Source organism: Nicotiana sylvestris, chromosome 9 (assembly GCF_000393655.2).
Source record: "Nicotiana sylvestris chromosome 9, ASM39365v2, whole genome shotgun sequence".
NCBI lineage: Eukaryota > Viridiplantae > Streptophyta > Magnoliopsida > Solanales > Solanaceae > Nicotiana > Nicotiana sylvestris.
In genome coordinates, this window is record NC_091065.1 from 189476589 (window position 1) to 189548677 (window position 72089).

General features: G+C 37.6%; 3 protein-coding genes and 1 long non-coding RNA gene across 10 annotated transcripts; 1 reads left to right on the forward strand and 3 right to left on the reverse strand.

Annotated features, from left to right (window-relative positions):
- Positions 1 to 6983: 6983 nt before the first annotated feature.
- Positions 6984 to 9841, reverse strand: LOC104232913 (probable LRR receptor-like serine/threonine-protein kinase At3g47570). 4 transcript variants are annotated; one of them, XR_011402342.1, is made up of 4 exons: positions 9565 to 9841; positions 9316 to 9464; positions 7494 to 8101; positions 6984 to 7352 (listed from the first exon to the last, which is right to left on the reverse strand). XR_011402342.1 is itself a non-coding variant. In XM_009786195.2 (4 exons), exons 3-4 carry the CDS (start codon positions 8371 to 8373, stop codon positions 7061 to 7063), a joined length of 1224 nt encoding a protein of 407 aa, XP_009784497.1. In that variant the 5' UTR covers positions 8374 to 8972; positions 9316 to 9464; positions 9565 to 9841; the 3' UTR covers positions 6984 to 7060. The 4 variants fall into 4 exon arrangements, 3 of the variants coding, with proteins under 3 accessions (XP_009784497.1, XP_070012525.1, XP_070012524.1); XM_009786195.2 differs by having other exon boundaries at positions 6984 to 7404; positions 7494 to 8972; XM_070156424.1 differs by having other exon boundaries at positions 7494 to 9464.
- A 13080-nt stretch (positions 9842 to 22921) lies between these two features.
- LOC104232914 (receptor kinase-like protein Xa21) lies at positions 22922 to 26553 on the reverse strand. The gene is made up of 7 exons (XM_070158435.1): positions 26393 to 26553; positions 25778 to 26003; positions 25444 to 25594; positions 25096 to 25344; positions 24874 to 25009; positions 23355 to 23962; positions 22922 to 23265 (listed from the first exon to the last, which is right to left on the reverse strand). Exons 1-7 carry the CDS (start codon positions 26551 to 26553, stop codon positions 22922 to 22924), a joined length of 1875 nt encoding a protein of 624 aa, XP_070014536.1.
- A 3342-nt stretch (positions 26554 to 29895) lies between these two features.
- Positions 29896 to 34331, reverse strand: LOC104232912 (uncharacterized). 3 transcript variants are annotated; one of them, XR_011402293.1, is made up of 4 exons: positions 34049 to 34135; positions 33508 to 33623; positions 31895 to 32002; positions 29896 to 30268 (listed from the first exon to the last, which is right to left on the reverse strand). It is a non-coding gene; the product is annotated as an uncharacterized lncRNA (long non-coding RNA). The 3 variants fall into 3 exon arrangements; XR_712484.2 differs by lacking the exon at positions 33508 to 33623 and having other exon boundaries at positions 34049 to 34331; XR_712485.2 differs by lacking the exon at positions 34049 to 34135 and having other exon boundaries at positions 33508 to 34021.
- A 32103-nt stretch (positions 34332 to 66434) lies between these two features.
- On the forward strand, positions 66435 to 71502 carry LOC104222678 (probable disease resistance RPP8-like protein 4). Of its 2 annotated transcripts, none has more exons than XM_009773938.2 (3): positions 66435 to 66516; positions 68101 to 69265; positions 69676 to 71502. In XM_009773938.2, exons 2-3 carry the CDS (start codon positions 68236 to 68238, stop codon positions 71289 to 71291), a joined length of 2646 nt encoding a protein of 881 aa, XP_009772240.1. In that variant the 5' UTR covers positions 66435 to 66516; positions 68101 to 68235; the 3' UTR covers positions 71292 to 71502. The 2 variants fall into 2 exon arrangements, with proteins under 2 accessions (XP_009772240.1, XP_009772241.1); XM_009773939.2 differs by lacking the exon at positions 66435 to 66516 and adding an exon at positions 66638 to 66815.
- Positions 71503 to 72089: the final 587 nt, after the last annotated feature.

Sequence of the window (72089 nt, forward strand, 5' to 3'; positions counted from 1 at the left end):
GAGCAGTTCGGAGGTTGCTACGCATGTGATGGAATTCTTGGAGCATCGCTTGGGTTGCTCGGCATTTGGAATTGGCTTGTTTAAGATAAGTAACTCTTCTAAACTTAGTGTTGAGGATATAAACCCCAAATTATGTGTTATGTGATTGATGTTGAGGTGACATGCTAGGTGACGGGCGTGTGGGCATGCACCTGTGAATTATGACTCTGTTGTTTCCAGGGAATTGAATAGTGACCCTATTTTGTTGATATCTGTGCTTTCACCATGTGATTAAGTAACCAAGCTATCAATCATGCTAAATATCATGTTTAGGCTTTACGCTGATATTGTTAGGACACATAGTGGTCGTTTCTTGCTGTCATCTCACTAATTTCATTGATATTTCATACTTAGTCAGATTCATGCATTCATATCATATCTCAGTCTTAGCTGTATTTTATTGATACATCATATCATTGTTCTTGGGCTAGTTTCATGACATTGTGAGCCCGTGAGTGAGACTGGAGAGATTGATAACTGAGTAAGGCCGAGGGACTGGGTGAGAGTGATATTATGGGATCGATCTGCATGCCTCAGCATGTTATATTGACTACACTTTTAGGATCGGGCTGCGCGCTATAGCAATATAGTGCTTGGGCTGAAGTAGCCCCTCTGAAGTCTGCACACCTCCAGTGAGCGCAGTCGACTATGTATATGTATATGGATCGGGTTGCACGCCGAAACGAGCCTTATGGCTATATGTATATGGATTGGGGTGCACACCGCAACAAGCCTTATGGCTATATGTATATGGATCGGGTTGCACGCCGCAACGAGCCTTATGGCTATATAAACGTGGATCGGGTTGCACGCCGCAACAAGTATTGGAGAGTGCTGAGTGATTGAGTGTGTTGAGTATTAAGCACAGCAAGAGAGAAATGCGAGAAAGTGAGATTGAGTACTCTGAGAGTATGAGTACATGAGTTCATTATTGAGAGGCATTGCATTTGACATGCGTACTTGAGATACATCCATAGAGATGCATTTCTTTTTGCTGCCCAGTTGGTGATATTCATGATTTTACCTGTATCTTGACATGTAGGCATAGATATGTACTTTTCTCATGCTATCTGAAAATGAAACATTTACTTGATGAAAAGTTTTTGGGAAATAGTTATAGTTTTCAAACTTACTCATATTTTTGATGATTTCGGTAAAGGATTTGTATTTTCACTTATATACTTGGAAAGCATAACTGTTTCGAAAAAACTATGAAAACGCTGAGCATTTTATCTCTGAGTTACTTCTTTATTTACTTGTTTTACACTGTTATGAACTGTTATTGGTTATTGGTGTTGGACCAGACCTATGTTTCAGCTCGTCATTACTTTCAACCTAATTTTAGGTTTGTTACTTATTGAGTACATGGGGTTGGTTGTACTCATTCTATACTTCCTGCACATTGCGTGCAGACTTCGAACATTGATGTTGTTGTGTTTGTTGGGAGCTGAATTGGAAGATATACCTGCGTCCCTGTTGTAGCTGCCTCTTGTTCATAGTTGCCTTAGAACTTTAAAACTCTATTTATGTATTTGTTAAACAGATGATGTATTTACTTTATATCAGCTTTGTAAACTCTATTCTTAGAAGCTCGTGATTTGTACTACCAGTCCTTGGAGAAATGTATAAGATTCAGATAACTTCTTTGTTTAATCGTGGTTGGATGAGGTCACAGATTATAGCGGAGTTTTATTGGGGTATGATCCTTTGTGATAAATTCATGTGTTTTGGCCTTGCGGTGTATGATGGGTTCTTAGCACTGCGTTGTGGTGGTAATTGGTAAGCTTGCGGGAAAGTTCTCTCGTTTGAGTCATTTTCCATGATTTGAGTACATTTGGATTGTTGCTTATTGGTCACGAATTGCACGGGTTGTGGCTTTAGATTGTATTGATGTGTCATGTCACTAGAGTGGTCGTATTGGATGAGATGAGGTCATTGAACCTAGAATGGATACTATCAGAATTGATTACAACAAGTTTGTAAGGATAATATCGAAAGTCGGCTTAGAAATTTGTTATAGTTTCTATCGAAGGAGAGGGAGTTCCACGACTGGCTGATCTAACGAATGGTTATGAGTTCGGCATGTTTCTTTCATCATCAGTATTTTACTAAGGACTTGGAGCGAGGTTTTGTTGGTACGAGGTTTTGGTACGAGGTTTATTACCGGCATTGGATTGTTTTGAGTAGCTACTATGATTGGAAATTATTGCTGTGAGTATTTGCGTTTTGAGGTATATCATGTGATTACATCTTAGGTTACGGATATGGCTTGATACAGCTTGTTCGAACTTATACAGTGTATAGATGCGGGATTATGATCTTGTAGAAAATTTTGGATGTTGGAAATTGGGTTCTAAGACTTATGGTCAAGGTTGGATTAAGAAATTTCAGTCAAGTTGTGTTATCAGACCTATATGGGATAGGGTGACGTGGGATCACCCCTAGATATGTGCACGGTAAGGTTACACGGCGGTTTGATGGCTTTGGAACACCTCTGGGCACGTTCGAGGATGAATGTATGTTTAAGTGGGGGAAGATGTAACGACTCGATCAGCCGTTTTGAGCAATTGAACTTCCCTTAGTTGTTTGAGGGCATGAGTAGCTCCGTATAATGTATTATGACTTATCTGAATCATCAGTTTTGGTTTTCAGGTTATTCAGAATTTGATTTAGAAGAATGATTCTCAGCTAGAAGCTCTAAATTGGAAAGGTTAGTTTGACTTATTAGTATTTGACCTCGGATTGGATTTCTGATGGTTCCATTAGCTCTGTTAGGTGATTTTGGACTTAGGAGCGCGTCCGGATTGTGGTTTGGAAGCCCGTGGTAGAATTTGGCTTGAAATGACAAAAGTTGGAATTTTTGGAATGTTTGACCGGTAGTGGACTTTTTGATATCGGGGTTGGATTCTGATTCCCAAAGTTGGAGCAGGTCCGTAATGTCAAATGTGACTTGTGTGCAAAATTTGAGGTCAATTAGATATGATTTGTTAGGTTTCGATATCGGTTGTGGAAGTTGAAGTTTCAAAGTTCAATGATTTCAAATTGAGGTATGATTCATCGTTTCGATGTTGTTATGTGTGTTTTGAGGCCCCGAGTAGGTCCGGGTTATGTTATGTGACTTGTTGGTATATTTTGACGGGGTCCCGAGGGGCTCGGACGTGTTTCGGATTGATTTTGGATCATTTTCTTCAATGTTGTTATTGCTAGTTCTGGTGTGACCGCACCTACGGTTGGTATACGCAGGTGCGGTGGTCACAGAAGCGATGAAGTGGTCGCAGAAGCGATAATATTGCTGGGTGAGGAAGACTGCAGAAGCAGAGATTTGGGCACATATGCGCATGTGTAGGTACGAAGTGACGGAGCGCAGAAGTGAGGTTTTTCGCAGGTGCAGATGGTGGCTCTCACCTGCGATGTCGTAGAAGTGGGTATGTTGTCCGCATGTGCGAGGGTCGAGTCCTCAGCTAATTCCGCAGAAGTGCAATTTATGTCACAGAAGCGGCTAATGTGCCCGCAGATGGGGAAGTGCTGGACAGAATGTGTAATATATTTTGGCTTCATTTTTACATTTCCAAGTGCGGATTGGGGCGATTTTGGAGCAATTTTTTATCACAAGGATTGGGGTAAGTGTTCTACACACGATCTTGGTTATATTTCATAAATCTATCTTCGATTTTAGTTTTTTGGTTAATGAATTGACAGAGAAAATTGGGGGTTTTGGCCTAAAGTTTCATAATATGAATTTTTGAGTTTTTAACACCGATTTGGAGTCGGATATGAGTGACACTAGCATGGTTGGACTCATAATTGAATGGGTTGTCGGATTTTGTGAGCTTTGTCGAGTTTCGAGGCGTGGGCCCGAGTGTACTTTTTGTCGGATATGGAATTTGATGTAGGATTCGATTTTTATCATTTGTAATTATTTCCTTGGGCTTCATCTGATGTATTTGAGTTGCTTTGGCTAGTTTTGAGCAGTTCGGAGATCATTACCTATGTGATGGAATTCTTGGAGTATTGTTTGGGTTGCTCGGCATCTGGAATTGGCTTGTCTAAGATAAGTAACTCTTCTAAACTTAGTGTTGAGGGTATAAACCCTGAATTATGTATTATGTGATTGATATCGAGGTGATGCACATGCTAGGTGACGGGCGTGTGGGAGTGCACCATGTGAATTATGACTCTGTTGTTTCTAGGGCACTAAATAGTGACCCTATTTTATTGATATCTGTGGTTTCACCCTGTGATTAAGTAACGAGCTGTCAATCATGTTAGATATCATGTTTAGGCTTTACGCCGATATTGTTAGGACACATAATGGTCGTTTCTTGTTGTCATCTTACTGATTTCATTGATATTTCGTACTTAGTCATATTCATGCATTCATATGATATCTCAGTTGTTGTTTATTGATATATCATATCATTGTTCTCGGGCTAGTTTCATGACATTGTGAGCCCGTGAGTGAGACTAGAGAGATGATGTCTGAGTAAGGCCGAGGGCCTGAGTGAGAGTGATATTATGGGATTGGGCTGCAAGCCGCAACATGTTATATTGATTATACTTTTTGGATCAGGCTGTGCACTACAGCGATATAGTGTTTGGGCTGAAGGAACCCCTCCGGAGTCTGCACACCCCTAGTGAGCGCAGTAGACTATGTATATGTATATGGATCAGATTGTATGCCACAACGAGCCTTACGGCTATATGTATATGGATCGGGTTGCACACCGCAACAAGCCTTATGGCTATATATATGTAGATCAGATTGTACGCCGCAGCAAGTATTGTATGGTGCTGAGTGATTGAGTGTGCTGAGTATTGAGCACGGTAAGAGAGAAATGCGAGACAGTGAGATTGCGTACTCTGAGAGAGTGAATACACGAGTTCATCACTGAGAGGCATTGCATTTTACATGCCTACTTGAGATACATGCATAGAGATGCATTTTTTTTTGCTGCCCGGTTGGTGACATTCATGATTTTACATGTATCTTGACATATAGTCATAGAGATGTACTTTCCTCATGCTATCTGAAAATGAAACATTTACCTGATGAAAAGTTTTTGGGAAAAAGTTACAGTTTTCAAACATACTCATGTTTTTGACGATTTCGGTAAAAGATTTCTATTTTCACTGATACACTTGAAAACAGAGGTGGCCCTTCCGTAAAGCAAGTAAAGCAATCAATTTAGGCCCCATATTTGTGGGGGGCCCACTTTGTTACACCTAATACATTATTTATAAGTTTAAAAAAGAGTTATGTAAAGTAAAAAAGTTTGATTTTTTTCTTTACCAAATATAGAGAAGAAGGATTTGCAACTACTATGATTTTTGCCAAGAAAATTGTATGTGAAATGAATATTGGGCCTGAATTTCGTAAGAAACATGTGATATATAGGAAGTAACAATTTGATACGAATGTTGATAATGAAATCTCAAAATCTTTCGAAGAGTCCGTTAGAGTTGATTACATTTATACATAATAGACAAGGCTATCTTTTCACTTCAAAATAGATTTGAAAATTTCGAAACATATTAATATATTTTTGGTTTTGTATTTGATAGTAAAAATCACTAGATGTGGAAAATTTGAAAAAATATTGCCTTAATCTTGAATGTTCCTTAAAGCATAATAATCAGTTAGATATTGATGGTTTAGATTTATTTTTGAATTAAAAGTATTAAGAAAAATAGTACAATTAGAACATAACAGTTTAATTGATACACTTAATCAAATAAAAAGATTTAATTCTTTTCCAAATACCTAAATTGCTTATGGAATAATGTTCATAACTCATGTTGCCGTTGCTTCAGCGGAAATAAGTTTTCAAAATTAAAATTAATAAAATTTTACCTAAGAACAACAATATCACAAGAAAGGTTAATAGATTAACTATATTATCAATTGAGAAATATTTATTAGGAGTTATTGATTATAAGATTATTAAGTACTTTGTATCTAAGAAAAGTTAAAAAATAGACTTCAAATAAATAATAAAAAAATTAAAAAGTTAAGGCCCCTCATAAAATTTGGCTTTAGGCCACAAAATTCGTCGGGCCGCCCCTGCTTGAAAAGAGGAACTATTTCGGAAAAACTATGAAAAGGCTGAGCATTTTATCTCTGAGCTACTTCTTTATTTACTTGCTTTAAACTGTTATGAACTGCTATTGGTTATTGGTGTTGGACCCGACCTATATTCCAGCTCATCACAGCTTTCAACCTAAGTTTAGGTTTGTTACTTATTGAGTACATAGGGTCGGTTGTACTCAAACTATACTTCCTGCACTTTGCATGCAGACTTCGGATGTCGATGTTGTTGTGTTCGCTGGGAGCTGAATTGGAAGATGTACCTGCATTCCTGTTGTAGCTGCCTCTTGTTCATGGTAGCCTTAGAATTTTAAAACTCTGTACGGATGATGTTTTTACTTCATATCAGCTTTGTAAACTCTATTCTTAGAAGCTCATGATTGTGCTACCAATCCTTGGGGAAATGTATAAGATTCAGATAACTTCTTTGTTTAATTGTCTTATTAATATTATTAAACAAGAATAGTTATTAATTGACTTACCTAGCTGGTTGGATTAGGTGCCATCACGATTAATTGGCTTAAACATGAATTTGTTCTTTTGGAACTTTTGAGGGAGCTAACATTTTTCTAGTCTTATTGGTTGAAGTTTGGTGGCTAATTTTCTGCTTCATTAGAGTATTAATTTGATTAAACAAGTATATATTATGGCCACTAAATTGATCAAATATATTTTTCTATATCTAAATTATTTATTCTTGTATGTAATGGTAATCATAGTAATATTCAAAAGGTTAATTCATTTCATACTAGTTTATATCATTACCCTCGCCAGTTTCCAATTATTTAGTTTAGATTGGTATTATTATATAATTATTTTCCTCTGTGGATTGTGTTCCACCATTTTACAACATTAGTAGTAAGAAGAAATAGTAAAATTTATTGCAAAGCTAAAACAAAATCAAACAATTTTGATCAAGAGTTTCCAAGAACATGCTTAACATGCCAGAAGTGGAATCTTGATCTTGTGTAGCATCCCTACGACATCTTTCATGTCAATCCTTCTTGCAGGATATTCAACATAGCAATCTAGTGCCACTTTCATGATCGATGCCACACAATCTAGCTTCTTGTTTAAGTGATTATCATGTGATGTTACTAAGTTGGCATCTACGACATCCACTATTGCCTCTGGGAGTGAATAACTCACCCATTGCTTCAAGCTAAGATCCCCATCGAACATTTCATCATTAGGCTTTCTCCTTGTAAACATTTCCAACAACATGATCCTGTAACAATAGACATCACATTTTGTTGACACCAATCCATCCGGTCCATACTCTATACAATCAAACAATTTTTAAAATGTAATATTTATTGGTAAAAAAAGAAAGGAAAATCAATGTTCAAAGCAAAATAAAGCGACGTACCTGGTGCAATATAACCCAATGTTGCTAAGATTTTAGTGTATAAATCACTCTCCTCCTCACCAAGCAGTTTTGAAATACCAAAGTCGCTAAGGTGGGCCACCATATTCTCATCCAATAAGACGTTACTAGGCTTCAGATCACAATGAATCACGGGCGATGAGCACTCATAGTGGAGATATTCCAATGCACATACCACGTCTATCATAATGTTCAGTCTCTGCATGATGTCTAAGAAGTAGTTGTGTGAATACAACCACTTATCAAGGCTTCCATAGGGCATGTACTCTAGTACTAAAGCCTTAAAATCAAGATTGGAACAACTAATGATAAATTTTACGAGATTCCTATGGCGGAGGTTGCGCAAAACTTCACATTCTGTATCAAAACTCTTGAATGCTGCTTCCAATTGCAGATTGGACACCTTAACTGCAATAGGAGTCCTACTTCTGAGAATGCCTTTATAGACAGAGCCAAAACTCCCAAAACCAATCAGATTACTCTTGTTAAGTGCATCAGTTGCTTGAAGCAATTCATAATCTGAAATTCTTTCTCTTGTTGCAATATACAATGAAGGAGCTTGTTGAGGAGATCTTTTACCTTTTCTATACCTTATCCATACAAGCACAAAGGTGATAGGAATAAATACCAGTGCAATTCCCAGTGGAAGAAATAGAAGTAGCATTCTGTTACTATTTGATTTATGCTTTAAAGAAGTGGGGCATGGCGGGACACTAAATCTTTTCGAACCACATAATGCTTCGTTGAAGAGAAAAAAATGAGTTGAGAGGTTCTTGAAAGGACCACCAGAGGGGATTTCACCATACAACTTGTTATAAGAGACATTGAAATACTTCAGGTATTGAAGTTTCTCAAAAGACATAGGAATGGTTCCTCAATATTATTATGATAAAGGTCTAGGAGTTCTAAACCTACCATGTTGCTCATTGAGTCAGGTTTAGATCTGTGCAACTTGTTGTGTCTCAAAGAAAGGTTCACCAGATTTTGCAAGCCTCTGATTTCTCTAGGAATGCTATTTGAAAATTGATTCATTGACATATCCATCTGTGTCAAAGCCTTTAGATTTTCAATTTCTGGAGGTAACCGCCCAAGTTATTTGACGATAAGTTAAGAACTATTAGATCTTTAAGGTTCCACAAGCTTGCTGGTATATAGGGACTCAATTTATTGGAACCCATATGTATCTCCCTAATGGAAGTAACGTTCCCTAAACAATTAGGAAGTGATCCTAAAAGGTGATTTTGGCTCAAGTATATGCTACCCAATCGCGGCAATTTATAGAGGTTATCACCAATAAATCCTGTAAGTTTGTTGTCAATCAAGAACAAGCATTGAAGGTTTCTCAAGTTGCCAATTGATGTGGGAATTGATCCAACCAAGTCATTTCCAAAAATATCAAAGTCAAATAAGCTGCTTAAGTTCCCAACTTCATTTGGAATTCTCCCTTTAATTTTGCAACCACTGGCCAAAAATATTGTAAGAGATGTAGAAAGGTTATCTATGAAAAGTGGAAGCATGCCATTTAGAGGGTTCAAATTTAGAGAAAGAGTTGTCAAATTTTTGCAATTGGTTAAGGAAGTGAGTAAGATTAGCGATGAATAGCAAGTTAAATTATTTTCCTACAAGTTTAGGTACTGTAGATGAGTAAAATATCCAAGAGAGTTGAGAATTAAGCTAGTGAGTTTGTTGCAAGTAATCTCTAAAATAGTAAGTTTTGAACAATTGAAAATTGAATGAGGAATAGTCCCAACAAGATTGGCTAAATCACCCAGATAAAGACATTCAATATTAGGTAAGGTCGAACCTATATTTGATGGGAGGGTGCCTGATAGATCATTGTATGCAAGATTAATAATTCTTAACCTTGATATGTTAAAAATCATCATTTGAAGCAAGCCTTTACAATTAATTCCTCCAAGTCAACGAGATTGTTTATCTCTTTGGGTATTTCACCTGGCAACACATGACAAAAGAAGGATTATTGCTTACGAGCTTAACTAGTTAGTTTAATCTAGTTTAAGTTGTAATTTTCTTTATAACTTTGAATACGTACCAATAAACATATTTTTCTCGAGATCTGGAACCTGCAGCTTGATTAAATTGTCAATCTCTTGTGATAAGGATCCATTGAGATTGTTCTTCCATAATGCCAAAATTGCAATGAGGAGATATTGAATATGGAGATTGGGACAGATCCGGTAATCTGGTTTTTCTCCATGCCTAAGAGCAACTCCAACCTTGTCCCCAAAATGGGGATTTCCCCATTTTTTGGGACAAAAAAGGGGAAATTTCACTCCAACCCTCTCCCATTTTTGTCCCCAAAATGGGGAGTGAATAGTGTCTCCCCAATTTTGGGGACACAATATTCATCTCCCCATTTACTATTCCCTACTAAAATATTATTATTTTTATTATTTAATCTTTTAATTTATCTTTTTATATATACTTAATTATGTTTATATAATATATTTTCTTAATTAATTTTTCATCTTAACTTTGACGTATAATTTTGAAAAATTAATTATCAGGCATCTATTTTTACGAAATGCTCATTTCACACTTCGTAATGCATTAACAGATCATTTATGGGAGAATATTAGAGGTTGAAGTTGAATATTTATGTAGTATTTCGAATAAATTTTATCGTCATGTAATATGTATTTAATTAATCTAGTATCGTAATAATTTCACTTTTATTTGAATTATTAGTTAATCTACAATAATTGCTTACACATTATATTATTTAAAATTTTATAAAAAAAAATTAATGGAAATTACAAATTAATGAAAATAAAAGATGCAATTTGTTTAATGAAAATTAAAAATTAAAATTAAAATGAAAGATAATAATATAATATATAAGAGAGAAGAATATAAAAAAGAATATTCTCTTTTGGGGGAAAATGGGGGAATGGTTGGAGTAAGTTGTCCCCAAAATGGAGAAATCCCCATTTTGGGGACCAAAATGGGGGTAAAGGTTAGAGATGCCCTAAATCTACCAAATTAACAAGATTTTCGATTTCCTATGGAATTATCCCTGCAATTCATGATTAATAAAAAATTTGTGGAAGTAATTAGATAAATACTATTAACATTCATAAGATAATGCAGCAGGAACACACCTGTGAAATGGTTAGATCCTAGATACAAGACCTGCAAATTACGTAGACTTCCAATGGTTAGAATTCATTAGTGTTGATTCTCAACTTGCTGATATTTTTACAAAATCTCTTTTAGAGGAAAGATTTGGCTTACTACGTAAAAAGCTTGGTATTGTGCAAATTTTATAGAACAAATTTTTTGTATCTTTCTAAAATATTTTCTTACCATTATTATGAGTGGTTAATTTTAATATTACTGTGAACATCATTATTACTTTTCCATCTGTACCGCCAAAACATCCCTTCAGAAAGGTCACTTCCTTTATGAATCCACCCTTTCCATTAACCAAGACGGCTCTTCAATCTTCCCAACGCTCTGATAAAACCCCTTCTTTTTCCTTTCACTTCTCATTCTCTTCTTGCAAATCTTCTCACCATGGCAAAGAAAAATCTTTCTTCTTCCACTGCAACCAGATGAAGCAGAAGGTTTCAAAAAACCCTCAGCCCTGAAAAAATTGTGGATTTAGAGTCATCCATCGACTCAGATTTCCTCAGAACAGACAATGAGAGTAGTGAATCTTTAGAAAAACCTCCTATTAGCCAGAAAAATGCAGGAGAAAGGCTCATGGAGCAACCCCCAAAAGGCCTGCATGCAAGAAGAGAAAGATGGAAAGCATGGAATTCAGACCTGAGGACAAATTAATCTTCTATGGACCTAGTGAAAAAATAAGGTTTGAGTCTTATAAGTCAAAATCTATGGCTTATGGACGCTCTGTACGTCTTTCTCTTATGAAAAATCTGCACTGTGATGTGACAGCTATATTTTTTCAACATCTTTTTTCTCTGTTTGATACTATTGGAAACTCTATTTATGAAGAGCCTGCGAGAATATTCTACACAAATTTGGTTGTGAATGATAAAGACGACTTGGAATCCATGGTTTTAGGCACTTGAATTGTTCTGGACTCTTATCAATTTGAAAAGATTTTCTCTGCTAAGTTTAGTGAGTTTGATGTCTTTGTACAAAACTCTTGGCCAAAAGATTTTGAAATCTCTTTTGAGGAAGCAAAATCCGTTCTGTCTGATAACCCTCCTGATATTGGTCCCAAGAATCTTAAGTTTGAACACCGTGTCTTGGCCCACATGATTGCTATTATTTTACTTCCTAGAACTGGGTCCCTTAGCACTTTATCCACTAGAGATGTCTTTGTCCATTATTGTCCTGTTAATAATAAAATATTGGATTGGTTTATGTGGATTCGACAATACATGCTTGAGAGTATCAGGGACATATCCTCTTCTGCTGCTTGTTTACCATATGGTCTCCTTATCTCACACATTGTTGAAGTTATGAAGGTAGACTTGGCACTTTTCTCACCCAAGCATATCACCGGCACTTATGATAAGACAGCTTTTTCAATGATATGTTACACTTTGGGTGATGATGGATGGGTTAAGCGCACCAAAGTTGAAAGTGTTACAGTACCAATTGAAACTCATACTGCACCACAATAATCTCAGTCGACTATCTCTCAAAATATTCAGTAGATGCAACTATATCTAGATGAGGTAAAACTACTGATCATTGAAATAAAGGAACAAGTGGACAAGATCAGGGAAGTCACTAAAGACACAAGTATAGATGTGGCCAAGGTTAGTATGGACATGGGAGCCACACGGAGGCAAGGAACTAGGGCATTCAACTCCATGATAGAAAAGATGGACAAACTTGTCAAAGATGTCGAAAATTCCTATGATTCCTTCTGCACCAAAGTGATTAATACCCTCAAGTATTTCCTATGAAGAGGCTAATGTGTGGTTGTGTGATGATGTAAAAAATAAATTTTTTGCTTACTTGCTTTAGGTCCCTAAACTGATTTTTGATTTAGTCTATATGAACCATCCTCTATGCCTCTGTTGGAGGCATTACTGTTGCTGCTCTAACTAGTATGTTTTTAATACTATTATTACTTCCTATGTTACTCGGCTGGTTTTTGTTTTCCTTTTTAAGTAATGTTAAAGGTGGAGAACATGTATAGTAAAGAGTAAAGTACTGTAAAGAGTAAAGCATCAACTCAGGGGGAGCAGGCATAATATAAGAGAAGAAAGCATCAACTCAGGGGGTGCAGGCATAATGAAAGGGAAATATACATAGCTTATTAGAAGTATACATAGCTTATTTACTATTTACTCTCTCTTTATTGTCATCATCAAAATGGGGGAGATTGTTAGATCTATATCTAAGTTTCAATGATGACAACCTATTTACATTGATTGCAGAAATCAAGGGATCAACAAAAAGAAAGAAAGTTGCCAAAAGGAAAGAAGCTGATAATACTAAATTAAAGGAGTATATGGTGTCTAAACAAAAGGAAACAATACTGGATTAAAGGAAAAGAAGCCATCAAAAAGTAAACTAAATCTGTTGTACCCTCTCAGTCTCAATCGAAGAAGATCAAGATTATCAAATAAGGAAAGATATCAGTAAAGATCAAAAAGTATCCGGGTTATTCACTCAGCAAAGTTGAAGGCTCAAATCTCTCCATAAAATGAGGATGTGACAAGGAAAGTCATGGACGAATCCAACCCATCTCTAGGGCAGGATTCGAGAGGCATCCCTTGGGTCAAATATCTTAGAAGATATTGTTCCTCAAATCAAATCAAAGTGCAACAACTTTCAAACTCTCCTATAAGAAGTCTGCTTAGTTCATGAAGAAGCTTTGCGTAACTACAAATACTATCTTCTAAGTCTCTCTACTTCTTAGCAAAAATATTGTATTCTCAAGTTTATTAGTGTCATAAAAGATAGGAAGAGTTAGAAAGCAAAAGAGAGTCAGGTCAAAATTCAAAATATATAGCTGCTACATTCCGTTGGTGGTGAACGAGTTAAAACCATCACTGTTGTAACTATTTTTCAAGATCTAAGAGAACTCTTGTGACCCATGAAAATTTTTACTAAAGTGTGTTCATGGGTTAATATACAGATATGTTTAAAATTAATACTTGACCTTCACAAACAGTAAATATTTTCGCGAAGAGCGCTTAACTAACCACCCTTGAGCCTATGTGGCTTCGCTTCTGTGATCATCTCATCTAAAAATCTATCAGACCAACCTTAGCCCATGTGGCTTCACCTCTATGATTCTCATTTAAAAGCTTAATCGGTTATATAGAGCAAACTGTATTTACATGATTATGTCTTCAACAGGTGAAGAAGAAAGATGGGAAAGTAAAAATGCAAGGGAGCAAAGAAGGGAGAAAAGGGCAACTCTGCTATTGATGCAGAGATATTTGAGATTACACCAGCTTTCCACGTTCTAGAAGTGACAAAAAAGTCAGGAGACACTGTAGAATATAGGAAGTTCTGTGATCAGGGCTTAAAGCCTTCTTTAAAAGATATAGTTTGGACATGGCAGGGCACTGAGCAACAACAAGTGGAAAATCAAGAAATCAAACCTTAAAAAATAAAAAAAATAAGGGGTAAAGTTTCTCTTGAGAAGTAAATTGATGTTGCATTTTATATTTTTGCCACAACTTTTTTTTCCTAATATAAATCTTCTTCTTTTAAAAGGGAGCCTTTCAGCAACGGTCAAGTTGTCTCTTGTGACCTAAGAGTCACGGGTTTGAGACGTGGAATCAGACACTGATTCTTGCATCATGGTAGGTAGCCTACATCACATCCCTTGGGAGCGGCCCTTCCCTGAACCCTGTGTGAATCTAGAATGCTTTGTGCAACGAGCTGCCCTTTATATAGGTAATGACCAAACCGGTCATTTTGAGCAATTGCACTTTGCTCGGTTGTTTGAGGGAATGAGTAGCTCCGTACAATATATTATGACTTATGTGAATCGTCGATTTTAGTTTTCTGGTTATTCAGAATTTGATTTAGAAGAATGATTCTCAGTTAGAAGCTCCAAGTTGGAAAGGTTTAACCAAGTTTGACTTACTAGTATTTGATCTCGGATTAGATTTCTGATGGTTCTGTTAGCTCCGTTGGGTGATTTTGTACTTAGGAGCGCGTCTAAATTGTGATTTGGAGGCCCGTGGTAGAATTTGGCTTGAAATAACGAAAGTTGGAATTTTTTAAAAGTTTTGCCGGGAGACGACTTTCTGATATCTTGGTCAGATTACGATTCCGGAAGTTGGAGCAGGTCCATAATGTCAAATATGATTTGTGTGCAAAATTTGAGGTCAATCGGATGTGATTTGTTAGGTTCGTCATCGGTTGTGGAAGTTGAAGTTTCAAAGTTCAATGAATTCGAATTGAGGTGTGATTCATCGTTTTGATGTTGTTATGTGTGTTTTGAGGCCTCAAGTAGGTCCGAGTTATATTATGTGACTTGTTGGTATGTTTGGATGGGGTCCTGAGGGGCTCGGGCGTGTTTCGAATTGATTTCAGATCATTTTCTTCAATGTTGCTATTGCTGGTTTTGGTGTGACCGCACAGGTATGCACAGGTGCGGTGGTCGCAGAAGCAATGAAGTGGTCAATAGTGCTGGGTGAGAAAGACCGCAGAAGAGGAGCTTTAGGCGCATATGCGGATGCATAGGTGCGAAGTGACAGAGCGCAGAAGCGAGGTTTTCCGCAGGTGCGGATGGTGGCTCACACCTGCGATGTCACAGAAGCGGGTATGTTATCCGCAAGTGCGAGGGATGAGTCCTCAATTGATTCCACAGAAGTGGAGGTTATGTCTCAGAATCGACATCGCATAAACGGCTAATGTGTCTACAGATGCGGAAGTGCTGGACAAAATGTTAAATACAAGGGTACGTGATTTTGGCTTCATTTTTATATTTCCAAGTGCGGATTGGGGCGATTTTGGAGCAATTTTCATCACAAGGATTGGGGTAAGTGTTCTACTCTCGATCTTGGTTATATTTCATGAATCTATCTTCGATTTTAGCTTTTGATTGATGAATTGAAAGAGGAAATTGGGGGTTTTGGCCTAAAGTTTCATAATATGAATTTTTGAATTTTTAACACCGATTTGGAGTCGAATTTGAGTTACACTAGTATGGTTGGACTCATAATTGAATGGGTTGTTAGATTTTGTGATTTTTATCGAGTTTCGAGGTGTAGGCCTAGGTGTGATTTTTGGCCGGATTTGGGATTTGATGTAGGATTCGATCTTTATCATTTGTAATTATTTCCTTGGGCTTCATCTGATGTATTTGAGTTGTTTTTGCTAGTTTTGAGCAGTTCGGAGGCAGCTACGCATGTGATGGCATTCCTGGAGCATCGCTTGGGTTGCTCGGCATTTGGAATTGGCTTGTTTAAGATAAGTAACTCTTCTAAACTTAGTGCTGAGGGTATAAACCCCAAATTATGTGTTATTTGATTAATGTTGAGGTGACATGCTAGGTGACGGGCGTGTGGGCGTGCACCTTGTGAATTATGACTCTGTTGTTTCTAGGGAATTGAATAGTGACCCTATTTTGTTGATATTTGTGCTTTCACCATGTGATTAAGTAACCAAGCTATCAATCATGCTAAATATCATGTTTAGGCTTTACGCTGATATTGTTAGGACACATAGTGGTCGTTTCTTGCTGTCATCTCACTAATTTCATTGATATTTCATAGTTAGTCAGATTCATGCATTCATATCATATCTCATTCTTAGCTCTATTTTATTGATACATCATATCATTGTTCTCGGGCTAGTTTCATGACATTGTGAGCCCGTGAGTGAGACTAGAGAGATTGATAACTGAGTAAGGCCGAGGGCCTGGGTGAGAGTGATATTATGGGATCGATCTGCACGCCTCAGCATGTTATATTGACTACACTTTTAGGGTCGGGCTGCGCGTTGTAGCGATATAGTGCTTGGGCTGAAGGAGCCCCTCTGAAGTCTGCACACCTCCAGTGAGCGTAGTCGACTATGTATATGTATATGGATCGGGTTGCACGCCAAAACAAGCCTTATGGATATATGTATATGGATCGGGATGCACACCGCAACAAGCCTTATGGCTATATGTATATGGATTAGGTTGCACGCCGCAACGAGCCTTATAGCTATATATACGTGGATCGGGTTGCACGCCGCAACAAGTATTGGAGAGTGCTGAGTGATTGAGTGTGTTGAGTATTAAGCACAGTAAGAGAGAAATGCGAGAAAGTGAGATTGAGTACTCTTAGAGTGTGAGTACATGAGTTCATCACTGAGAGGCATTGCATTTGACATACGTACTTGAGATACATCCATAGAGATGCATTTCTTTTTGCTGCCCAGTTGGTGATATTCATGATTTTACCTGTATCTTGACATGTAGGCATAGAGATGTACTTTTCTCATGCTATCTGAAAATGAAACATTTACTTGATGAAAAGTTTTTGGGAAATAGTTATAGTTTTCAAACTTACTCATATTTTTGATGATTTCGGTAAAGGATTTGTATTTTCACTGATATACTTGGAAAGCATAACTGTTTCGAAAAAACTATGAAAATGCTGAGCATTTTATCTCTGAGTTACTTCTTTATTTACTTGTTTTACACTGTTATGAACTGTTATTGGTTATTGGTGTTGGACCAGACCTATGTTTTAGCTCGTCACTACTTTCAACCTAATTTTAGGTTTGTTACTTATTGAGTACATGGGGTTGGTTGTACTCATTCTATACTTCCTGCACATTGCGTGCAGACTTCGAACATTGATGTTGTTGTGTTTGCTGGGAGCTGAATTGGAAGATATACATGTGTCCCTGTTGTAGCTGCCTCTTGTTCATAGTTGCCTTAGAACTTTAAAACTCTATTTATGTATTTGTTAAACAGATGATGTATTTACTTCATATCAGCTTTGTAAACTCTATTCTTAGAAGCTCGTGATTTGTACTACCAGTCCTTGGGAAAATGTATAAGATTCAGATAACTTCTTTGTTTAATCGTGGTTGGATGAGGTCACAGATTATAGCGGAGTTTTATTGGGGTATGATCCTTTGTGATAAATTCGTGTGTTTTGGCCTTGTGGTGTATGATGGGTTCTTAGCACTGCGTTGTGGTGGTAATTGGTAAGCTTGCGGGATAGTTCTCTCGTTTGAGTCATTTTCCATGATTTGAGTACATTTGGATTGTTGCTTATTGGTCACGAATTGCACGGGTTGTGGCTTTAGATTGTATTGATGTGTCATGTCACTAGAGTGGTCGTATTGGATGAGATGAGGTCATTGAACCTAGAATGGATACTATCAGAATTGATTACAACAAGTTTGTAAGGATAATATCGAAAGTCGGCTTAGAAATTTGTTATAGTTTCTATCGAAGGAAAGGGAGTTCCACGACTGGCTGATCTAACGAATGGTTATGAGTTCGGCATGTTTCTTTCATCATCGATAGTTAACCAAGGACTTGGAGCGAGGTTTTGTTGGTACGAGGTTTTGGTACGAGGTTTATTACCGGCATTGGATTGTTTTGAGTAGCTACTATGATTGGAAATTATTGCTGTGAGTATTTGCGTTTTGAGGTATATCATGTGATTACATCTTAGGTTATGGATATGGCTTGATACAGCTTGTTCGAACTTATACAGTGTATAGATGCGGGATTATGATCTTGTAGAAAATTTTGGATGTTGGAAATTGGGTTCTAAGACTTATGGTCAAGGTTGGATTAAGAAATTTCAGTCAAGTTGTGTTATCAGACCTATATGGGATAGGGTGACGTGGGATCACCCCTAGATATGTGCACGGTAAGGTTACACGGCGGTTTGATGGCTTTGGAACACCTCTGGGCACGTTCGAGGATGAATGTATGTTTAAATGGGGGAAGATGTAACGACTCGATCAGCCGTTTTGAGCAATTGAACTTCCCTTAGTTGTTTGAGGGCATGAGTAGCTCCGTATAATGTATTATGACTTATCTGAATCATCAGTTTTGGTTTTCAGGTTATTCAGAATTTGATTTAGAAGAATGATTCTCAGCTAGAAGTTGGAAATTGGAAAGGTTTGTATTAGTATTTGACCTATTAGTATTTGACCTGGGATTGGATTTCTGATGGTTCCATTAGCTCCGTTGGGTGATTTTGGACTTAGGAGCGCGTCCGGATTGTGGTTTGAAAGCCCGTGGTAGAATTTGGCTTGAAATGACAAAAGTTGGAATTTTTGGAATGTTTGACCGGCAGTGGACTTTTTGATATCGGGGTTGGATTCTAATTCCGAAAGTTGGAGCAGGTCCATAATGTCAAATGTGACTTGTGTGCAAAATTTGAGGTCAATTAGACATGATTTGTTAGGTTTCGACATCGGTTGTGGAAGTTGAAGTTTCAAAGTTTAATGATTTCAAATTGAGGTATGATTCATCGTTTCGATGTTGTTATGTGTGTTTTGAGGCCCCGAGTAGGTCTGGGTTATGTTATGTGACTTGTTTGTATGTTTTGACGGGGTCCCGAGGGTCTCTGACGTGTTTCGGATTGATTTTGGATCATTTTCTTCAATGTTGTTATTGCTGGTTCTGGTGTGACCGCACCTACGGTTGGTATACGCAGGTGCGGTGGTCACAGAAGCGATGAAGTGGTCGCAGAAGCGATAATATTGCTGGGTGAGGAAGACTGCAGAAGCAGAGATTTGGGCACATATGCGCATGCGTAGGTACGAAGTGACGGAGCGCAGAAGTGAGGTTTTTCGTAGGTGCAGATGGTGGCTCTCACCTGCGATGTCGTAGAAGTGGGTATGTTGTCCGCATGTGCGAGGGTCGAGTCCTCAGCTAATTCCGCAGAAGTGCAATTTATGTCACAGAAGCGGCTAATGTGCCCGCAGATGGGGAAGTGCTGGACAGAATGTGTAATATATTTTGGCTTCATTTTTACATTTCCAAGTGCGGATTGGGGCGATTTTGGAGCAATTTTTATCACAAGGATTGGGGTAAGTGTTCTACACACGATCTTGGTTATATTTCATAAATCTATCTTCGATTTTAGCTTTTGGTTAATGAATTGAAAGAGAAAATTGGGGGTTTTGGCCTAAAGTTTCATAATATGAATTTTTGAGTTTTTAACACCGATTTGGAGTCGGATTTGAGTGACACTAGCATGGTTGGACTCATAATTGAATGGGTTATCGGATTTTGTGAGTTTTGTCGAGTTTCGAGGCGTGGGCACGAGTGTACTTTTTGTCGGATATGGAATTTGATGTAGGATTCGATCTTTATCATTTGTAATTATTTCCTTGGGCTTCATCTGATGTATTTGAGTTGCTTTGGCTAGTTTTGAGCAGTTCGGAGATCATTACGTATGTGATGGAATTCTTGGAGCATTGTTTGGGTTGCTCGGCGTCTGGAATTGGCTTGTCTAAGATAAGTAACTCTTCTAAACTTAGTGCTGAGGGTATAAACCCTGAATTATGTATTATGTGATTGATATCGAGGTGATGCACATTCTAGGTGACGGGCGTGTGGGAGTGCACCATGTGAATTATGACTCTGTTGTTTCCAGGGCACTGAATAGTGACCCTATTTTATTGATATTTGTGGTTTCACCCTGTGATTAAGTAACCGAGCTGTCAATCATGTTAGATATCATGTTTAGGCTTTACGCCGATATTGTTAGGACACATAATGGTCGTTTCTTGCTGTCATCTTACTGATTTCATTGATATTTCGTACTTAGTCAGATTCATGCATTCATATCATATCTCAGTTGTTGTTTATTGATATATCATATCATTGTTCTCGGGCTAGTTTCATGACATTGTGAGCCCGTGAGTAAGACTAGAAAGATGATGTCTGAGTAAGGCCGAGGGCCTGAGTGAGAGTGATATTATGGGATTGGGCTGCAAGCCGCAACATGTTATATTGATTATACTTTTTGCATCAGGCTATGCACCGCAGCGATATAGTGCTTGGGCTGAAGGAACCCCTCCGGAGTCTGCACACCCCTAGTGAGCGCAGTAGACTATGTATATGTATATGGATCGGATTGCATGCCGCAACGAGCCTTACGGCTATATGTATATGGATCGGGTTGCACGCCGCAACGAGCCTTATGGTTATATGTATATGGATCAGGTTGCACACCGCAACCAGCCTTATGGCTATATATATGTGGATCAGATTGTACGCTGTAACAAGTATTGTACGGTGCTGAGTGATTGAGTGTGCTGAGTATTAAGCACGGTAAGAGAGAAATGCGAGACAGTGAGATTGCGTACTCTGAGAGAGTGAGTACACGAGTTCATCACTGAGAGGCATTGCATTTGACATGCGTACTTGAGATACATGCATAGAGATGCATTTTCTTTTGCTGCCCGGTTGGTGACATTCATGATTTTACCTGTATCTTGACATATAGGCATAGAGATGTACTTTCCTCATGCTATCTGAAAATGAAACATTTACCTGATGAAAAGTTTTTGGGAAAAAGATACAGTTTTCAAACATACTCATATTTTTGACGATTTCAGTAAAAGATTTCTATTTTCACTGATACACTTGAAAACAGAGGCGGCCCTTCCATAAAGCAAGTAAAGCAATCAATTTAGGCCTCATATTTGTGGGGGGCCCACTTTGTTACACCTAATACACTATTTATAAGTTTAAAAAAGAGTTATGTAAAGTAAAAAAGTTTGATTTTTTTCTTTACCAAATATAGAGAAGAAGGATTTGCAACTACTATGATTTTTACCAAGAAAATTGCACGTGAAATGAATATTGGGCCTGAATTTCGTAAGAAACATGTGATATATAGGAAGTAACAATTTGATACGAATGTTGATAATGAAATCTCAAAATCTTTCGAAAAGTCCTTTAGAGTTGATTACATTTATACATAATAGACAAGACTATCTTTTCACTTCAAAATAGATTTGAAAATTTCGAAACATATTAAAATATTTTTGGTTTTCTATTTGATAGTAAAAATCACTAGATGTTGAAAATTTGAAAAAATATTGCCTTAATCTTGAATGTTCCTTAAAGTATAATAATCAATTAGATATTGATGGTTTAGATTTATTTTTGAATTAAAAGTATTAAGAAAACTAGTACAATTAGAACATAACAGTTTAATTGATACACTTAGTCAAATAAAAAGATTTAATTCTTTTCCAAATACCTAAATTGCTTATGGAATAATGTTCATAACTCATGTTGCCGTTGCTTCAACGGAAATAAGTTTTCAAAATTAGAATTAATAAAATTTTACCTAAGAACAACAATATCACAAGAAAGGTTAAATAGATTAACTATATTATCAATTGAGAAATATTTATTAGGAGTTATTGATTATAAGAAAATTATTAAGTACTTTGTATCTAAGAAAAGTTAAAAAATAGACTTCAAATAAATAATAAAAAAATTAAAAAGTTAAGGCCCCTCGTAAAGTTTGGCTTTAGGCCACAAAATTCGTCGGGCCGCCCCTGCTTGAAAAGCGGAACTATTTCGGAAAAACTATGAAAAGGCTGAGCATTTTATCTCTGAGCTACTTCTTTATTTACTTACTTTAAACTGTTATGAACTGCTATTGGTTATTGGTGTTGGACCCGACCTATATTCCAGCTCATCACAGCTTTCAACCTAAGTTTAGGTTTGTTACTTATTGAGTACATGGGGTCGGTTGTACTCATACTATACTTCCTGCACTTTGCATGCAGACTTCGAATGTCGATGTTGCTGTGTTCGCTGGGAGCTGAATTGGAAGATGTACCTGCATTCCTGTTGTAGCTGCCTCTTGTTCATGGTAGCCTTAGAATTTTAAAACTCTGTACGGATGATGTTTTTACTTCATATCAGCTTTGTAAACTCTATTCTTAGAAGCTCGTGATTGTACTACCAATCCTTGGGGAAATGTATAAGATTCAGATAACTTCTTTGTTTAATTGTCTTATTAATATTATTAAACATGAATAGCTATTAATTGACTTACCTAGCTGGTTGGATTAGGTGTCACCACGATTAATTGGCTTAAACATGAATTTGTTCTTTTGGAACTTTTGAGGGAGCTAACATTTTTCTAGTCTTATTGGTTGAAGTTTGGTGGCTAATTTTCTGCTTCATTAGAGTATTAATTTGATTAAACAAGTATATATTATGGCCACTAAATTGATCAAATATATTTTTCTATATCTAAATTATTTATTCTTGTATTTAATGGTAATCATAGTAATATTCAAAAGGTTAATTCATTTCATACTAGTTTATATCATTACCCTCGCCAGTTTCCAATTATTTAGTTTAGATTGGTATTATTATATAATTATTTTCCTCTGTGGATTGTGTTCCACCATTTTACAACATTAGTAGTAAGAGGAAATAGTAAGATTTATTGCAAAGCTAAAACAAATCAAACAATTTTGATCAAGAGTTTCCAAGAACATGCTTAACATGCCAGAAGTGGAATCTTGATCTTGTGTAGCATCCCTACGACATCTTTCATGTCAATCCTTCTTGCAGGAGATTCAACATAGCAATCTAGTGCCACTTTCATGATCGATGCCACACAATCTAGCTTCTTGTTTAAGTGATTATCATGTGATGTTACTAAGTTGGCATCTACGACATCCAATATTGCCTCTGGGAGTGAATAACTCACCCATTGCTTCAAGCTAAGATCCCCATCGAACATTTCATCATTAGGCTTTCTCCTTGTAAACGTTTCCAACAACATGATCCCGTAACTATAGACATCACATTTTGTTGACACCAATCCATCCGGTCCATACTCTATACAATCAAACAATTTTAAAAATGTAATATTTATTGGTAAAAAAAGAAAGGAAAATCAATGTTCAAAGCAAAATAAAGCGACGTACCTGGTGCAATATAACCCAATGTTGCTAAGATTTTAGTGTATAAATCACTCTCCTCCTCACCAAGCAGTTTTGAAATACCAAAGTCGCTAAGGTGGGCCACCATATTCTCATCCAATAAGACGTTACTAGGCTTCAGATCACAATGAATCACGGGCGATGAGCACTCATAGTGGAGATATTCCAATGCACATACCATGTCTATCATAATGTTCAGTCTCTGCATGATGTCTAAGAAGTAGTTGTGTGAATACAACCACTTATCGAGGCTTCCATAGGGCATGTACTCTAGTACTAAAGCCTTAAAATCAAGATTGGAACAACTAGTGATAAATTTTACGAGATTCCTATGGCGGAGGTTGCGCAAAACGTCACATTCTGTATCAAAACTCTTGAATGCCGCTTCCAATTGCAGATTGGACACCTTAACTGCAATAGGAGTCCTACTTCTGAGAATGCCTTTATAGACAGAGCCAAAACTCCCAAAACCAATCAGATTACTCTTGCTAAGTGCATCAGTTGCTTGAAGCAATTCATAATCTGAAATTCTTTCTCTTGTTGCAATAGACAATGAAGGAGCTTGTTGAGGAGATCTTTTACCTTTTCTATACCTTATCCATACAAGCACAAAGGTGATAGGAATAAATACCAGTGCAATTCCCAGTGGAAGAAATAGAAGTAGCATACTGTTACTATTTGATTTATGCTTTAAAAAGTGGGGCATTGCGGGACACTAAATCTTTTCGAACCACATAATGCTTCGTTGAAGAGAAAAAACTGAGTTGAGAGGTTCTTGAAAGGACCCCCAGAGGGGATTTCACCATACAACTTGTTATAAGAGACGTTGAAATACTTCAGGTATTGAAGTTTCTCAAAAGACATAGGAATGGTTCCTCATATATTATTATGATAAAGGTCTAGGAGTTCTAAACCTACCATGTTGCTCATTGAGTCAGGTATAGATCCGTGCAACTTGTTGTGTCTCAAAGAAAGGTTCATCAGATTTTGCAAGTCTTCGATTTCTCTAGGAATGCTATTTGAAAATTGATTCATTGACATATCCATTTGTATCAAAGCGTTTAGATTTTCAATTTCTGGAGGTAAAGAACCGCCCATGTTATTTGTTGATAAGTCAAGAACTATTAGATCCTTAAGGTTCCCTAAGCTTGCTGGTATATTGGAACTCAATTTATTAGAACCCAGACGTATCTCCCTAAGGAAAGTAACGTTCCCTAAACAATTAGGAAGTGATCCTAAAAGGTGATTTTGGCTCAAGTATATGCTACCTAATCGCGGCATTTTACAGAGGCTATCACCAATAATCCTGTAAGTTTGTTGTTATTCAAGAACAAGCGTTGAAGGTTTCTAAAGTTGGCAATTGATGTGGGAATTGATCCAACCAAGTAATTTTCAAAAATATCAAAGTCAAATAAGCTGCTTAAATTCCCAACTTCATTTGGAATTTTTCCTTTAATTTTGCAACCTCTGGCCAAAAATATTATAAGAGATGTGGAAATGTTACCTATGGAAAGTGGAAGAATGCCATTTAGAGGGTTCAAACTTAGAGAAAGAATTGTCAAATTTCTGCAATTGGTTAAGGAAGTGAGGAAGCTTAGCGATGAGTCGCAAGTTAAATTGCTTTCCTGCAAGTTTAGGTACTGTAGATGAGTCAAATATCCAAGAGAGTTGAGAATTAAACCACTGAGTTTGTTGCTAGAAATCTCTAAAATAGTAAGTTTTGAACAATTGGAGATTGAATGAGGAATAGTCCCAACAAGATTGGCCAATTCACCCAGATAAAGACTTTCAATATTAGGTAAGATCAAACCTATGTTTGATAGGAGGGTGCCTGATAGATCATTGTCTACAAGATTAATAATTCTTAACCCTGATATGTTGAAAGTCATCATTTGAAGTAAGCCACTAAAACTATTTTCCCCTAGACTTAATTCATCCAAGTCAACGAGATTGCTTATCTCTTTGGGCATTTCACCTGGCAATACATGACAAAAGAAGGATTATTGTTAACGAGTTTAACTAGTTAGTTTAATCTAGTTTAAGTTGTAATTTCTCTATAACCTTGAATACGTACCAGTAAACATATTTTTCTCAAGATCTAGAACCTGCAGCTTGGTTAAGTTGTCAATCTCTTGTGATAAGGATACATTGAGATTGTTCTTCGATAGTGCCAAAAGTTGCATTGAGGAGATATTGAATATGGAGATTGGGACAGATCCGGTAACCTAATTTTTTTCCATGCCTAAATCCACCAAATTAACAAGATTTTCGATTTCATGTGGAATTATCCCTGAAATTCATGTGTAATAAAAATTTTGTGGAAGTAATTAGATACAATACTAATTAACATTCATAAGATAATGCAGCAGGAACACATCTGTGAAATGGTTAGATCCTAGATACAAGACCTGCAAATTACGCAAACTTCCAATTTCTTTATGTATTGCTCCATCAAGCTCATTTCCTGATAAAGACAACATTTGTAGTTCTGAACAATTTGATAAGCTTGTAGGCATTTGACCATGAAGCTTATTTGTGGATAGATAAAGCCCTTTAATTATTGGGAGACGACTGCATAAACCATTGGGAAGGCTTCCTAATAAGCTATTATTTGTTAATGCAATGACTTCAATTCTGGAAACATTGAAAAGTGACAGTGGTATAGAACCCGTAAGCCGATTAAATTCTATCGCCAAAATGTTCAAGTTGTGAAGATTGCTGATCCCTTCTGGGATGTTTCCTTGAAGAAAATTGCGAGAGAGTACTAAAGTCTCCAACCTTGAGGAATTCGAGAGAGTCAGCGGGACAAAACCTACGAGTTTGTTTCCGGTCAAGTCTAAAATCCTCAGATTTTTAAGATTTCCAATCTCCTTTGGGATTTGGCCCTCTAAGGAGTTGAACCTCAAACTCAAAGTTTCGAGTTTCGAAAGATTAGAAAATGAAGAGGGGATGGATCCAACGAAACTATTATTCCTAAGAGTTACAACTTGAAGTTGGTTGAAAACCCCAAACCAAGAAGGAACCTCCCACTGAAGTTGTTAATACTTAAATCAAGAAACCTTAGTCGACGCAAACGTGCCATTTCTTGAGGCAATTTTCCATAGAAATTGTTGCTTCCCAAGTCAAGAGTAACAAGAAATGTGAGGTTTCCAAAATCTTGTGAAATTCTGCCCATAAGAGCCATGTTGGAAAGATTCAACGACTTAACTCTGTGATGGCAAGAACCACAAATGACTCCAACCCAATGGCAAACATAAGTAGTTGAAAACCAGTTTTCATCAAAGAAGTGAAAATGGTCCGAAATAATTTGGGACTTCAAAGAAAGAAGAGCTTATTTGATCAGTGGAAATGTTGGTATGTGTGATGGCTGAAGTAGCCATAACATAGTAAAGCAACAAGAGTGTTGAGATAAAAGAGGTGAATGCTTTCTCCATAATTGCATAAAATAGCAGGAAATGGAATGTTTATTAACGATGCGGTTTGAGACTTTAAATAGCTCTGAGATCTTGCTTTTTGGTCCTCATGATATTTAATTAAGAGGTTGTAAGTCCGAGTCTCACCAAGAGCAAGGTGGGAAGTTCTTGGAGGGAAAGATGTCGAGGGTCTATTGGAAACAACCTCTCTATCCCAGGTTAGGGGTAAAATCTGCGTACACACTACCCTCCCCAAACCCCACTAAGTAGAATTATATTGGATTGTTGTTTTAAAGAAAAAGGAAAAATTACTTTTCTTTGAGCATTCGGTGTATCGGTAAGCAATGAGCTACATGTGCTAAAGCTATGTACACTAGCTATAACTATCGAGTTTATATTGATCGTACGTAATATGTTTATTGTCCTCCTTTCTCATTGTTTAGTCAAGTTTTTAGTCTCTCAATGTGCGATTTTGTTTTTCCAAATTCGGTTGTTAATGTTGCAGTAGCCCTCTTTGAACATTTGAGTCTGTTGTGCATTACCCGTTTTATCTCATTTTATGTGGCATGCTTATTTTTGGTATTTTAAAAAAAATGACATATTTTTATATTTAAAAATAATTTAGTTTAAACTTTGCATTTCACTCTTACAAATTGTTTGAATGTTTCATAATATATTGTATTGTATTGTATTGTATTGTATTAAATTATTTAATTTATAAAATATTTGGATAGATTGTATTGTTTGTCGTCATTTCATGATGTCATGCATCAATAATATGAAGAATAAACTTGCAATAGTACAAAAAAAAATAAGGTACAAGGTAGAATTATTATATAAGAATATAGGATAAAGAATAAAATAGGATTATTTTGTAATAAGGAAGGACAAGATGAGGAAAAAAATAAGGTAGCTATGCGACCACACAAATCGGTCGTTATATAAAGTGGCACTTTTCGTCTTTAAATAATGACAGATTTAACGATACGATACAATAAAATAAGTAACAATCAAAACAAATTAAAGTAACAATACAAATACGATACAATATAATAGGTGATAATTATCCAAACAAGCTGTTAATGACATAGTTTAATAGATAATAAAATAAGGAAAAACTATGTGGGCTTAACTTAAAGTGAATAATATCATACCTGATTAATAGTATCTTTGGACCATTTTAACCTTATACCTTTTTTATCTTGAGCTCGTAGGACACTTTCTTCTTCGGGGTAAAGGTAAGGTCTGCGTACACTCTAATTTACTCAGACCCTACTAGTAGGATTTTATAAATGTCATTTTTCTAGATGCTTTCTTTGCGAAAATTGCGGCAAATGTGAAAGAAGAGTAAAAGACGATCCAATTTCTAAAAGCTACTAGACTGTGATATTGTAAAAGTTGAAACAATAATTTTTTATCAACCTTATTTTAATATGAAATTGCAAATACTAAAAGTTAGTACATGTAAATTATTATCAAATCAAATATAGACAATACCATATGCCAACTGTTGGATAACACATGTAACATCAAGGCATAAAAACATTCAAATTGCCTTTCATCTAACTTTGAATGGATATTGTTCTCAAGAGGCCTTTATAAGCCTGAATCCTGAGACCTTGGCATCAAGCACTTCCACCAATATGTTGCTTCCTTTTATGTTACGACGCATCTCACTTAGTCTAATTTTTTCATGCGGAATATTTCCCTGAAAATTAGACATCAGTTGAAATTATCATGTCATCTTTTATCTATCATCCAAAAAAGCATTAAAAACTTATCTTTTAGCAGGGCCACGAATTTAATCTATCATCTAAAAAACCATTAAAAAATTATCTTTTAGCAGGGCCACTGAATTTCATCTATCATCATGTTCTTCCTCCAAGCTCTTCTTTCTCCTAAGAAGATGTATTCCTAAGAATGTCAAATTTTAGTAGTACGTACTAAATCGTAAGACTGTGGCTTGGTACCTATCGAATATATATTGAAGAAGAAAACATTTGAAACATACTCATAAAGCAGAATTATTCTCTGAAGAGCACTATAACTTTATAAAAAATCAAATATGCAACCTGTTATATTTGTTATGCATACTTGGATGTATATTCATCCACAACATATATCTTTCCTTTCTAGGAACCTCTAATTATCTGCATGTAGGTAGAATGCTAATCTCGCTAACTGGAAAGATACACATGTTGAATGATCAATTTTCATCTATGAATGCTCATAAATATTGTTTCATAATTTTTTTTTTTGATTTGCACCGGGTGTCCGAGTCTCTTCGAGCCCCGACTATTCCCGGGGGTGCACAGGCCCTCGGCAAGGAGTTTCCCGCAAGTGCACCGCGGTTAATTCAGGTTTTACCCAGTCCGATGGCCCTCAGAAATTGTTTGCAATGAACCCAAATAATGACAAAGTCTATTAGAAACCACAAAAGCTTAACGTTTCAAAAACTAAAGGTATTTTGTGCATAGGAAAGATCAAATAACCAGAATAACAAATGAGTATAAACAAATAACAAGCACAATGATCATATAGTATTTTGATATTTCTCAAAAACTAAATCATTCGAAGTGCTTATTAGGGCTTCTAAGACGACAACTGAAGATTTTCGTGGCCTTTAAATTTTAAAAGAAATAGTCAAAAAGAAAGAGAAAACAATAGCTTTTGATTTGAAAAATATTCCAGTAACATGTACGTGGATGTAGTTTTGGAACTCAAAAATATTAATGAATTTTGTAAAAATGTGATTGAGTAAATGATGCTCGCTAGAAACCATGTTATAATGAACTATTTTACACTTTATTTAAAAGGTAAGTAGAATAGACTATCTTACACTTAAAGGTAACTTTGCTCAGCTTTGCTGTATTGTAATATTTCAATTAAGCAGATACTGTTTGTATTTGAAGTAAAACTTCTTGCATTTTGGAGAGGGCAAACTACTGGATATACTACTTCTATGTGTAACTTCTCAGCATGTAGGACAAAGTCAAATGTTCAAATCCGAAAATTTCAAGGCATTAAGACATTCATCAGCCAAACTAACATATTTCTTTCCCTTTTATTTGTTTTTTGTTTGGCTGCAAATTTCATAAATACAACTATGAAACTACTCATAAAATTTCAAGATCAAATAGATTTCTCGCTCCTCCAACCTTAAAGGTTTCAAGCGTTTAGCAACATTGACGAAAAAGGTGACTGACATATTCAAGTTGAATAAATAGCCACAACACATCAATTGTTTCATACTATGTACAATCATTGAGGAACAAAACCTTTACAACATATCGAAAAAGTTATTATGAGATATCTACATTATGAATTGTTTAAAAAGATGGGACATTATTATTTTCCCATGGAAGAAACATGTATTGTAGAAGACTCACACATCACTCTATCTACTAATGTTAATTGGAAATGCAGCGTCAACTCGAACACGATAAAAGCTGCACAGAGGACAAACCTAAGTGAATTCCTTTTGGCCTGTCAAAGAAAAGAGAAGTACTAAGAAACAATAAAGATCATATGTAAATATAAAGTAACTATGCAAATGCAATAAAGTAACTATTTTGCTATCTCAAACATCATATGTAAATACAAAAAATTCAAATCTGTTAATATTATACAACTCTGATTTTCTATACAAAATAAACAGGTAAATTTATCTTCAATTCAGCAGAACATGCCAGGAAAATGCATGTTCAAGCCTAAGCCAGTAAATTGCATTTTCCATGTCCACGGTGCAAGCTAGTTCATGATGGTTTGCAGTCTCAGTGTTTTATGCGGGTGACTTCAAGTTAAACCAAAAGGAAGGTTGAACTGAAAACCCCGCAAAATGATTTTCACATCACCATTTCTCCAGCAATGTAACATTAAAATGATAGTACTACTCAATTTCTTCACTCATAGCTTAAAACAATCTAAAAAGAAAACATCAATTTAAGCAGAAAACCAAACCAAAAACCTCAAAAGCTAAAATGATAGGAAACCAAGAAAGAAGAGCATAAGTACAAGAATCAAAAGGGATTTAGCTAGAAATCACTGAATAAGGTGTGCCAAAGAGATTATAATAATCATGTCAGTTATTCCTGGATAAGGCTCATGGTAAGCTTATTGCAGCAGAAAAATACTCGGCATCGTAATAGGTTAATTGGAATTATGTTTCTTTTATTTTTTGCTTTTAAGAAGCTAATAGGAATTATAGTTATTGTTTTAGCTTTAAAGATACTTGATCATGCTTCTTTTATGTTTAATAAGTAAAAATGCATTGGCATGCCTCTTTCATGTAGAAAGTATAGTCATTCCTTAAACTCAAGGTTTAATGAAGTTATTGTACAATAATATCACTGGCCAAAAGATCAATTTGAAACTCTTCCAGCTGCTCATTGATTATTGCATAGCAAATAAACAGCAAATTCATTCCTCAATCCAAAATCCTAGTGGAATAAGCAAGATTTCTTTCACAATTATCCCAAAACGAACCAGATGTCTCTTTATTTTTTTAGTACTATCATTCATAAGAAGATTCTCAAACGATTAGCATAATGCTTTATTTCTTCTACATGAAAAGTTAACCAAAAAGGTAAAAAGAAAAGCTTATAGGAAGCGTGGCCACTTTGTGACTGACAAATCTAGCAAATTTTGATAAACTTTAAAAAAAATTCAAACAGGATGCTTTCAGCGTTTTTTTTCTCCTCCAAATAATTGATTCTTTTACTCTTCCAATTTTCCCATAAAACAGCAGGGAATAAGAGGCCATTCCATTGTAAACTTTTCACTTTTTCTAAATGAAATTTTAACCACCATTACTTTATAGTTGACATGAGTTATGCATGTATAAAGAGGCATAAAGCTGTAGAAACAAACAAAAACATAAAAATTTAGTTAAAAGCAGAAAGTCAAAAGCAACTCTACCAGATAAATTTACTTCCAAACCAATTGATTTCTAACATCTAACCAATATTTTTTAGTAAACATCGATATAATAGAAACCAAAAGAATAGAACTTCAATAACACAGGTATGATGAACAAAGTAGTAACGAATATAGGTTATTGTATGATTTCTAAGTTCAATGCCACGAAAATTCATACAAAATTTGAAAACTTACTCATAGGAATGAAAATCCGATATGATCTTCGATAAATACCCAATAGGAGACTGAAAAAGGTAAATTGAGTGATCCATCATGACCAAACATCTTGCATGTAAATGTCAACTGCACCAACTTTATTATTAGTAGAACTCTTACTCACAGAAAAATAGTGAAGAAAAGCAATGAGAACTATTACTCTCAATTGTAATGCAGTGTGAAGAAAAACAAAATCAAGAATATATGCCAAATAGCGAAATGGTAGCTTGAAAGCAGGTTTATGTAGCTTAAAAGCTCATATTAGCTGAAATCTTTTAGTTTTGCAAATAATTATAAGAGTTGCTTGTACAAATTTTCTATTTAAAAAATCTAACAGTTTAATTCTTTTAATATATAAGCACTAAGCCAAATTCAGTTTTTTGTAAAGATGTGCCTATTTTGACGCATGGTAAATAACATACAACATTGTGATCTCAAGAGTAAATCAAAGGACCTTCGTTCTAGACGCCAGGAAAGACCAAGGACCTCATAGTTGTTCCATAATTTAGCAGAAGCAATGCTCTTGTCGAGTAATGCAAGTACAGATTAAATATCACAATATTCCTCCTATTGGTCTAATGAGAATGATTGACCTTCGAGCTTTAGAAGTTAACATTTGATACAATGTTGCAGGACAAAAACCTTCGGGCATACCAACTTATCCATATAAAAGAGGAGGCTTTCCAGGTCTTTTACTCTTTCATATCGACTTCTCAAGATTTCACTACTTGTGTCACTTAAAGATTAGAATTCTTAAATATCTCAGGGAATGATTATATTCTCTAGTTCTTACTCCCAATTTAGATAAAAGCTTGTCCCCAATAACTGGTTAATTTTTTTAATGTTTTCCTTCCAAGATTTAGTTAAACCTAAAGAAAGTAGATAGTCCGCAGTAAATGATACAAAAAAGTGTCTTTTATGGTACATTCTAATGGCCAGGATATGGGTAATGATCCCTGTGACCAGGAGGTTCGCCATAATTGATGATTTTTTTTTAAATCGAGGGTATAATTGAGGAAATTATTGTTTGCAAATGCAAAGCTATAACAATATTTTGAATAATAAGCATGGACCATGTTCGAATTTCATAAAGGCATACAAAGAAAATAGAAATACAAATAACCAAACTCAACGGAGTTGTTGCCACCCCGGCGAAGGAGCAATTTAAAGGTTATCTTCTCTGCTTCAGTAAATAAATTTCTATTATTTTTCTCTTATGCGATCCTCTTAATAATAGGATAACTAATATATACCCATTATATTTTCATCACCAAAAAATGAGTGCAAAAAATAAGAAAGAAGAAACAAAACTCACCTGAAGTGAATACTACAATTGAGGGTTACAGACAAACTGCACTAAAGAGGAGAAATTTGAAATTACACCTAAAACTATACCAAACAAATATTGAAATCCCTAAATTACCATACTCGTCTTTCTCCAAGTCCCATTTTTTCTCAAACAAATATCAAAGTTCGTAAACTACCAAAGAAGGGGAAAAAAACTCAAAATTGGAAGTAATTAGGATTTGCTAATAGAGAACTGAAGAATCCATATATATATGAAAAAGAAAGAAAATCGAAAGATATTATACCGACGATTATGTTGGAATCTGATCTCGCCAGAGAAGAGGTTTCGGACTCAATCGTCCATATTCATGTGTGAACTTCAACACTCTCAATTGTTTGGTACATCTATGAGATCAAAGTTCTTAAAATTCCAATTTCAAAAATTAGGTTAAAATTCCAAAAGTTTTAATATGCTCGGTGTTACAATATGGCAACCTTCGATTTAGCATACATCAGCCATTAAATTGCAAAATAAAAAAAGTACTGATAGAACATAGAAAACCACCGAAGTTCAATACTAAGCATGCTTAGAGTTTAGAAACACAGTTATACCACTGAATTTAACACATACTTGCCATAAGATTGAAAAGTTAAAAATCATGTAGAGAACCCAAAAGAAAATAGGGCAGAAATTAAAAGAATAAAAAAAGGATTTGAGGAAAATCAGAAAAGAACCCACAACAATCACTGAACTTCAGAATCAAAACTAACAATGATGAAGAAAACCTAGAAGAAACCCAAAATGGAAAAAGAACGAAGGAAATGCAAAATTGATTGAAAGCATACCTGCAGCTAGATTTGTGAGCGAAGAGAACCAGGAAGAAGATGTGAGAATCACTCTCAAAATTAAAGGATAACTTAATTATGTTGTCTGCTAAAAATACACGTGGAGCCATCTATAACTTACGCGTAGAGTTTGTATAGACAAACCTAGACACGTACTATATGCATATTGTAAGAATTGAGGCGAAATTACTAATATACCCTCGAGCTTTTTAAAAATGACATGAAACACACATGTCGAAACTCCTTCTATTCTAAAGAAGAGAAAAATAAAGGAAAGTGTTTTGGAATTCGTGAAGCAATTTCATTCTTATATATACATAGCTCCCTTTTTAACCACCATTAGATGGTGACTAAAAGATAGACAGCTATCAGCATCTAACATAATTGGAGAAGAAATAACAATTCATGGGCTAGTTATATTTGTGGGAACGTGTGGAATTAGTATCTAATAGATAGGATAAGAATGTGATTCTCACATAAATAAATTTCTTAAGCGATAGCTCAAATAATAAGTTCGATGGTCTATCAAAAATAACCTCTTTATCTCAAACAAGTTACAAGTAAAGTGTGCGTAGATCTCATCTTCCCCAGATCCATTTATAAGATTGCACTGGATATATTATTATTGTTATTATAGCTTAAATAATATAAGGTGAAGAACATGTATTAGAAATGTTGAAGCAACTTAGTTCTTATGCTAACCCTTTTTAACAACCATTGAAAGTGGAAGGGAGTGAATTCACGTGCACCCATACTTTACTTTCTAAATCATATATAGCAATATTATATATCTTCAAAATACTTAATATATGTGAATACACCCTAGCTCAAAGACTTCTATATTGCAGTTAGTGTTTACAGTAAAAAATGGTAATAGTTATTTTGATGAAGGCAAGTGAATCACGATCCATCCAAAAAAAGATTATTTTAGAATGGTCCATAGAACGCGTATGAAAGCTAAGATAGAAATTATGACAATGAATAATAATACAAGAATGTAAGATAATACAACAATTAGCTTTGTGTGTATCTGCTAGTGTTCTTTCTTCCACAGATGATACTGGCAATTAAGGACATATATGATGGGGCTAAGACTCGGGTTAGGACATTAGGAGGCGACTCTGAGCAGTTTCCAGTTGTTATGGGGTTACACCAAGGTTCTGCGCTCAGCCCGCTCTTATTTGCCCTGGTGATGGACGCGTTAACACACCATATTCAAGGGGAGGTGCTATGGTGTATATTATTCACCGATGACATAGTTCTGATTAATGAGTCGAGAAACAGTGTTAACGAGAGGCTGGAGGTCTGTAGACAGGCTCTTGAGTCTACGGGTTTCAAGTTGAGCAGGACGAAGACAGAATCCCTGGAGTGTAAGTTCAGTACTGAGCCGAGGGAAGTAGGCATGAAAGTAAGGCTCAAATCACTGGTCATCCCAAGTAGTGGCAATTTCAAGTACCTTGGGTCGGCTATCCAGAGGTGAAGGGAGATCGACGGGGATGTCACACACCGTAGTGGGGTGGGGTGGATGAAGTAGAGGTTGGCATTTGGAGTCACGTGTGACAAGATATTGCCACCGATACTCAAAGGTAAGTTTTACAAAGCGGTGGTTAGACCGGCCATGATGTATGGGGCTGAGTGTTGGCCTGTTAAAAACTCACATATCCAGAAGATAAAAGTAGCATAAATGAGGATGTTGAGGTAGATGTGCAGGCACACGAGGATGGATAAGATTAGGAATGCGGATATTCGGAAGAAGGTGGGTGTGGCTCCCATTGTTGATGAGATGCAGGAAGCGAGGATTAGATGGTCTGAACACGTACAAAAGAGAAGCCCAGATGCCCCGGTAAGGAGGTGTGAGTGGCTGGCTTTGGAGGGCACGAAAAGAGGTAGAGGATGACCTAAGAAGTATTGGGGAGAGTTGATCAGGCAGGACATGGCGAGACTTCAGGTTTCCGAGGACATGACACTTGATAGGAAGCGCTGGAGGTTGAGTATTAGGATTTTAGGTTAGGAGGTAGTTGAGTCTTTCCTTACTTCGTATCTTTGTGAGGCTAGTCTGGTAGGGTTTTGTCGAAGTCAGTTAGTGGCAAGGTGGCGTTTTACTACTCATTCGTTTTCCATAATGATGGTCAATGTACTTGTTTAACCAAAAAGTGAAATTTCAGTCAAAGCTTTAATTTAGAAGAACATGGGTTACTGATAATCAAAACTGAATAAAGGAAAGTGATTTTGCTAACAATAAGATAGACAGAAGAAAACAAAGTAAACCAGTATATTCAGATGATCTTTCGTGTCCTTACAAATGATCCATTCTCTCCTTTTTAAAGCTATCTTAAAGATATACGTTTTGCCTTTGTTATAATTAGGCCATTATAGACAATTAAAGGCATTAAATGCTACGTTACATAATAATTGTAATTTAATACAGATTCTATAACGTTTTTAGTATTTACTGCTTATTAAATATTGTATTTGTACTCTCTTATGCTGTCAGATTCATTCTCCTTGATTTTTGAGTATAAATAGGTATGAGCGTTGAGTCTTTTGAATAGATGCTCGTGCCTCTACTTGTACCTTTTGCTCGTATCTATTGCAACTCGTACCTCTTTGCCAATCATCACTCTTTGACCAGCCTTCATGTCATGACATGTCATCTTCCAATCACTTCAATATTTAAACTCGATTTTTCCAATACAGATAGTCCCCCCACTTACCATTTATTCATCAATTGAATATTTGGGAAGTGGATTTTATTAAAGCGGTAATGTTGCTGCTATTAATGCTACGGTAAAATCGATGCTTCATTTGTCACTTCCATTTAACGCTTATCACACGTGGCACACTTTTATTAGCTCTGCAACTTTGCAGCACTTTTTAAGGCTTTTTTACGGCTTCACTAATCACGAAGCGATAGTTCTCATTATGACCTTTCCATCATTGCACATTTTCCTTTGACGGTTGCTTCCAAGTATAAACATAGTTTTCGTCTTTATCCTTATCACGTAAAGTTTTTTGAATATTCAATTCTTGAATTTTTATTTGCTTCTTCCTCGTACTATCATGTCTTCACCAAACTCTAACCCTAGAAGAGTCCCCATAGTTGATAACTTCCCTCTTGCCCCTAGCAGGAGTAGAAGAGGAGGTAGACTTCGTAATTTAGGGTCTTCTTCTGTACGTGGTTCTTCTCTTCCTTCATCTAGTTCCAGTCCTTCCTTTAGAACCAGAGGTTCTTTCTCACAAAGATCTTCTTCCAGGGGTAAGGAATCCGCTGAACCTGTTCGTGAACCTACAGTAGAAGAAATAGTTCCTGCGGAACTATCTTTCTACAATGATAGGGAGTCCCTTAGGAATCAAGTATCCTCTTTAGATCGTGCTGATATCTATCCAACTCAGATTACAGAGGGTCTGATTTCTTTAGTTCGTAAAGACCGTCATTGGAGTCATGACTTCCCTATCATAATTCCAACGCGAATCAAAGAATCACCTCCTATTTAATTGGATTTTCCTTTGTTTATACATACCCTTTCACATTAGGATTCAAACCTGCTATTGATCCTGTTATTCTCGAATTCTGTCATTTTTTCGATGTTTGCTTAAGTCAAATTGGCCATATAGTGTGGAGGGTTGTTGCCTGTTTAAGGCATTTAACAAACATGGTCGGTGTGCCTTTCACTTTTGCTCATTTAATTCACCTTTACTCTCCCAGACTTTTCCGCCAAGGCATTTTTACATTAGTAGCTAGGAGCAAAAGGGTTCTGGTTAGTCCAGAGGATGACAGAGACTGTGGCTGGTATGCCAAGTTTGTTGCTGGCCCCACCGCTGGTTTAGTGGGTGATGAAAATGTCCCCTTCCCCGAGAAGTGGAATTTTGCACGTGAGTTTTCTTTTTTAATAACTTTCTCGTACCTTTTTCTTCAATTTTGATGATCTCTATTCTCATTTTCCTTTTTCTTTTTAGCAACCATGAGAATTGTTGAAGAAATTTCCAATTTCCATGGTTGGGTAGGAAGGTTACTGAATACAGCCCCAATGGAGGGTAGATCTTGGAAGCATCTTTCCCAACGATTTGGTTGGAAAGTGAAAACTCATGGTAAGAGTTTTTTTTTTATTTAACTCTTTATCGTTTTTCCCAGAACTTATTTTAATCCTTCTTTTTATCAGGATTTGTTGTTCGAGGGATTAGTGTCGAGGCGGTCGTGGCTTCTCGTATTTCTTTGGAAAGAGCCCAGGAGATAATCTTGGGTTCTTCATCGAAAAGGAAAGTTGCTAGTGACCAAGATTCTGAAGAAGAGGAAGATGGGGGTTCCTTGGTAAAAAGGCCACGAGCTCGTAGGTGAATCATTTCTGATGATGAAGCATCCCCCCTCGTTTTGTTCCTTTTATCGAGTTTATTGAAGTCCCGGTGATGATTCCTGATGATGAAGTCCGCGTTGCTGCTCATGATTCAGTTGAGCAACTTTTTAACCGCGGGTTTGATGGTGAAAATTTAGGTCCAATTTCTGATGAAGCACCTCTTGCTTCTTTTTCTACTCCCATTCCTGTGATTCCTCCTTTGCCGGTCGTGGCTATTATCGTTCCTCCCCAGGCTATTATGACTGCTTCCACAGTTCCTCCCTCGACTTCTCCTTCTTCAATTGCTCCTTACACAGAGGTTGGTTCTTCAAGTAGGAGTGATGTTATGAGGCGAGTTACCATTGAAGTCCCCGCTGAGGGTAACCTTTTAAGGAAATCAGGTCAAGCTGACGTGTGGCTAAAGCCTTTGATTGGTCCAATTGAGAGATCTAAGCTTGATAGCCATAGTTTTGTGACCTTGATGAATGATATAATGCATCCTTCTTTAAAGGTATTCCTTTTTCAAGCTTTACTTTGTCATTTTTCTATCTTCAGGATTCTCATTTTTTCCCCTCTCTTTTTTTTACGTCAATCTAATTGGCACGGAGATGATGAAAAGGGTTACCCTCTCAGAGCAATTAGTGTGTGACTACCAAGCGGAGGCGGATAATTGGAAGGAACAGTGTAAAAGTTTTCAAATCGACATGGAAACTTTAGAAGAAAGTAAAAGTACCTTAGAGCAGCAGGTACGGGTTTTGACTTCAAAGTTGGCAGTTGAAAAAGTTTCTTCAAATCAAGAAAGTAAGGAAAAGGCTCATCTGGAAACCTCTTTTTCCGAGCAATTGTCCAAGGCAAGTGAAGAAATTAGAGAGTTGAGAGCTCTCTTGAGTGAAAAAGAAGCATATGCTGGTGAATTCATCCAGAATTTGACTCAAACTCAAAAAGACCTTCGGGTATCTTCCGATAAGGTTTGCTCTTTAGAGAGTTTCCATGCTTCTCTTCAAAGTTCTTATGAATCTGCCTTAGCTGAAAATGAAAAGTTAAGAAATGAAATTGCTGACTGGGAAAGAGATTACGAGATCCTTGAAGATAAAACTGCCATTGAAGTGAGTTGGGCATTTTTAAATTCTCGTCATGATACCCTCGTTGAAGTTAGCCAGGAGAATTTTAACTTGGAATCTGAGTTAGCCAATATCAAAGAGACTATTGAGAAGACTCAGCAGAACTAAGATTTTTCTTCTCTCATGGCTGAAGTTTCTGAAAATGTTGAAGATAATACGGGTATCCTCACTCCTTCAAGTCAAGTTGAGCCCACTGTTGTTGATGACCCTGCTTCAGTCCCTTCATTTTCTCAGTGAAAAGTTTATGCTGTTTGAATTCTTTTGTTTTTTTTTTCTTTTTGGTGGTATGTGATTGTGACCCTTGATCTTTTTAAGGGTTTGTTGAAAACGTTAAGTCCCCAGTCCTTTTACGAGGCACTTTGTATAAATAACTTTTGGTTTATGACTAAGTTCATACTTAGTCTAAACCCTTTAATATTAAGAAGTTATCGCTGCTGTTTGAACTTCTATTTTGTTTATTCTTGCCTTTATTTTTAAGGACTTACTGAATAACTTGCATTTTTATTCTTCAAAAATGTTTCTGTTAACTTCATGAATATTTGAATTAATCATGATTTTATAAAAAGGGGCCCTTTTATATTCGACACTTAATGAAGAAGACGTCTCAACTTCATAATAGTGTTAATATACGATAAAAGAAATAGGAATACACATGTTTTTTGGAATAACTTCGACAAGTTTTTATTTGAACTTTGTCAAGTTTTAAATAACACTTTACATGTATTTGAATTACTTCTATAACTTTCTCGCAACTGTTTTCCTTATAACAGATTTTAAAAAAGAAAATGAATACAAGGTTTTTACTTATAACCCGTTTCAGTACATTGCCTTTACCCTAACTATGATAAGGTTCTTCTTTGGCTTTAGCTCGTGACTTTGCTCTCACTCAATGAGTAAACTTCTCTGGCTTGAACTTTGATTATTTCCCAATATTCTTTGCCTTCTTTACACACATATATTATATAGTCCCCCAAGTGTTTGAGCGTTGAAGTATGAAGTCTTGAGCACTTGATTGTTCCTCTTATTTGATCCTTTTTCTGAAAAGGAAAAACACACGAGACTCGGAGGTGCGATTATAGATGAAGACTGCTTACCCGTCTGAATTTCTATCAGAATAGTTGTAACCCTAGACCGAGAATTTTAATTTATTTCACGTGCCTTTCAGGTCGTGATTTATCATTTAGTACGGGCTAGCTTTTTTGCCTATCATCTAAAATCGTTAGTAAAATTTTAACAATTCAAAAATAAAATTTTAAAATATGGATACCTGATCGTGGGTATTCCTTAGAAATAGTATCTCTTCAGGTGAACGGCATTCCAATGCGAAGGTAGTATCTTGTCATCAATCGTTTCCAGCTCGTATGCTCCTTTTCTTGCGATACCATGAATCCTGTAGGGTCCTTCCCAGGTTGGACTTAATTTTCCCGCATTGGCTGCCTTCGTAGATTGAAAAACCTTTTTGAGCACGAAGTCCCCAATCTTGAAGAATCTTAGGCGTGCTTTTCGATTGTAGTAGTGTTCTATTACCTGCTTTTGTGCTGTCATTCTTATTAATGCAGCTTCTCTTTTTCTTTCAAGTAGATCAAGATTTATGCGTATTTCTTTGACATTAAACTCTTCTAACGCTTGTATAAATCTTGTGCTTGGCTCTCCTATCTCAACTAGAATTAAAGCTTCAGCTCCATAAACCAATGAAAATGGTGTTTCTCTCGTACTTATTTTTGTTGTTGTGCGGTATGCCCATAAAACACCATGTAACAATTCTGGCCAATTACCTTTGGATTCCTCCAAACGCTTCTTTAAATTGTTGATAATGACTTTGTTTGTTGACTCAGCTTGTCCATTACCCACCAAATGATAAGGGCCATTATCACACATGATTTCCTTTGCCACACTGAATCGACATATGATATTTCGCCAAATGAAATCTCTAACTTCTTTTTCTCGCATCTGTTTGAATGCTCCCGCTTCCACCCATTTAGTAAAATAGTCAGTAAGTACATGCAAGAATTTTACCTGTCCTTTTGCTTGTGGTAGTGGACCCATGATATCCATCCCCCATTTCATAAATAGCCACGGTGCAATGACCAGATGTAACAACTCTGCAGGTCTATGCATGTTATTACCGTATCTTTGGCACTTATCACATTTAGCCATAAAATTTTTCGCTTTTTCTTCCATTTTAGGCCAGTAGTAACCTGCCCTAATAATGGTTCTTACCAGTAATCTTTCTCCTACGTGATTTCCACAATGCCCCTCGTGTATTTCTCTCATTACATATTCCGTCTATGAAGACACCTTGCTAAGGGACCACCGAATATTTTTCGTTAAAGATTGCCTTGCTTTAAACAATATCGAGCAGCCTTTTTCCGAAGCGCGTGAGCTTTTTTCTTGTCTTCAGGGACAGTTCCATACTGCAACAATATCGTTCCTACAATCCCAGGTTAAGTTATTGAAATTTACCTTATTTTTGCCTGCATCGAGCACTAGATGAAATAGATGAATTACGGAAGCATTTTCATTGCTTGCCACATCTGCTACAGATGCGAGATTGGCTAGGGCATCCGCCTCGACATTTTCGTCTCTTGATATTTGCATAACTTTCCAGGTTTGGAATTGTTTGATCAGATCCCGTACCTTCTCTAAGTACTGCTGCATCTGTGCTTCCCTGGCCGTATAAGTCCCCAGCATTTGATTAACTACAAGCTGTGAATCGCTTTTGATCACAATTTGATTAATGCTGAGTTCTCATGCTAGTTCTAAACCTATAATCACAGCTTCATACTCTGCCTCATTGTTAGTTATAGAATGACATTTAATGGCTTGTCGAATGGTTTCACCCGTAGGTGGTACCAAAATAATTCCCAAGCCTGCACCCTTCACATTAGATGAACCATCAATAAATAAGGTCCAAATTCCCGGATTAGATCCGTTGAACACTTGCAATTCTTTTTCTGCTTCCAATTGCATTCCTTGGCTAAAGTCAGCCAGAAAATCTGCTAACACTTGAGATTTTATCACAGTTCTAGGCTGGTATGCGATGTCATATTCACTTAATTCTATAGCCCATTTGGCTAATCTACCTGACAACTCATGCTTATGTAATATATTGCGTAATGTATAAGCAGTTAGTACATCGATAGAATGACATTGAAAATAAGGTCTTAATTTTTTAGATACCATGATTAATGCAAGTGTTAGCTTTTCTAACTGAGGATACCACGTCTCCGTATCTAATAAAGATTTGTTGACATAATAGATCGGAGATTGTTTACCTTAGTCTTCACGGACTAAAACAGTACTTACCGCTAATTCTGAGACAGCAAGGTAGATGAGCAATATTTCCCCAGCTTTTGGTTTTGTGAGTAATGGCGGATTTGACAGGTATGCCTTCAAATTTTTAAGTGCCTGCTGACATTCCTCAGTCCATTCGAACTGATCTTGCTTTTTAAGAGCTGAAAAGAACTTAAAGCACTTTTTTGATGATTTAGAAATGAATCTCCCCAAGGCTGCAATTCTTCTTGTCAACCTCTACACTTCTTTTTTACTTGTAAGCATGTCAGGAATTTCTTCAATGGCCTTAATATGTGCGGGATTCACTTCAATACCACGATTAGAAACAAGAAAACCCAAAAACTTACCTGATGCAACACCTAATGCACATTTCTCCGGATTTAATTTCATATTGAATTCTCGTAAGATCTGAAACGTATCAGACAAATGCGATATATGATCCCCTGAATGTTGAGTTTTAACGAGCATGTCATCTATGTAGACCTCCATTGTTCTTCCCAAATGTTCTTGGAACATTTTGGTCACTAGTCTTTGATATGTTGCACCAGAATTTTTGAGACCAAAAGGCATTACTTTATAACAGTAAGTCCCCCTGTCTGTTATAAATGAAGTTTTTTCTTCATCTATTGGATCCATTTTAATCTGATTGTATCCTGAATACGCATCTAAAAAGCTTAACAATTCATGTCCTGCAGTAGCATCAATTAGTTGATCTATATGTGGTAATGAAAAAGAATCTTTAGGACAAGCTTTGTTAAGGTCTGTGTAATCCACACAAACTCACCACTTACCATTCTTCTTCGATACCACAATAGTATTGGCTAACCAATTAGGATACTTTACCTCACGGATAGACCCAATCTTTAGTAATTTTTGAACCTCATCTTGAATTACCTGATTTTTGAAAGTTCCTTGCTTTCTCTTCTTTTGTTTGACAGGGGGATACGGTAGATCTTCATTTAATTTGTGAGTCATTACCTCCGGTGGTATTTTTGTCATATCAGAGTGGGATCAAGCAAAACAATCCACGTTAGTTTTTAAAAATGTAATCAACTTAACTTTCATGTCTTGGCTTATATTGGCCCCTACGTAGACTTTCCTTTCAGGCCATTGTGCAAATAATATTACAGCTTCCAGTTCTTCAATCGTTGTTTTGATATTTTCATTTTCCTTTGGTTCTTGAATGGCATCTGGCCTTGAGTCCACGTCTGTTCGTCCTTGTTCAGTTAAGGTTTGTGTTGAGGTACCCTCAACTGGATTATGTAATTGCTATTTTTCTTCGTTTCCCGTACTTGAATCTGCTACAGAGTTGATGCTCCTGGATGTATGTTGATCCCCACGGATTTGACATATTCCTCATAGTGATGGAAATTTAATAACTTGGTGCAAGGTTGACGGAATGGCATCCATATCGTGGATCCATGGTCTCCCAAGGATAATATTGTAAGTCATCTCCATATCTACCGCTTGAAACTTTATATCCTTGACAACTCCTTCTGTGAATGTTGTAAGTATTACCTCCCATTTCATCACTACGCTGGAATTGTCAAATCCAGATAAAATATGCGCCTTTGGTATTAATTTATCTTCGGCTTGCATCTCACGTAGTACTCTTAGCAAAATAATGTTCACGGAACTACCTGGATCAATCAAAACTCGTTTCACATTAGTATCATGTACAAGTAGAGATATTACCAGTGCATCGTTATGTGGGGATAATGCGCCATCTGCATCTGCATCATCAAACGTAATGCTTTCTTCCTCTAAGACATGTTGCACCTGCTTCCCGTGGGTAATTATGACTTTGGAAACTTTATTGGCTGTTGTGTACGTCACACTATTAATGTCTTCACCTCCACTTATCACATTAATGGTCCCTTTGGGAGAAGGTGGTTTTGGGGGCTCCTTCATATTCTTCATATATGCTTGCTTACCTCTCTCACTGAATAATTTAGTGAGATGCCCTTGCTTTAATAGATGATCAACTTCACCTTGCAGCAACCTACAGTCTGTCGTTTTATGCCCGTGATCGTTGTGAAATTCGCACCAGTGATCAGGGTTGCGCCTGTTTGGATTCGATCTTATTTCTTTTGGCCACCGTACCTTATCACCCATGCTTCTTAAAATAGCTACGAGCTCGGAAGTGCTTACATTAAAATTATAACCGCCAAACCTTGCTTTCAAATTTCTATCATCATCCCGTGTCTCTCGCATGTTTCGATCTTTCCTAAATCTTGATGACCAGCCCGACTCTCTATTCCTCGACCTATGATCGTACCTTGGATTGTCCTATTTTGACCGTGAATCTTTTCCTACGGGACCCGTATATGGTTCGTACCTGTTTTTACCAGAACTTTTTTCGGTTTCCGCCCGTCTCGAACTCACCTTTTCTTCTTTTTGAGATCGTGAGATAATATCCTCTTCTATCCTTAGCTTCGTGTTGTACCTGTTGTAAACGTTATTCCACGTTGTTGCTGGGAATTCACGAAGACTTTCCTTGAGTCGCCTCGTGGCTTCAGAGCTTTTTTCATTCAAATTACTAGTGAAGGCTATAGCTGCTCAATTGTCAGGTACGCGCGGTAACGTCATTCTTTCACGCTGGAACCTATCCACGAACTCTCTAAGCAATTCTGAGTCCCCTTGCTTGATTTTGAAAATATCTTCCATCCTTTTTTCGATTTTTTGAGCTCCCGAGTGTGCTTTGATAAATGAATCTGCAAGCTCAGCAAAAAAGTTTATGGAATTTTCAGGTAAAATAGAATACCATGTTAATGCTCTCTTAGTGAGTGTTTCATTGAATTTTTTGACCAATACTAATTCAATTTCTTGTTTGGTCAAGTCGTTGCCTTTCACGCTTGTTGTGAATGCAGTCACGTGGTCTCGTGGATCAGTTATTCCATCGTATTTGGAATATCGGGCATTTTGAATTTCTTTGGAATTGGAGGGGAGCAGCACTTGGCTTCCAAGGTTGTTGTAAATATTTATCCATATCTATCCCTTTGATTACGGGCGATACTCTAGGTATTTGCTCTATGCGGTCACTTTGCTCCTTGAGCTATTTCTGCAATGTTAGTACTAAATTTTGTAAATCAGAATTGACTAAGTTAAATGGTCCTCCTTCTCGTGACTCGCTGGGGATTCCACCACTACCTGAATTAGCAAGCCCAGAACTAGGGTTCTCCAAAGTGTTATTATTTGGAGTGGGTATTGGTGGTGCAACGGGTAATTGGCTGATAAAAGCCTCAAGAGCTTTATTGAACTGTTGAGCGATTAACTTTTGCAAAGCTTCATAGATGGCTTCATCATTTTCGAATTGAGCATTTCCATTTGCATGAGATCCATCAGGAGTGCCTTCTCGAGATCGTCGAGGGGAGCTTTATGGAGAAGGGATTGGGATGTGAGGATCGTGTGGATTCTCCTGGAGTTGTTGGTTTCCTTGGGTGTTGTCATTGATGTTTGACATAGTTGATGCAACAAAAAAGGTTAGGCTAAGAAAGAGTATATTATCAGATTTCCGGTAACGAAACCAATTTGTTTAACCAAAAAGTGGAATTTCAGTCAAACCATTAATTTAGAAGAACATGGGTTACTGATAATCAAAACTGAATAAAGGAAAGTGATTTTTCTAACAATAAGATAGACAGAAGAAAACAAAGTAAACCAGTATATTCAGATGATCATTCGTGTCCTTACAAATGATCTATTCTCTCTTTTTTATAGCTATCTTAAAGATATACGTTTTGCCTTTGTTATAATTAGGCCATTATAGACAATTAAAGGCATTAAATGCTATGTTACACAATCATTATAATTTAGTACAGATTCTATAATATTTTTAGTATTTACTGCTTATTAAATATTGTATCTATACTCTCTTATGCTGTCAGATTCATTCTCCTTGATTTTTGAGGATAAATAGGTATGAGCGTTGAGTCTTTTGAATAGCTGCGCGTGCCTCTACTTGTACCTTCTGCTCGTATCTATTGTAACTCGTGCCTCTTTGCCAATCATCACTCTTTGACCAGCCTTCGTGTCATGACATGTCATCCTCCAATCACTTCAATATGTAAACTCGATTTTCCCAATACAGTACTGTCTAAAGCTTTTGCTTTGCATCTACTTTCTCATTTTCATTATGTTATTTTTCTTATGGTTTCTGTTGGTGGTACTGATATTATCTTTCTTCGTCTTCTTGAGCCGAGGATATTTCGTAAATAACCTCTCTACTCCCTCAGGGTAGAGGTAAGGTCTACGTACACACTACCCTCCCCAGGCCCCACTAGTAGAATTTTACTGGGTCGTTGTTGTTGTAATAAAAATAAGTCAAATGCATATACTTGAAATAAACTTCAACAAAGAAATATAATTTGTGTAGTATTGCCCATACTAATAAAGCACTGCATCAAGTCTACTAGCAATAAACGCTACAAAACCGAATTTATTCATATATATAGTATCAATAATAATAAACATCATAATTATTCAAAAAATCTTTACAATTCACTTCAATAGGTCAAATTGATTTGTGGCCACCATTTTCAATTGCATCACCCGTATTTCCATATACATTCAAAATGAAATTAAAAATTAAAAAAAAAACTATATATAGCATGCAGAGAACTTTGCCTAGATTGATAACCCACAAAGTTGATACGAAGCGCACATGCATAACAGTAGTATGTAGATCTGAAAAGGCAATTATTTCAACATATCTTGCACTTGAAAGAGTTCAAAGAATGTTGCCCACTTGTAACATTGCCTCAAGTTGAAAGCCTTGTGTATTACTGTGACGACCCGGCCAGTCGTCTCATAAGTTACCGCTCCGTCTTCCCCCATTTCAGCTTATTTATGCTTCGTTATCCGTGTTTTATGTGATCGGGTTGATTGGTTTGCGGTTGGTGTGGTTTTGGTAAGAAATGAGACACTTAGTCTCTTCTAAGAAGGCTTAAGTTGGAAAAAGTCAACCGGATGTTGACTTATGTGTTAAAGGGCTCGGATGTGAGTTACGATGGTTCGGTTAGCTTCGGGAGGTGATTTGTGACTTAAGAGCGCGATCGCAATGGGTTTTGGAGTTGTAGAGAAGATTTAGGCTTGAATTGGCGAAATTGATATTTGGCAATTTTTGGTTGATAGGTGAGATTTTGATATAGGGGTCGAAATGGAATTCCGAGAGTTGCAGTAGCTTCGTTGTGTCATTTGGGATGTGTGTGCAAAATTTCAGGTCATCCGGACGAAATTTGATAGACTTTTTTGATCGAAAGCATAATTCAAGAGTTTTTGGAGTTCTTAGGCTTGAATTCGATGTAATTTGATGGTTTTGATGTTTTCTGAGGTGTTTTGAGAATTGGAACGAGTTTGGAGGATGTTTTAGGGTGCGTTGGTGCTTTTGGTTGAGGTCCCGGGGGCCTCGGTGTGATTTCGGATGGCTAACGGGAAGTTTGGAGTTGAAAAATATAACAGAAAAATGCAGTAGCTGTAGCAGGTCCAAGAGGACTGCAGGGGCGCGGCCGCGGTAGGCATCGCGCGGATCGCGCTGGCTTGCGCGGAAGGGGCACGGCCGCGGTAGGCATTGCACGGACCGCACAAAAAACGGGCACGACCGCTGTAGGTATCGCGCGGACCGCGCTGGCTTGTGCAGACCACGGTCAATTGGTATGGACCGCAGTCGATTTGGTGCGGCCCGCGGTGAGAAGACCTGAAGGGTACTCTATATAAATAAGAGGTATTGGGTTTTATTTGATATTTTGACCTAGAGAGCTTGGATTTTGGCGATTTTTCGAGGGTTTTTCAAGAAATTCATCGGGGTAAGTGATTTTAACTCAGATTTGGCTAGAGTACATGAATCTATCATTGAATTCATCATTTGATTCGTGATTTGGGATGGAATTTGGGAAGAAAATTGTGAAAACTTTCAAAAATGTAAAATAATGATTTGAATGACCAAATGGTATCGGAATTGGATAATTTTGGTGTGGTTAGACTCGTGAGGGTATAAGGATTTTGAAAATGTAAATTTTACCCGATTCCGAGATATGGGCCCGGACTCGGGTTTCGCTAATTTCGAGATTTTTGATATTTTTTCGAATGTTTTCGCTTGGGATATGTTCCCTTAGCATATTGTGACCTATTTGTTCTGAATTTGGATAGATTCGACGCGCGTGGAGGCTAATTTGAGAGGCAAGGGCATAGCGAGCTAGAGTTTTGTCCAGTTTGAGGTGAGTAATGATTTTAAATGATGTCCTGAGGGTTTGAAACCCCGGATTTGCACAACGTAGTTCTATACTAAGTTGAGATACACGCTGTGTGACGAGCGTGAGGTTCAATGCTATTGGGATTGGGACTTGGTCCATCCCGAATGATATTTTACTACATTTTTTATTGAGACATATACTTTATTGTTGTGAATTGGGCTTGTTGCCATGCTTTGGGGCCTTGTGCCGACCTGTAGAACCCTTAGGGGATTTTTGACTGGTTTTTCTCACTTATTTTGTTAAAGAATTTATATCCTCAGTCATGTTTCCAATTGTTTAAGAATGATATGAACCAAATTTTTGAAATGTTAATCATAAATAGGAAGAGATATGAGGGCTGAGATCCTGACCGTACATTATGCCCGAGAGGCTGTGATATTTAAATGACTGAGAGGGGTCGAGGACCCAATAGTGAGGATAGTTCATATGATATGGATTGGGCTGCGAGCCGCAGCAGATATATATATTATACACATAATGGATCAGGCTGCACGCCGCAGCAATTACTTATATGGATCGGGCTATATGCCGCAACAATTATAAAGCGCTTGGGCTGAAGGAGCCCCTCCGGAGTCTGCACACCCCCAGTGAGCACAGTCGACTATTATTGTTATGGATCGGGTTGTACGCCATAGCAATATATGGATCGACTGCACGCCGCAGCAGTATATATATATATATCGAGAACTGAGGATAAGAACGAATAAATGAACTGAAATGCTTGAGGAGTTGATTTATACTAATTATATCTGTTTTACCTGGTTTAAAGAATTTCACATGATTTCCTCATTCACTACTGCTTAAATGATTTTACTGTTTTGATATAGAACTGCTTAGTGCCTTTACGTGATTTCATATTGTCAGCCATTAATTATTGTTATTACTCACTGGGTCGGAGTACTCACATTACTCCCTGCACCATGTGTGCAGGTACAGGTATTCCTGAGGCATAGAGCGAGCTTTCTTGCCGTTCTGTCTTCATCGGAGTTATCGAGGTAGTTGCATGGCATTCGCAGACCCGATTTCTCCTTCTATCTCCACTTATCATTCCGCATTTTAGACATATTTCTGTATTAGATTGTTGAAACCTTGTATTAGAGGCTTAGACTTGTGACACCGTATCAGTGGGCTATTTTACAGAGATTTTTTTTGTGATTATGGTTTCCGCACATTTCATCGGTTAAATTCATACTTCTATTTATATTAAATTGGTATTAAATCCCGAAAATTGGTATTAAAATTATAAAGAAAGAGATCGTGAGATGTTAGTTGGTCGGGCTTGCCTAGCATTGTGTTGGGCGCCATCACTGCCGGGGTTGGGGTCGTGACAAGTTGGTATCAGAGCCTAGATTACTTGGTTTCGCGAGTTATGAGCCGGTTTAGAAGAGTCTCGTGGATCGGTACAGAGACGTCTGTATTTATCCTCGAGAGGCTGCAAAACCTTTAGGAAAACTTCATATCCTTGAAACTCTTGTCGTGCGAACTTGTTGATCCGAGTGCTAAACTTCCGTTATTCTATTCTCTCGCAGATGGTGAGGACTCACGCTACCGGACGAGGTGGACGACCACCAGTGCCACCCACTGAGGTCACCAGAGGTCGTGGGCGCGGTCGTGGCCATGGTAGAGGCAGAGTAGCGAGGGCAGCACCTATTGACCCACCAGCTGCCCCAACTCCGGATCAGGCTCCAACAGCAGCACCGGTTCAGGAACCAGTAGTGCCCATCGTGATCCCGGGTCTATAGGAGGCCTTGGCACAGATCTTGACAGTTTGCACAGGCCTGGCTCAGGCATTTTTAGCCACTACAGCAGTAGCTACTTCACAGGCCGAGGGAGGCAATCAGACCCTCACTGCTCGCACACCTGAGCAGGTAGTGCAGGGACTACAGACACTGGGGGCACCTCCAGCTCAGCTGGTTGCACCAGCTCAGGAGTTTGTTGTGCTAGTCATGCCGGACGATGAGCAGCGTCGTCTTGAGAGGTTTGGTAGACTCCATCCTCCGTTATTCAGTGGTGCTGAGGGCGAGGATGCCCAAGGTTTTCTTGATAAGTGTCAGCGGATGCTCCATACAACAGGGATTCTTGAGACTAGTGGTGTGGCATTTACCACCTTTCAGTTTACTGGGGCTGCCTTCACTTGGTGGGAGGCATATGAGAGGCGTAGGCCGGTTGGTGCAGCGCCCCTGACTTGGCAAGAGTTCTCCACTCTCTTCTTGGAGAAGTATGTACCGCAATCTCGCAGGGAGGAGCTGCGTACGCAGTTTGAGTGGCTAAAGTAGGGAGATATGACTGTGTCACAGTATGAGGCAAGGTATTCTGAGTTGGCTCATCATGCCGTTTGGATGGTTCCAACCGATCGGGAGAGGACCAGGAGATTTATGGATGGCCTTAACTACCATCTCCGTATCTTGATGACTAGAGAGAGGGTATTGGGTGCTAAATTCAAGGAGGTGGTTGATATCGCTCGGGAGATTGAGATGGTTCGCCATCAGGATAGAGAGGAGAGGGAGGCTAAGAGGCCTCGAGGCTCTGGCAGTTTCAGTAGTGCTCCTTCGAGGGGCCAGTTCCAGTAGGGTAGAGGTCATTTTTTAGGCCCGCTCAGTCGGCCTGTCCAGAGTATCGTGGGGCATCCTCAGGTCGTGGTTATCATGGATCGCAGCAGGGCCAGTCATCACTCAGTGGCCTTCCAGCTCAGAGTTCATCTCGTGCCCCATCAGTCCAGGGTTCTTCCGTGGCAGGTCCTTCTTCTGGCCATTCTGGTGCCAGGGGTTCCCTTCAGTCCCCATCTCCAACACCGGGTAGTTGTTACGAGTGCGGAGAGTTTGGGCATATGAGGAGGCAGTGTCCTCGACTTCGCAATGGTCAGTATCAGCAAGGAGGTCAGCCCTCGACTTCTGCTCCAGTTACTTCACCACCCGCCCCGCCAGCTAGGGGTGGAGGTCATCCAGCGAGGGGTCGCCCTAGAGGGGGAGGTTGATCAGGGGGCGGTAAGGCCCGTTTCTATGCACTCCTAGGCAGACCCGACGCCATTGCTTCGGATGCTGTCATTACAGGTATTGTTTCAATCTGCCACAGAGATGCATTTGCATTATTTGATCCCGGTTCCACCTTTTCTTATGTGTCATCATACTTTGCTCATTATTTGGGTATGCCCCGTGAGTTTCTTGCTTTACTTGTTCATGTATCTACCCCGGTTGGCGATACTGTTGTTTTAGACCATGTGTACCGGTCATGTGTGGTGACTATTGGGGGTCTGGAGACCCAAGTAGATCTATTGCTATTGAGCATGGTGGATTTTGATGTTATTTTGGGCACGGATTGGCTATCCCCGTGTCGTGCTATTCTAGACTGTCATGCTAAGATCGTCATTTTGGCTATGCCTGGTGTACCGTGGATCGAGTGGCGTGGTGTGACTGATTATGTTCCTAGTAGAGTGATATCCTTCTTGAAGGCCCAACGTATGGTTGGGAAGGGTTGCCTTTCATATCTAGCGTTTGTGAGGGATATTGGAGCCGAGACTCCTAGTATTGATTCTGTTCCAGTTGTGAGGGATTTTCCTGATGTTTTTCCTGCAGACCTATCGGGCATTCCACCGGACAGGGATAATGATTTTGGTATTGACATGTTGCCGGGCACTCAGCCTATTTCTATTCCGTCATATCGTATGGCACCAGCAGAGTTGAAGGAATTGAAAGAACAGCTTCAGGAACTCCTAGATAAGGGGTTCATTCGGCCTAGTGTGTCACCTTGGGGTGCGCCCATTCTGTTTGTGAAGAAGAAGAATGGCACAATGAAAATGTGCATCGATTATAGGCAATTGAACAAAGTAACAATTAAGAACAAGTATCATTTGCCTCGCATTGATGATTTATTTGATCAGCTTTAGGGAGCGAGAGTGTTCTCCAAAATTGATCTCCGTTCGAGCTATCACCAGTTAAAGATCAAGGATTCAGATATTCTTAAGACTGCTTTCAGGACCAGATATGTTCTTAAGAGTTTCTTGTTATGTCTTTCGGGCTAACCAATGCCCCAACAGCATTAAAGCATTTGATGAACAGCATGTTCCGGCCTTATCTTGATTCGTTCGTTATAGTATTCATTGATGATATCCTGGTGTACTCGCGTAGTCAAGAGGAGCACGCGGAGCATTTGAGAGTTGTGTTGCAAAGATTGAGGGAGGAGAAGCTTTATGCAAAGTTCTCCAAGTGTGAGTTTTGGCTCAGTACAGTGGCTTTCTTGGTACACGTGGTGTCCAGCGAGGGTATTCAGGTTGACCCAAAGAAGATAGAGGTGGTTCAGAGTTGGCCTAGATTGTCCTCAGCCATAGAGATTCGTAGCTTTCTTGGGTTAGCAGGCTATTATCGTCGGTTTGTTCAGGGATTTTCATCCATTGCATCGCCCTTGACCAAGTTGACTCAGAAGGGTGCTCCATTTGTATGGTCGGACGAGTGTGAGGAGAGCTTTCAGAAGCTCAAGATAGCCTTGACCACAGCTCCAGTGTTGGTTTTGCCATCAGCTTCAGGTTCATATACTGTGTATTGTGATGCTTCGAGAGTTGGGATTGGTTGTGTGTTGATGCAGGAGGGTAGAGTTATTGCTTATGCTTCTCGTCAATTGAAGCCCCATGAGAAGAACTACCCCGTTCATGATTTGGAGTTGGCTGTCATAGTTCATGCATTGAAGATTTGGAGACATTACTTGTATGGCGTATCTTGTGAGGTGTTTACTGATCATCGCAGTCTTCAGCATTTGTTCAGGAAAAAGGATCTTAATTTGAGGCAGCGGAGATGGTTGGAGTTGCTTAAGGATTATGATATCACTATTCTGTATCATCCGGGAAAGGCCAATGTAGTGGCCGATGCTTTGAGCCGAAAGGTAGTGAGTATGGGGAGTTTGGCATATATTTCAGTTGGGGAGAGGCCCCTTGCAGTTAATGTTCAGGCCTTGGCCAATCGGTTCATAAGATTGGATATTTCGGAGCCCAGTCGCGTGTTGGCATGTGTGGTTTCTCGGTCTTCCTTATATGATCGTATCAGAGAGCGCCAGTATGATGATCCGCATTTGCTTGTCCTTAAGGATAGAGTTCAGCATGGTGATGCCAGAGATGTGACCATCGGTGATGATGGTGTGTTGAGGATGCAGGGCCGGATTTGTGTGCCTAATGTGGATGGGCTTAGAGCGTTGATTCTGGAAGAGGCCCATAGCTCGCGGTATTCTATCTATCCGGGTGCCGCGAAGATGTATCAGGATTTGAGGCAGCACTATTGGTGGAGAAGAATGAAGAAATATATTATGGGATTTGTAGCTTGGTGTCTCAATTGTCAGCAGGTGAAATATGAGCATCAGAGACCGGGTGGCTTGCTTCAATAGATGGTTATTCCCAAGTGGAAGTGGGAAAGGATCACTATGGACTTTGTGGTTGGACTTCCTCGGACTTTGAAGAAGTTTGATGCTATTTGGGTGATTATGGATCGGCTGACCAAGTCTCGCACTTCATTTCTGTGGGTACTACCTATTCTTCAAAGCGGTTGGCAGGGATTTATATCTGGGAGATTGTTCGGTTGCTTGGTGTTCTGGTTTCCATCATCTCAGATAGAGGTACTCAGTTTACTTTGCAGTTTTGGAGAGCCGTGCAGAGAAAGTTGGGTACTCAGGTAGAGTTGAGCACAGCGTTTCATCCTCAGACAGACGGACAATCCGAGCGCACTATTCAGATACTAGAGGACATGTTGCGCGCCTGTGTTATTGATTTCGGAGGTTCTTGGGATGAGTTTCTGCCGCTTGCAGAGTTTGCCTACAACAACAGCTATCAGTCCAGCATTCAGATGGCACCATATGAGGCCTTGTATGGGAGACGGTGTAGATCTCCAGTTGGTTAGTTCGAGCCTGGCGAGTCTAGGATGTTGGGAACAGACTTGGTTCACGATGCCTTAGAGAAAGTGAAGGTGATTTAGGAAAGACTTCGTACAGCTCAGTCACGTTAGAAGAGCTATGCGGACCGGAAGGTTCGAGATGTATCCTACATGATTGGTGAGAAGGTCTTGTTGAAGGTTTTGCCCATGAAGGGTGTTATGAGATTTTGGAAGAAAGGAAAGTCGAGTCCGCGATTTATTGGGCCGTTCGAGGTGCTTCGGAGGATTGGGGAGGTGGCTTATGAGCTTGCTTTGCCACCTAAATTGTCTAGCGTGCATCCGGTATTTCATGTTTCTATGCTCCGGAAGTATATTGGGGATCCGTCTCATGTTTTGGACTTCAGCACGGTTCAGTTGGATGATGATTTGACCTTTGATGTGGAGCTAGTAACTATTTTGGGTCGTCAGGTGCGAAATTGAGGTCAAAGGATATAGCTTCAGTGAAAGTGTAGTGGAGAGGTCGGCCTATGGAGGAGGCTACCTGGGAGACTGAGCAGGATATGCAGAGCAGATATCCTCACCTATTCGAGGCTTCAGGTATGTTTCTTGACTCGTTCGAGGACGAACATTTATTTAAGTTGGGGAGGATGTGACGACCCGGCTAGTCGTCTCATGAGTTACCGCTCCGTCTTCCCCCATTTCAGCTTATTTATGCTTCGTTATCCGTGTTTTATGTGATCGGGTTGATTGATTTGCGGTTGGTGTGGTTTTGGTAAGAAATGAGACACTTAGTCTCTTCTAAGAAGGCTTAAGTTAGAAAGAGTCAACCGGATGTTGACTTATGTGTTAGAGGGCTCGGATGTGAGTTCCTATAGTTCGGTTAGCTTCGGGAGGTGATTTGTGACTTAGGAGCGTGATCGGAATGGATTTTGGAGTTGTAGAGAAGATTTAGGCTTGAATTGACGAAATTGATATTTGGCAATTTCCGGTTGATAGGCGAGATTTTGATATAGGGGTCGGAATGGAATTCCGAGAGTTGCAGTAGCTTCTTTGTGTCATTTGGGATGTGTGTGCAAAATTTCAGGTCATTCGGACGAAATTTGATAGACTTTTTTATCGAAAGCATAATTCAAGAGTTCTTGGAGTTCTTAGGCTTGAATTCGATGTAATTTGATGGTTTTGATGTTGTCTGAGGTGTTTTGAGGACTGGAACGAGTTTGGAGGATGTTTTAGGATGCGTTGGTGCTTTTGGTTGAGGTCCCGGGGGTCTCGGGGTGATTTCGGATGGCTAACGGGAAGTTTGGAGTTGAAAAATATAACAGAAAAATGCAGCAGCTGTAGCAGGTCCAAGAGGACTGCAGGGGCGCGGCTACGGTAGGCATCGCACGGACCGCGCTGGCTTGCATGAAAGGGGCGCGGCCGTGGTAGGCAACGCGCGGACCGCACAAAAACGGGTGTGGCCGAGGCAGGTGTTGCGCGGACTGCGCTGGCTTGTGCGGACCGCGGTCAATTGGTGCGGACCGCAGTCGATTTGGTGCGGCCCGTGGTGAGAAGACCTGAAGGGTACTCTATATAAATACGAGGTTTTGGGTTTTATTTGATATTTTGACCTAGAGAGCTCCGGTTTTGGCGATTTTTCGAGGGTTTTTCAAGAAATTCATCGGGGTAAGTGATTTTAACTCAGATTTGGCTAGAGTACATGAATCTATCATTGAATTCATCATTTGATTCGTGATTTGGGATGGAATTTGGGAAGAAAATTGTGAAAACTTTTAAAAATGTAAAATAATGATTTGAAGGACCAAATAGTATCGGAATTGGATAATTTTGGTATGGTTAGACTCGTGAGGGTATAAGGATTCTGAAAATGTAAATTTTACCCGATTCCGAGACGTGGGCCCGGGGCTCGGGTTTTGCTAATTTCGAGATTTTTGATATCTTTTCGAATGTTTTCGCTTGGGCTATGTTCCCTTAGCATATTGTGATCTATTCATTCTGAATTTGGATAGATTCAACGCGCGTGGAGGCCAATTTGAGAGGCAAGGGCATAGCGAGCTAGAGTTTTGGCCAGTTTGAGGTGAATAATGATTTTAAATGATGTCCTGAGGGTTTGAAACCCCAGATTTGCACAACGTAGTGCTATACTAAGTTGAGATACACATTGTGTGATGAGCGTGAGGTTCAATGCTATGGGGATTGGGACTTGGTCCATCCCGAATGATATTTTACTATATTTTTGATTGAGACATATACTTTATTGTTGTGAATTGGGTTTGTTGCCATGCTTGGGGCCTTATGCCGACCTGTATAACCCTTAGGGGATTTTTGACTGGTTTTCCTCACTTATTTTGTTAAAGAATTAATATCCTCAGTCATGTTTCCAATTGTTTAAGAATGATATGAACCAAATTTTTGAAATGTTAATCATAAATAGGAAGGGATATGAGGGCTGAGATCCCGACCGTACATTATGCCCGAGAGGCTGTAATTTTTAAATGACTGAGAGGGGTCGAGGACCCAATAGTGAGGATAATTCATATGATATAGATCGGGCTGCGTGCCGCAGCAGATATATATATTATACACATTATGGATCGGGCTGCACGCCGCAGCAATTACTTATATGGATTGGGCTGCACGCCGCAGCAATTATAAAGCACTTGGGCTGAAGGAGCCCCCCTCCTCCGGAGTCTGCACACCCCCAGTGAGCGCAGTCGACTATTATTGTTATGGATCGGGTTGTACGCCACAGCGATATACGGATCGGGCTGCACGCCGCAACGGTATATATATATATATTTTGATTCGGTTATCGTGAGAAGTATATGAATTGAGAACTGAGGATAAGAACGAATAAATGAACTGAAATGCTTGAGGAGCTGATTTATACTGATTATATCTGTTTTACCTGGTTTAAAGAATTTCACATGATTTCCTCATTCACTACTGCTTAAATGATTTTACTGTTTTGATATAGAACTGCTTAGTGCCTTTACGTGATTTCATACTGTCAGCCATTATTTATTATTATTACTCACTGGGTCGGAGTACTCACATTAGTCCCTGCACCATGTGTGCAGGTACAGGTATTCCTGAGGCATAGAGCGAGCTTTCGTGCCGTTCTGTCTTCATCGGAGTTATCGAGGTAGCTGCATGGCGTTCGCAGACCCGATTTCTCCTTCTATCTCCACTTATCATTCCACATTTTAGACATATTTCTGTATTAGATTGTTGAAACCTTGTATTAGAGGCCCAAACTTGTGACACCGAATCAATGGGCTGTTTTACAGAGATTTTTTTTGTGATTATGGTTTCCGCACATTTCATCGGTTAAATTCATACTTCTATTTATATTAAATTGGTATTAAATCCCGAAAATTGGTATTGAATTATAAAGAAAGAGATCGTGAGATGTTAGTTGGTCGGGCTTGCCTAGCATTGTGTTGGGCGCCATCACGGCCGGGGTTGGGGTCGTGACAATTACTTCCCACAGGGGCACATCGAACAGGTTTAAACTTTTTCCTGTTATTTTCTGGTATACTTCACATTTTATAGGCATTTCTTCACAAAATTGTGCATTCCCCACTTGCATTATTAGGCAAGAGAAGGAGCATTCATCTTATTCAAATTGTTGTCCATTATACCCAAATTGTCAACTCTAGAGTATTGCCCTCCAGAGTAAGGCTGCTTATTGGGCGGATCGGGCGGTTATTTATGCTTAACGATTTGGCTTATCGATTATCGGCTTTTAAATGTATTAATCCGCTTGCCACCCGATAAGATATCGGACGGATTGGTATCAGTTTAGTGGTTATCAAGCGATTTATCGGCCTTTTATATTTGTACTACAGAGGCCTAATTTGGCAACATACTGATAAAAGCACACAGTGATACAGTGATACCACATCTACACGACAGAATATATCAAAACCTTTTAAAAATACTGATAGTATCACAAGGCACAACAAATACTAGACAAACATACTTGAACCTTCACGCTGAGGAGCAAGGCAGCAAGCTCCTCAAAAAGAGCTTAAATGCAGCCGAACTTATGGCTCTGTAGTCTACACATTCTTCAGCTAACATAACAGTTAACACTTCTAATAGTGGATAAGTGGAAGGGGTATTTAATATACATATGGATAAAAATATATAATTATAAAAATTCTTAACAGCTTAACGATTTATTCGATAAGAAAATTGAATAATCCTCTCCCAAACCGATAAGTCATTAACAATAAAATTTCAATTTGTTCACTATCCATTAATCCGATATCAATAAACCATTTTTGCGATTCAATTTTCGATTTCGGTTCGATTTTAAACCGCCCTACTCCAGAGAACCAAGTAAAGGGAAGAGGGAGAGGGAGCAAAGGTAGAGAGCGAGAGAATCAATTGAGAAATACTCCCGAGAAAGGCATTTTGAATAAAAATATACAAGTCTGGTCCCATCCATCCATTTGTTCGATTTGTGTCTTCTACTTTAAAAAATCAGTAGGCAAATGATTCCACAACTTTCACTACATTAATACTCCTACTCTATTAATTTGTATTGTACCTACATTAATACTCCTACATTAATCACTTCGTTCACTTTTATTTGTTCACTATAAATTTTACACGACCCTTAAGAAATAATAAATGAGTTGTATAAATTGATACATATTTTAAATAGATTTGAAAAGCATGAATACACCCCTATGCAATGCATGTTACTTTTAGTATATCAAACCAAATAATGGATAAGAAATAATCTCAGCATAATTAATCTCAGCATTACGAATCTCAATATTACGAATGCACCCTATTTAGTATTATTCTTACATACCCTACCAAACGACGAGGAGGGTACCTATTCTTAGTTTAAGGGCTCGTTTGGACATAAAAATTATATTCACTTCTTTTTTGGATTTTATTTTAGTTTTTTTTTTCTGGAATTAGTGTTTGGCTAGGAAAATTACAAAACCAACTTGAAGTTGATTTCCGAAATTCGGAAAAATCCAAAAAAGTTATTTTCACAATTTTTACTTCGAATCACTCATAGAAATTAAAAAACAACTCCAATTTGTCATATCCAAACACAAAATCAATTTTTAAATACCATTTTCAACTCGAAAAAAAATACTACCTTTTTCCCCCAAATTTCACAATTCTTATATCCAAACGCCCACTAACTTTTAGGTGAATTGGTGAAGAAAGGAAAGACCAGAGTTAGACGGAAATGTTTTTTTTGGTGAAATTTGAATTGCGGAAAACGACAAGTAAATTGATTAAAGTGTCAGACAAAATTTAAAATCATAAAGTAAAGTGATTTAATATTTTCAAATATATTATTTCAACTTGAATTACTCATTTTTTTTCAAACAGGCTCCTTAGATCCACTTCCGCTTTTGTTTCCAGAAACATAACTTTGAATTTTCTTCAATTATTGAGAGAGAAAAATCTACTATTTTGGTTACATCATTTCTTTCTATTGCGTCTAAAATCTCTATTTCTGCTAATATTTATGTCGTCAAAGGCACAGCAGAAGAAACTGAGAACAAGCAGGATCATAACAGCAGATGATCGAACCAAAAATTATTCAACCCGGCGAATATGCAAGATTCTGGAGCTCGACAATAAGGCTCCTTTCATAAGATTTGGTCCTGTATTTGGACAAGACGATGTCCAAATACAGACCGCCAAGGACGAGTCTTGGCAGCATGTAGTCAGATCTAACCAAGATAGTAGTAAAGCAACTACTACCGAGATCTACATGTCTGCTATTAGAGAAATCGAAAAAGAAGCAAGAGATTCATATGACTTCATCGATCCTAAATTGACTAAAATTCCAGGACAACAATTCCGTTGGATGATGATTAAAGATGGTTGCTTCTTTCTTCAACTTTCATTTTCTTTACTTGGAGTTCACGACAACCAATTGGAGCTAAAGCAACATAGTACTAGTAGCGGTTTGAATAAATATAAATGTGTGGCGTCTATGTTTCATGTCGGAAACCAGATTCCTCTGGTGGTACTCCGACAACTATTAGAGCAAAAACATTTCCAAAATTTGATTAAAGATGGCAAGTGGGAGCCGCCTACTTCGGATCTGGCTAAGATGACTCTCTTTCATGTTCTGATTTCACCGATGCTAGAAAGACGACGCCTCATTCGTATACCATCAAATCCTTTTTTACGAGGAATTGGACGAAGATTGAAGCAAATTTGGATGCATCAGTTGCAACATCAAAGTTGTGATGTGCTCCATGCCCTCCACTTACTACTTCTTGGACCAGAAACTGATCCCCCGAAAGAAGATGAAGATGAAGATGAAGATGAAGATGACGATGAAGATGACGATGAAGATGACGATGATGGAGAAGGAGAAGAAGGAGGAGGAGGAAAAGAAGATGAAAGAAGAGAAAAATGTGACTTGGAAGCTGGAGGAAGCGTTCCTCGTGTCAGAGGCATAAGAATTATAGCTCAGAAAGAAGACGAGAACGAAGACGAAGATGATGATTATGACGATTATGATACTGCTGCTGCTGCTGCTGATAATGATAACGGCGTGCGCCGCCACACTAGTGCAGAGATGAAGCCGAAGGTGAAGAATGCTACAAAATTGAAACAATCAGGGATTCATTTTAGGGTCATAAAAAAAGAAGGGATAAGAGGGATTAGGTTCAAAAGCTATTTATTTTACCCTCATCTTTCATTGCCTCCATTATTTGTAGGATCACATACTCAACTCCTACTGAAAAATCTCAAACGATATGAAATTAGTCAAAAATTCGACTCCAATCGACGCGAGGTGAGCTCCTATTTGCAATTTATGTGTGATCTTATTCGCACATCTGAAGATGTCAAGCTCCTTGCATTAGGTGGGATCATTAAAGGAAACCGCAAATATACAGAAAAACTACCAAAAATTCTTAGAAACCTGGCCTCCAATGATAGAAGAGATGATACTAGTCTCAACCTTGTAAAAGTCCAAATCAACAGCTATTATCGCCCTCCTTGGGTTACACAGTTTGGACAATACCTTACCCTTGTTTTCTTACTCACATTTGTCCAAACGATTTACGCCATACTAGCGTACCACAAACCACCAAAGGACAAAAAATAGTTCCTTCTTTGTACTATTTACTAGATGTTGATCAGTTGTTCTGAAGCAAGCAATCTTAGGTTTATTTGGAATTTCTCAAAACGATGCTGTATGTATGAATGCATAGCAAGTGTTTGATGAAATGCACAAGACAACATGAATAGCTAAAGATGAACTTGGTCATTTTACCAGTTCATTTTAAAGTCTGATTGGCCAAGCTTCTAAAATTGTTTTTCTCAAAAGTATTTTTGGTGAGAATCTATATGTGTTTGATTAATTAATTTTAAAAGTACTTCTGAGCAGTAATTAGAATTTGGTCAAATTTTAAAAAGGTGGTTCTAAGTGTATTTTTTTCAAAATGCTTCTAAGTGTATTTTCTCAAAAGTGTTTCTAGGAATAAGGTACTTTTTTTTCTTCTCCAACACTGCTTTTGCTTTACTCAAAAGCATTTTTTTTTCTCTCAAAAACTTGCCTAATACTTGTAACTTTGAAAAAATCACTTTTTTGCTTGGCCAAACAGGGTATGAACCTCAATCATTATAGACCTTTATGTTGTTGATCGCAAAGGGAGCAGCGGTGTGAATTGCTAATGAAATTGTCACTAATTTATCTAAGCTAAACTCTTGTAAATGATGATAATGTAGGTTAACAATCATTCGGACTAAACTAATTTATCTAATATAACTAATTTACTTAAAAATTTAAGGAATTTTTACCTTCTACAGCAAACGTTAACACCTTATTTATTTTAAATAAATATCATTTTAAAAAATTATATTCTATAGATACCTTTTAATGTTTATAGTAAAATATCTAATTTTGGTTACCTCCTAACCCTAAGCCACTAAATACGTTATTCAGTTACATTATTTTCTTTCTCTTTCTACTTTGATACATGTCATTCTCTTCCCCCATTCCCTGAAAATGCGATGCTCAATCTCAAAATTCCTCTCACCCACATCACCTACCATTAGTCAAAAATCCCACGCTCTCTCCTCCCTCCTGCACTTTTAGACGACCCTTCAAATCTTCAAACTATCAAGCCTACCATTGACAACACAATTGAATTGCTCATCAATAAGAGAACAAGAATCGGGATTGTACAAAGGATAAGACTCGTCTGTAACCCAATTCCCATCAAAGAAATCACAATTCAACAAAGACTTACCAAATCTTCATCTCCTTTCTTCACTGACACATCCAAATTTGTCCCATTTCTCTGCTTCTTCACCAAAGAAGAAGTGAAATTTTTCTTCACTTCCTTCTCTATAATTCCTTTTTCTCCATTCCCATTTGCAATTTTGTCCCCAGAAGAGGACTTTGGTGCTGAATTTTCATTCTGATTCACATTAACTGGAGATTTTGTAACCTCAATTGTGCTCTGATTTGCCTTCAAAATTCCAACTTTATCATCAAATTTTTTACTTTGAGTCTGATTCACACAAGGGAAGGGAGGTCCAAAACACAGAAACAGAGAGAAAAAGAGAGAGGACGCAGTAGATTTCGAGACATATGACGATTCATCTTCATTATTATTTAGTAAATAGATGAAGAATCAGAATCGAAATTAAAACTTGGAGATAGTGAATTTTGAGCCAGAGGAAGACAATATGAGGGACGAAGATCTGCTGGGTTTATGGTTTTTGCGATGAAAAGAGTTGCTGGTTCTTGGTTTTTACGCTGTATTTCATTGTATTCATTGTCTTTTTTTCATTGTAATTCAATGTATCTCGTTGTATTTCATGTATTTCATTGTATTCACTATCTTTTTTTTTCATTGTATTTCAATGTATCTCGTTGTATTTTATGTATTTCATTGTATTCACTCTCTCGCTATATGCCATGAATGTATTCATATGTTTTTTTTAATCAATATAATTTATGTATTCAGATGTATTATATAATTTTTCTGAAGATTGCTATGTTTTTGGGGTATTTTTCGGTTGAGAATCTTTTTTATAACTTGAAATACAAAATTTGTGTGTTATAATTGAGTTTGTTGAGTTATATTAAGAGTCTATTATGTTAATTGATTCACTTTCCGTTTAAAAACAATGTAATCTCCTGTTTCACGCCGTGAATACAGTCGAATACAATAATCTGTCCAGTTGTAATCACATGTTTCACGCCATGAATACAGTCGAATACACTCGAATACAACAACTGATTAGTTGGATTTCCCTGATTCACTCCTATTTTTGCTACTGTATTCATGAATACAGTAGCTTAAATACATCTAATACATCTAATACATCTTATAACAACAGAAAACGTATCTACAATCCGTAATATAGCAAATGGTATCTATAGATAGCTAATTACCACTAAAAGATAGTACTTTATGAAAATTTCTCAAAATTTAATTTTATTAGGCTAGTTCTTCTTTGTTCTTGGATTTTTGTTATTACCTGTTGGTTTTCCGACTGCTTTGCTAGTATTGTCGCTTATTGTTATTCCCTGATTTGTACCTTTCCTGTGGCTTTTTATCCTCTCTACCTTTGTATTTTTTCTGAGCCAAGGATTTATCGGAAATAACCTCCTACTTTCTCAAGGTAAGGATAAGGATTGCATATATACTATTCTCCACATATCCCACATATGAGAATTCACTGAATTTGTTATTATTGTTGTTATTAGGCTAGTTCATATAGTCGGACTTCAAGTGATGAGTCCACTTTATCATCTCAAAGTTCGTTAGATGTCATCTTGTTTTAAAGGTTCAAACCTATGCCATGTGAAAATGATATCTTGACGAGTCAAGTCAAATAAAAGAGCCAATAAAACTATCATCCAAGCTAATGACACAACATGCCAAGAAGGGCGTTAGAAATAAAGAATTTGCACAAGTGAGTTTTGGAAATTTGAAGAACATACATTCAATCAATCAAAGTCAAGTTTAAAATCAAACATGCAGGAGTCTGTTTTGTTTGCTTAAATTGGAAAATTAATCTTCTTATTAAATTCAAATCACTAATACCTTGTTTAATTCCTTGAATGAGAAAAATTAATCTCCTCACAAAATTCAGCATGACCAATACCTTGTCTCGTTTGGTTGCAATTTTGCATCTTCTTATAAATAATACCCGCATAAATTATGCAGGAATTAATATATATTATTTTATGCGAGTTAGAATATCAAAATAAATATACATGTATTAGTAGCTCGGGATAGACTATTTAAAGATAAAAATACCCTTAAAGTAGGTAGTTCTTATATAACGATAATCCCTTCATTATTAATCTTCGCATAAAATTCTTTCATTAAAAATTATTATACTACTAATCATCGCATAAATAATTCATTCATAATTAGTTCTGACATTAACTAGTCTCCAACCGAAAGACCCTAAATTCATGTTTATGATTCTAATTCAAGTTCAAACGTCAAACCGTTGAATTATAATTCACAAAAATTCCAGATCAAAACTATCAAGCCTTTTGAGTTAATTTTAGTTAATAGCTGAGGAAAAGAATTAAAAGATATTTTTCTTTGGCTTTATATTTTTTGTAGAGATTGTAATATCCATTATATTTGAACTGAAATATTTTATTTCCCCTGTTTTAATTTATGTGAACCTATTTTTTTTTAGCATGTGCCAAAAAGAATTATTCGTTTTCCGTACTTGAAAACAATTTACCTTTATTCAATGAGTTAACGCACAAAATATATATGCCTCATTTTACGATACAAGTTTAAACGTCTTTTTTTTCTTCCTAAACTCAGTCAAATAAGTTCACCTATTTTAAAATGGAGGATGTATAATTTATAATATATTTTTCTTGTCTTTATTATTTGCGCACCCGAAATTTGACCCCTTTATACTGACATAGAGTAATAGGGAGTATAATATACAACCTAAGACGTAGGTAATATAATACTAGTATTTTTAAAGGTCGTTTGGTACACGGACTAAATTATCTCGGAATTATAGTTTTAGGTAATCACTAGAAATTTATCCCATCTTGGAGATGAGATAAAATAATCCAAGTTTGATGGGATAAGATGAGATATCCACGATTAAGTTTGGAACAAAGTTGATACTATGTTTTGTTATAATATAAATTTAGTACCATACGGGATAAATTTATACTGTCAACCAAATATAATATAAATTTACAGCCTGTTTGACCAAATTTCTAAAAATAACTTATTTTGAGAAGTGTTTTTTCCCAAAAGTATTTTTTAAAAAATTGCTTTTGGGCGAGATGTAGTTTGTATTTGGTTAATTAATTTAAAAAGTATTTTTGAGCAGTAATTAGTGTTTGTCCAATCTTTTGAAAACTACTTCTAAATATATTTTTCTCAAAAGTAATTCTCAAAAAAAAGTGCTTTCGTAGAGAAGCTATTTTTTTTTGTTTCTCAAAAACTGCTTCTGCTTCTTCTAAAAAGCATTTTTTTCCTTTTCCGGCGTACCAAACGACCCCTAAGACCTTTCTTCGTTTAGTCAAATGACAACGCGAGGCAGATTACTCTTTCATATTCATCAGCTCCTGAATCCACTGCAGCCCCAAAGAAAGTCTCTCTCTCTAAACAGGTGATTCCCATTCTTCTCAACGTAGTTGTCTGTTATTTTTTCCATTTTTCCGTTTTCTGCGGGGTGGGGGTGGGGGTGGGGGTGGGGGTGGGGGTGGGGGCTTGGGGTGTGGTGTGGGGCGGAGGGGGTGGACGGGACACGGCTAGGGTGTTGTTTCATCAAAGACAACATGCACCCTTTGTTCCGCACACATAGTTCTTTTATTGTATATCTAAGAGGTTTTACTATGTGAAAAATATTCCAAGAATACTCCATCAGGCCTCGTCACTTCTGAGATCAAACTTGTCTTTTCCATTATGGTAAATAAAGCACTTGCATCCAAATGCTTTGTAAAATTGTTTCTCTTTCCATTTGCATTCAATTTTGAAGTAAAGTTGTTTGACAGTTTTTTTGAGATGAAAATTGTTTGACAGTTGAAGTTCACACATCTGTTCAGGCTATAAAGCAAATATCGAAGAGTATTATGAAGCAAGCTTGTCGCTTTAACTTTATTCTTAAACTTGTTAGTTCATTAGCAAAAAGGTGTAAGATATTTTTTCCAGTACTTGTGTAAGAAGAGACACATCAAATTCAGAAGCTAAGTATTTCTGTCTAAATTGTTGTTGTGGAACGTCAAATTCAGAAGCTAAATATTTCTGTCTAATTAGGGAAAAAGAGGTAAGAAGAGGTAAAATAGTAGTTTTAGGGTTAAAAAATTTGGGGATCTTAGTGTTAATTGATGACTTCCCTGATCTAATTAACTGATAGAATTGCTTTTCTTTAAGCTTTCAGTTTTTGAAACTCACAAGGCAATTGTTTCAGTTTAAGCACTGGATATCTGAATTTACAATTGATTTTGACAATAATTTTGATTGGCTATGGATAAATCAATTAAGGAAGTAAAATACTGTTTGCTATAAGAAATCTGTTATAGAAAGACTCTTGGAGAGTGAGAAGGGGTCAAACTATAGGACATGGGATCATCTGGCACTCGGATATTGTTCACGCAATCAGATGAAGAAGGATTTATTAGCGTGTGTATATCTTGGGTGCTATACTCAGTGCCCATGCCCAGCACCCCGGGGTCCGGGGAAGGGCCGGATTACAAGTGCCCAGCATCTAATATAGCACAGTGCCTCGCACCCAATATAGCATCCAAATTCAATGCTATATTGGGTGCGGCGCAATCACTATGCCAATCCGTTTTTTGTAAGTATGGTAATATTCTGTAATTAATTAACCTAGTTTTTGGGTACTTAGGGTTACTTCTTAATTCTCTGTATAGGGCATACTATCAATGAAAAACGCAAAATAGTTTCTCTCTCCACTAGCTGTGCCTCTTTAATTTAGCAGGATTTGAACTATAACAACTTCAAGCGCTAATAGTTAGATTCTAGATTTATTACCCTCTCCGTCTCAATTTATATGGCACCCTTTGACTTGACGCGTAGTTTAAGAAAGAAAGAAAAAAAACTTTTGAAAATTTTGGTCTAAAACAAGCCTTAAACATTTGTGTGGCTAGAAATCATCTTATTAAGGGTAAAATGGAGATTTTAAAGTTAATTTATTTCTAAATATATAAATGTGACATTCTTTTTGGGACAGAGTAAAAAGGAAAGAGTGACGCATAAATTCGGACAAAGGGAGTACATATTTAGTGGATTTCATAACACCATGTATGACAATCCCACTGGTTCTGCGGAATCCGTATGTTGCCTTCTAGCTATTCCCTGCTAGGCCATGGCGAAAGTCGCCCTCCTCCTCGCTATCAAAAAGCTTAGGCAGTTGATTTTGGCTGAAGAAACCGAACGAATTGGAGCGGACAGAGAAATCAGCGATGTAGTTCAATCTCTGGAGATTTTCTTACAAGATTTAACAGCAGATGATCAAATGCCCAGCGACAGCGCGAGGGAAATTGAAGAACTCGTTTATCGCGTGGAATATATGGTCGAAAATTTGGCATCGAAGTCTGGCAGATCTTTTGTGAAGCAATTTCCTCTGTGTAGCGGACATGGTGCCGCTGTCGAGAAGCAAGACAGGTCAGAGTTTATGAAATTGTGTACCACGATCAAGCGTCTTCTTTCAGAGAATGTCTTGCAGCTCTCCTCCAATGTTAATGTGGATAGCAGCAGCAGCAGCTGGGACAATTGTTGTAAAAAATGGAAGCAAATCTTTGCAAATGAGCTCGGTGGCGAAGCAGTTGGGATTGAGGAAGAGAAGGAGCTGATTTTACGAGCACTGTTTGATAAATCAGAGGGTTACGAACACAGGTTCGAAGTAATTCCCATATGGGGCCCTAGTGGCACAGGAAAGAGTACTCTTGCTCATGCAATAATCAATGACCCTAGGGTTGTCCAAGAGTTTCGCAAGCACCGCATCATTATTACTGTATCTGATAGCTTCAATTTCAAACGTGAATATTCGTCTGTCCTCACACGCTTTGTGGGTTCTACGACAGATTACGAGGATTCGACAACAGATACTCTTGCAGAAAAGATCCGCGAACAACTGGAGGAGGACGAGTCCAGGAAGGAGTTCAGGAAGGAGTCCAGGAGCTTGATTCTTCTGGAAGATGTACGCTCAATTGAGGATTGGCAGAGGCTACGTCGTGCTGTGGGAGCTAAAGGTAGCAGAATACTTGTGACAACTCGAGCAAAAGAAGCAGCTGAGGGTATGAATCAGGCGCCTTACGTACATAGAAAGAGGCCTTTAACAGAAGAATACAGCTTGGAGTTGCTTAAAAGGACAGCATGGCCGAAAATGGATCCAGGTAAAATATGTTACATAACGAAAAGAGTTGAAAGCACGATAAGCAATAATGTTCTAACATTCTTTTGTTTGATAATTACCAAAATTTTCTAGTAATGTGCTTGTTCTATTAAATTTATGGTGGAGGATAACTAAATAACTCAATTACAGTCGGTATCAGTGAAAAAAAGGGTACTCTGTTATAGAGACGGATCCAAGATTTAAGCTCTACAGGTTCATCTTCAAGGTTCTTAGCATTGAACTTATTGTATTTTTAAAAAAATTATGGGTTCGTTTATTTGTTGTAATAATAGTAGATTTTTACACATAAATATATGCTTCGTGCAAAAAGTATTGGGGTCAAATGGAACCCGGTACCGCAACGCTGTATCCGCCCCTGATTCTGTAACATATCTGCTTTCTTTATTACAGGAGCTGAAATCGGAAAAGAGATAGCGACAAAAGGTTTGGAAATGGTAAAAAAGTGTGAAGGTTTACCAGGGGCAGTTATAGAACTTGCAAAATTAGTAGCAGGTAAGGATGCGAGTGAGTGGGAGATCGTGCTGAAAAATGCGAGATCAGATCTATCTCAAGTTATGACTCCGAGTTATGATGAGTTGTCCGATCATTTGAAACTTTGTTTTCTCTACTTGGGCCATTTTAGGGAAGATCCAGAGGTAGAACCAGAAAAATTATGTCATTTGTGGACAATTGAAAGCTTGATATCGCCACATGAATGTGGAAGTACATTGACACTCTTGGACTTGACAGAGGAGAATCTGAAGGTTTTAGCGCAGAAGGGAATGATAGACGTGCAAAGGAGAATAGAGCTCAAGTCTTGCCGTGTAGTTGGATTAATGGGAGATATGTGCCTCTCAAAAGCAGAAGAGAGAGACCTTTTAAAAGTCATGGATTTACGAACTGAAGATAATCCGCCATCATTTTACTTTAGCAGAACACGGAATCTTGTCATTTATCTAGGGAAGTATAAATCTCAAGTCAATCCCCAATACAGAAACCTTCGGAGTCTTCGAATTATTGAGACCAATGATCATCAACGATTAGAGGAGCTTGTATGGCCGCCTGTATTATCGGATGTTAAGCAACTCCGCGCTCTCAGAATTCTTGATTTCGACAGGATAGACTTTCGAGAGAAAGGGAGGGAACTACCCGAATCTATTTTTGCTCTACCTTTGTTAAGATATTTAAGTTTCAAAGGATGTTTCCTAGAGGTGTTGCCATCATCTATAAGCAGCTTGTCACACCTACAAGTCCTTGATTTGAGAATTCATGATTTTTGCAAGATTATCATCCCGAATGTGTTGCGGAAGATGAGAAGGCTGCAACATCTTTATCTTCCGAAAACATTTCAAATGATAATTAAGGGAGAAAAACTTCGATTTGATGGATTGACAGAGCTTCAGACACTAAAGAACTTCACCTCCGAGGTATGTGAAATCGCAGATCTCTTCAAATTGACCAAACTCCGGTACCTAGACGTGAAAGTTGAAGGGAATCTTGACGACCTTAAGTCAATAACCAGCCCCATGAAAACTGCTCCAGAAAGATGGTCTCATTCCTCCATCGAGATAAAAAAGTTCGACTGTTATACAGAAAAAAGGCATAAAGTTTTTAGGCAGCTAATGGAGTCGGGGATTCCACCTAAATTTTCCTTCGAGGGTCACCTTTACCAGTTGCCACCATACAATCTGATCTCCGAAAGATTCACAGAGATGGTCCTTATTAACACTCAACTTTGCGAAGATCCGATGGCAACTTTAGAGAAGCTTCCCAATCTAAGGCTTCTAGTACTCAAAGATGATGCTTTTCTAGTTAAAGAGATTATATGTTCTGCTGAAGGTTTCCCTCAACTCGAACTTTTAGAACTCTCTGGTTTGTTCGTCTTGGAGAAATGTAGGGCGGGAGATAAGGCGATGCCCCGGCTATCTCATCTCAATATTGAAAACTGCGATAAAGTAGAACTGCTCCCAGATGGTTCAGAATTTCATCCTGTCTTCAAAGATTTCTTGAGCAGAAATATCCCTTAAACTTTAACACAACTGTGTTAGTTCATGAATTAAATTTGAATTCTGTAATAATTTGAATTGAGCCGATGTCTATTGAAAACAATCTCTCTATCTTCATAAGGTAGGGGTAAAGCTGCGTACATACTACCCTCCCCAAACCCCAATATGTGAGATTATACTGGGTTTTTTGTTATTGTTGTTGTTATTGTTGTAAGAATTTGAATTATTGAAATTTAGTAGGTGTTTGGAATAAAAATTATAATTTTTTTAAAAAAAGTAGTATTTGGAGTTAAGTTAAAAAATGGTATTTGAAATTTAAAATTATGTTTGGACATACATTTCACTTGAAAAAATGTTACAGCTTTGTGAGGGGGGAAAGAGAAATTTTCTAATTTTTTTGAAAAAGTGGTAAAAAAAAATCGTTTTCGAAAAATTTCAAAAAAAATGCAAAATTTCATGGACAAAGGATTCGTGAGAGATATGTACAACAAAGTGGAATTCGACAAGTGAAATTTGGGGAGGGTAGTGTGTACGCAGACCTTACCCCTATTCTAGGAAGGTAGAGAGGTTGTTTCCGAAAGACTCTCAGCTCGAGAGGAAGAATAAAAAAAGGTAAATATCAACAACAAGCAAGGAAAATAAAACCAACAATGTATGAACCGGAAAAAAAGATGGAAGAAAGCAATAGTAATAGCCAAGTAGAAACAACGGCAAGGTACTAGAAAACCGAAGCGGAATCCATGAGAGATGTGTAAATAAAAATTCCCTTGCTCTAAGTTTTGACTGGTGTCTATCCAATGGTTGAAACTCAAAGTTTTC

What these genes read in the sequence shown, in the direction of transcription:
- LOC104232913 (XM_009786195.2), bottom strand. Translation starts at nt 8,373, where the DNA reads ATGTCTTTTGAGAAACTTCAATACCTGAAGTATTTCAATGTCTCTTAT. An exon ending in ATTGGGTTATATTGCACCAG is followed by an intron (nt 7,405 to 7,493) that starts GTACGTCGCTTT and finishes TTGATTGTATAG; the next exon opens with AGTATGGACCGGATGGATTG.
- LOC104232914 (XM_070158435.1), bottom strand. Translation starts at nt 26,553, where the DNA reads ATGGCTCTTATGGGCAGAATTTCACAAGATTTTGGAAACCTCACATTT. An exon ending in GAAGTTTGCGTAATTTGCAG is followed by an intron (nt 25,595 to 25,777) that starts GTCTTGTATCTA and finishes GAAAAAAATTAG; the next exon opens with GTTACCGGATCTGTCCCAAT. An exon ending in CATTCTTCCACTTTCCATAG is followed by an intron (nt 23,963 to 24,873) that starts GTAACATTTCCA and finishes TGTATGGATAAG; the next exon opens with GTATAGAAAAGGTAAAAGAT.
- LOC104222678 (XM_009773938.2), top strand. Translation starts at nt 68,236, where the DNA reads ATGGCGAAAGTCGCCCTCCTCCTCGCTATCAAAAAGCTTAGGCAGTTG. An exon ending in ATGGCCGAAAATGGATCCAG is followed by an intron (nt 69,266 to 69,675) that starts GTAAAATATGTT and finishes TCTTTATTACAG; the next exon opens with GAGCTGAAATCGGAAAAGAG.